This window comes from Sander lucioperca, chromosome 10 (assembly GCF_008315115.2).
Source record: "Sander lucioperca isolate FBNREF2018 chromosome 10, SLUC_FBN_1.2, whole genome shotgun sequence".
Classification (NCBI taxonomy): Eukaryota; Metazoa; Chordata; class Actinopteri; order Perciformes; family Percidae; genus Sander; species Sander lucioperca.
Window position 1 is genome coordinate 13,180,178 of NC_050182.1, and position 72,089 is coordinate 13,252,266.

At 39.0% G+C, this 72,089-nt stretch overlaps 1 long non-coding RNA gene across 1 annotated transcript; it reads left to right on the forward strand.

Moving 5' to 3' along the window:
- Positions 1–19,831: 19,831 nt before the first annotated feature.
- Positions 19,832–36,891, forward strand: LOC116035987. Its single transcript, XR_004101511.1, has 3 exons — positions 19,832–19,911; positions 20,944–20,950; positions 36,880–36,891. It is a non-coding gene; the product is annotated as an uncharacterized LOC116035987 (long non-coding RNA).
- Positions 36,892–72,089: the final 35,198 nt, after the last annotated feature.

Consider the following 72,089-nt stretch of genomic DNA (forward strand, 5'->3'; position numbering starts at 1 on the left):
TGGTGTCAGGTTTAGACATTAAGCATAGTGGGTTATAGATGGGACTTTATTAAATGTAATTGTGCTGATGATGGTGTAAGTGTTCTGCAGGCATTATGGAGAAAATTGCAGATATTATAAAATAAAGAAAAGTGTCTATTAAAGGTGTGAGGCCATGCAGCAGCCGTTCCCCCACAGGAGATCGTCTTTAGATGCTCTTCAAGTGCCTGTTTTGATTTACTCTCAACAGAGACCACTGGTTCTCTCCTTACCTCTTTCATCAAAAGTCAGTGTACCAAACAACATGTCGAAGCCTTAATATCAACTAACTGAAGCAACATTCAGACACAAAGTCTTTTGACTTGTCTTGTGATTGTTTTCATTATTTAGCAGCAGAACTTGCTCTACTTGTCTACAGTCAGAAGCATAAAGACAACACAGTTTGTTATCTATGACTTGATCAGCTGTATACTGGGGGAAAGTAAAAATGGCTTGTGTTCTGTTATGTTGTCTGCCATGACTGCCATGAACTAAACCTTTTCATTTTTGTAATAGAGGCACATCTAAGCACCATAATTAGGGTAGAAATTAAACAGAACTGTGACTATTCAACTTCAACATCATTATTAGACACGTAAATGTTTTTGGTGTAGATTAGTACTTAATATGCAATTCGTATGGACGTTTTTCTTTTTTAATCTTTTTTTGTAATGGAATTTACACTACACTACTAAGAGAAAACAAAGAAAATAAATCAGCATATGAAGAAATCATTGTCATTGGTGGTGATCAGTACCTATCAAAGACGGCAGATACAGAGCAGCACACAGTATTATGGTCACGTTGTCCAAGCCAATGTTGTTTATGGTTGCAATGGTGCTGTGCTAAGCTAAAATCTGAAGAGGGAAAGTTATGTTGTGCATATGTTTTCGTACGATATCATCGGACCTGTTGATGAGAAAGCATTGGCCTTTTACAGGGTGAAGCCTGGTTGAAATTGCTCAATGTTACACATTGTGACGATGGTTCTATGAGTCTATTCTATGACTACAACTATTACCAGTGAGGGGGTTAGACCTGTGCTGAATCTGATTGGCTGAACCAGTAAATTCAAAGTAAGAAAGCGTGTAGAGCCTGCAGGGCTGTGTCTGTTCAGAAAGAACTTAGGTCAAGTTTTAAAAAAAAACGTTTGTGTTGTGTGCTGACAAGTTATTTCTCTCTCACTTCATTTCCACTCTTTGTGTTCTTTTTCCTCATCTTACTGTGACACCACAAATGTGATATTCTGTGCCCCAGATTTCCCAATGGGGACACTTATAGTGCAGTAAGTTCCTTTATTAATACTACACTATGTTTCTAAAATTAATCTTTCAGAAAGACAAAAGGACATGTATTTGTTCCTAAAAAAAGATCAGCTTTTGTAAATTTACATCCATCAGCACTGATAAAATGCATGGATTGGAGTTGTGATTCATTTTGTCCAATAGAGCTCTGCCTTTGTCAGAGGATGATGGGCTATGTGAAGAGGGAAAAAACGTTTTTTTTGCAATGTTGGTAATCTACAGTAAGAATGAAGTATATTACGCCTTGATATAGTCACTCATCAACTTAAAGGAAAAGTTCAACATTTTAGGAAATATGCTTCTTCAAGGATTGATACCACTCTCATATCTGTATACTACAGTAAGTATGAAGCTACCGCCAGCAGCCGGCTAACTAAGCTTAGCACAAAGACTGGAAACAGCAGGAACAGTTAACCTGGCTCTGTCCAAAGGTAATACAATCTGCATACCAGCTTCTCTAAAGCTCACTAACTAACATGATATATCTGGTTTGTTTAAAGGCCCAGTGTGTAACGTGTTTAGTTGTTCATTATCAAAATCTGTGTTGCCCGTTCACAAACTTGTCCTTTTTCATGAATATTTACCACCACCATCAATTCCAAGTATCCACGCTCCATATTCATGCGCTATCTTGAAATACGTTAGCCGGTAAGGGACATACAGGACAGGACAGCAAGTTTGAAGAAGGAAACAGGAAGGACCACACGTATTGAAAATCCAAATTTCAGGAACAGGAGTCTTCTTCTTCGCACAGAAAAAGAAAAAGGATATTGAAAAGAACAAGAGACCGGCATCATCAGAAAAAGAGTGAAGGCTACCGTAGCTGTAATACGTACTTTGAACTGCGTGGCGCGAGAGAGTTGATTGCGATATATGATCTCAACACTAGATGAGAGAAATTCCTACACATTGGACCTTTAATACATGTAAACACCAGTGTGTAAAAATTACAATTGTTTTTTTTTTTTGGCTGGGAAGAAGCCAAGAAATAAGTGTCTGAACTTATCGAACTGTTTAAACTGGTAAGCTGTTAGTGTTCAAAAAGTTACCTCATGATACTATATAATATCATTTCAACAGTTGCAGTTATTTGTTTTGTTGAGATTGGTGCAGAAACATCATCACAGCGTTTATAACTGTCAGAAAAGGTGCAGAGAAAACCATACAGACAGCAGCAGCAGCCTATACGTATCACACCACAAAAATTCACCCTCCATATCTAATCAGTGTGTGTGCATACAGGCAGCATGACGGGGTGTGGACGCAGCTGCAGAGGAGGTATGGTTGGGTCTCCAGCAGTATGTTGGACCACTGCATCAAGAAACACTTACAGACTACTGGTTAGTTTCAGCAACTGGACAAGATCAATGTGGGGGAAGAGGAAAAACAGCCAGTCAGTTCTGCATCCTTTCCACCATTATAATGATGCCTCCCAACATGGCGACTGTGAAGCGGCGAGAACTGGAATAAAAAAACATCTATTAGGCTAGTAATTGCAGCACGATTAGCAGACGTGCTGTTTGGCATGGTTTTAGGGTTTTCTGCAGAGTTTGGAAGAAATACACCTACTGGTGCCTCCTGATACAATAGAGCTGCCTGGGCGGCCATACATCCTGCATGTCTTACTCCCTTTTCCCCTCTCTTTCTCTCTCTCTCCACCCACCCCCGTGGGTCTCTCCCTCTATCAATCCTTCCCCCTCCTCTGCCTGTCTGGACTGGGACCAGCTGGCTTCATTAGGGGCCTCCTCCATTCCACATTGCCTGGTTTTGTCTGTTGCACATTTTTTCGACTGTTTTATCTTAAGCGCTGTCCATCCCTGGACCCTCATACATATTTTCTTGGCATTTCTGCAGCCACACTACTGGCTTCTAATGAAACAATCCATGTGTCCATTGTACGGCTTTTCTTTTTTTTAATTAATCTTTGTGTCTGCCACCTCTTTTTTCATTTTTTGGATCCTCATTGTTTGCAATCATCGGGAGTGAATGAATTTTAATGGCTTGAGAAAGCTGCTGTTGGATTTTCAGGCACTAGTTTGAAAGAATATCCAAAGTCAAACACTACCTGTGCAGTTCTTAACTTTTATGTCCGTTCATCATCAAAGGATGGAGTTAAAACTCATCTCATTGTTATAATTATTCAAAAAAATAATATAGACTTTTTATAATACCCTTCTTTATCGACTAACTTTTTAAAAGTTCTCTCTTAATCCACAAAAGTCTCTTAAAAGCTCCTGATCCAACTGAGAAGCCAAACAGTATTTTCTGTCACTGTGTTCTGTTTGATTGAGCTCTCTGGTTGGATGACATCCTTCTTTGATAGATACACCAGTGACTTACTCACCCTGATTTTTCCAGTTTGTCATTATTTGGTTTGGAGGGATAACAGGACTGGTGACTAGACTGCAGATGGTTCTGTTGATTGTTTCTTGATAGGGTAAGGTTGATAGGCAGATGGCACGGGAAAGCAACAAAGGCTAAGACGTTTTCACCGGAGAAGCCTAAAGTATAATTTCGCAGAATTTCTTGTAAAACTCTGGCTGACAAAGTAAACATCAACAGAACTCAAGAGCACTTGGATGCACTCCTGCCCTTAGGCCCAAACACCCTAAACTCTGACTTTGTCTCATACATTATTACTGATATGCTGATGCTCTTTTGACATCATTATATCTGGACATTTATTTGCACTTAGATGCTGCAAGTGAGGCGAAAATATGGATCCCACTAGGGTTATGGGCAGAAGTCCTGTGATTGGCCCACCATGTCAGAAGGTTGAGTTTGGGTAGCCTATTGGATTATATAGGGTTAGGGGTGTTAGGTTTAGGGTTAACCCCTAACCCTAAAGATGAGGGGAAACAGGACATATACAAATGTAACTATCTTAAAATGTCAAAATATACAGACAACTGTTCTATGTTTTATAACCCTGAGTCAAATCATAACAACCGAAAATACATACATATTTTTGTTTAATGGTGAATTACAATTACAATGGTTTAAACATCACTTTACAAAAGCTTATGTGTCCAATGTCTGTATGGTAATTACCAGAACAAACATATCTGTATTGAACACTTCTGTCAGGTCAAACAACATAACTATAACATTTAAAATAAGATTTATCTTCTAATGCCCTCTAAAACAATGGGCACAGCTTTCTGTCTGGATGTATTTTTTGTTTGCGTTGCTTCTTGCATGAGGCTGCCTGGTGGAAAGATTTAATCTGATTCTTTATTTATGGGTGTCATTATTTATTTATTTGATTATTTTGTAAATTATTTATCTATTGAATTATTAATTCTTCTTCATGACTTTTCCTTACATTATTCATGACTTAATTTGAGATTATTGCATCAAGATGCGGCATTGTTGCAGTGTTGGGTCGCCTTTTCACATCAAGTCAGACAAGGATATTAAATCTACCTCTCAGGCTATTTTTCGTGTGAAGTGAAAGAAGTAGAAAAATGATCCTGAAAGCTCGCTATTAACATACAAACTGTCGTCACGCCAGAAAAAGGAAAAATGATTATTCTCGTGACAAACACTAAATCACCCTTTGATTGATTGTCCTAAGACGAGAGCTGTAGTAGAAATGGCAGTCTGTTCTGCAGTTACAGTGATGAGTAAAGGTAAACATTGTGGAAGATGCAGGTTTTAGTTCATGTTTGCTGCATTGGAGCTGTAGCATCCTTCCTAACCTAGAAGTGAATAGTTTAGAAAAAAAAAAACTAGGCTCTTTTTCAAATGCCACAAGACAGAGCTGGCAATTCAATGAATGTTTTTAATGTTTGTGTCTCTAGTTTTGGTCTTTGAAATGGTCCCTGCACCAGAGTTTGAAGTCTGATGTTCAGCAAAACATCAGAAGTGACAATGATGTATTACATGCAGTGGTGAAATGTAACTACTGTAAGTAGATTTACTCAAGTACTGTACTTAAGTAAACATTTAAGGTACTTGTACTTTACTTCTGTGTCTTTTCTTTTCATGGCTCTTTCTACTTCTACTCCACTACATTTCAGAGGGAAATATTGTACTTTTTACTCCATTACATTAATCTGACAACTGTAGTTACTAGTTACTTTACAAATAAAGATGTATGCACACAAAACACATGTAGTTTATAAAATATGACGGTTTTATTATAAATTAAACTACCCAACAATATACAGGCCTACAAGTACAGCCGAAATGATTATATGATTAATCACTTGGTTGATTGACAGAACTGCTTTGATCGTTTCCAGTTTCTAAAATGTGAGGATGTTTCTGCATTGAGTAGTTTTACTTTTAATACGTTAAATACATTTTCCTGATGATACTCACATACTTTTACTTACGTAACATTTTCAATCTAGGACTTTTACTTGTAACAGAGTATTTTTATAGTGTTGTACTTCTACTTAAGTAAAGGGTCTGAATATTTGTTCCACCACAACAACAGAACAACAGTCTCTCAACAGAACTGTATAACAGACACAATTTCTTACAGTTTTACTTACACACAAATTTTGTTATAATGTCTTAATTTTGAGCTCAAGTTAACCTATTCTTAACTTTGACCATAACCTCAACTCTAAGGTGTTTTACTTGATTAGAACGTGACTGTGTGTTAAAACATGAACATACAGTTTTCCTGTTTTTCCATTCAGGTCAAAAAAATTATCTTATTTTACCCTGTCGGTCAATGTCATATATATATATATTAGGGCTGTCAATCGATTAAAAAAATGAATCTAATTAATTACATAGTCTGTGATTAATTAATCGAAATTAATCGCATACATAATTAACGGTGCCTGAACCAATACTTTTTAAGAAAGTAAAAAAAGAAAAGAAAAAAAAGGGTACTAAACAACAGTCGGTGACATTAAAGAACGGCTTGTTTATTGCTAAGGCCATATGGTCAAAATTAAATGATTTAATAATAATATATAACAATAACAATAACTTATTTCACTAGTAAATTGCTGTTGAACGACAAAAACAAATACCAGATGGGAAAAGGACATTTACAATAACTTCAAATGCACCACGAGACTGTAGTTTACCAGTTTCATTGAACGCACCGTTTGTGTTGTTTTTCCGATGGCATCTGCAGATTGTTACATACCGGTGTTGAACATAGACTGGTGTTGAATCCTCTACAGTAAAACACAGTCAAACTTTACACCGTTTAGCGTTAGCTGTCACCGTGTTTAATCCAGCTACTAGCTAGCGGTAGGCTAACGTTAGCTGCTGTCGAGTGTAGTGTTAACTAGCTAGCGGTAGGCTAACGTTAGCTGCTGTCGAGTATAGTGTTAACTAACTAGCGGTATGCTAACGTTAGCTACTGTTGAGTATAGTGTTAACTAGCGTCACATGCAGCGGTGTTTGTGTTGCCTATTGTCTGTTTCAGAACATCAGAGAGAAGTAAAGACATATCAGTGGCACCAGATTTCGGTAGCCAGGGTTGGCAGGAAGAAGATTTTTACAAGTAAATGTTCCAATTAATGATCCAGGCAGCACATTCTCGTCTCCCTCCTTCATTTTACAGTCGAATGGTGGCTAGAACAGCTCCGGGTCAAACGTCAATATGGAATGGATTAATCTGCGGTAATTTTTTTTAGCGCGTTATTTTTTCTCAGATTAATTAATCGAAATTAACGCGTTATATATTTATATATATATATATATATATATATATATATATATATACTTGTTCCAGCTCTTTATTGGAACTATTTGATCTATACACAGGGTCATATACTGAATTTAAATCACAGACTATGTTTAGGGTTGTGCTATTCATTCAAATGAATGAATGAATGAATGTTCTAGATGTCTCGTGCAACATTTTATACACTTTCTTCTTGACACTTTTGGCATCTTTTCAGCTAATTTGAAATACATTTTTTTGTGAGTTTGAACAACGTTTGGGTTTTACAGCAGGTGTTTGCAGCAAGTGGCTCATCAGGGCTCCATGAGGTTTGAAATGTCAATGTCATGTGGAAAAAAAGGAAAAAGAGATATTCATTTATGTTGTACGAACATATTCGTCACAATATTTGTGTCCACAAAACTGAATTTGATTTAGAGTTTGTGCTCACTTCATGAAACTTTATTACGTAAACTCCTTTGATAAAAGAGGCAGGCCTTAAACCACTCTTGACTAAACCAAACTGGATTGAAATCAAAGATGTCACAAATATAATGATCTTATCACTAATTCACTGAATTTATTCACTCTATATCCATTAACGGTTTGCTTCTGTTCTATTTTCATGTAAATCTCTAATCTGCATTCACCACAACATTACGCATGCAGTATATACGTACATACAGTATATATAGATTCTATACAGCAGTTTTTTAATCCACAGCTGAAACAGAGAGAAGAATTGAATCATCTGGATACATTATGTACGGTATTGTACGAGCATCACTAAAATAGGAATGTAGAAACTTTTCACACTTACTCTCATCCCTATTAGTTGCTTTTAATCTGAACAATGTGAAAGCGTATTCCAGTGTTGCATCCATTGCGAGTCATTGTTGAGAAGAGCATCAGCTAAAGGCCTTAAAAATGTAAATAGAGTGCATGCTGTTTAGAAAGGAAATCAATTTTGCTTGCTTCTTATGTAAATGTCAATAATGAAAATGTTGGAGGCTCTGTTGCATTATCAATCAGTTCTTGAATAGCCCTCTGCATAGATACCCTGAACACTGATAACATAATCTCTGTATCAATGAATACACATATTCTTTGGGACCTTGTACATTTTAAAAGCCCAGTGTTTTTTGCTGCGCGCGCGTTATTGACAGTTCAATTCATATCAGCCGACATCTCCTAAGCGTTTCATGCCGGATCAAGACTGCCGTGTTATCTGAGTTGGAAGTGGGAAACTAAAGGAACCTGTCATGTTGCATTCAGAGGGAAGAGGTGTGTGCATCAGCGTCTGATGTATGTGCTGCAGAGATAACAGTCCCATGGCAGCACGCTGGGGCAACAGGAATATTCCTCTTCATCACTCCAGCGCTGCCACTAGTACTGTGACAAAGATAATAACTGTTTATATGCAGCCCATCTCAAAGCAGCAGCATCCTCTTCAAAGCTCTCAGGAACCGATCTGGAGTACAGTATGTCGGGTGTTAACATGTCAGATGTTGGCAAATAATGTTGTCAAATCTTCATCTGTTCTTATCAGAAAGATCCAAGAACAACCACAGTATAATTATTTATATTTTTCCTGAATAACATTGAGTTCCATGTCATCCATAGCCTCTGTAGAGCAGTCCAACAATGACCAGATTAATCCCAAAATAACATCACCGCCAAATAGAACATGTCACAAATCATTCAGTATGATATACAGCTAATGTAACTAACATTATGTGGCAAATTCAACTTCATGAGCGTGTTGAAGCGCAAACCACAGCGCCAAGGGTTCTGATACGCCACCGGCCTGACTCCCACCAGCCCGTGTTTGACCCCCGCACTGGGGTTTGCGCTGGCTGAATTGATGTTGCTCCCAACACATTCTCACTCTCCCATCACGTAAAATACAGACGCTTGGTCATGTGCCTTTGGCGTTTGTCATTCACGCTAAAAGTTTCCTTTAGCCACGGGACTCTTGACGTCACTTTTGCCGCTCTGGGTCGGGATGTACTGACTGACATGCTGCACAAGAACGGGACAGTTAGGTTCAGGAAAAGATCGTGGGTGGAGTTATAAAATGTATGTTTCTGCGCGGGACAAGAACGGGACACATACCTCGGTCTCCTGGGTGAAAGTCCTGTGTTGTTTAACCAACACCCCAACCAACTTCTTTATGCAGCATTTCGGTCTTTCATACTACTCGCTACTGTTGTCGCTCTTAATACTACGTCATCTTACAGTCACGGTCGCACTGCTGCTCTGTCATACAGACGCTGAAGGGTGCTTTTTGCATTGTATCTGACGCTGAAAGCCACTGCCCAAGCGTCTGTATTTTACGAGTTGGGAGTGAGAAGGGGTTGTTGCTACAGCCGCTAATTGAAGGTCCATCTCCGGAGCTGCCATCCGCTCTCCTCCCGGGCAAAGTGGTCTTAGGGGTCGCGGGGTGCGCTAGCTAATTCTTGTCTCATTTTAGGTCTGATAAACAGAGAGTCAGGGAGAGCCAGACAAGGAGGGGCTGAGCCAATCATTGCATAGTGCACAGCTCTACAATAAGATAAGATTTTACCCATTTTAAATAGTACATTTTTTTAAAGTCAGTCGATGTATGGGAAACTCTGGTACGCATTAGCTTGGTGGCTGTCATTAGAGCCACTTAGTAGCACATCGTATAGTAAACTGGATCAATATTGAAATATCAATAAACCAGGTCTCTACTGGATAACTGTGTTGCAAATGGCATGCAATAATGAAAAACTGATGCTGTCACATATTATACCTTTAAGTCCTTTCTATTCCTCAAACTATTTGTGTTTAACAAGTCTCTGCTGAAAATGTCAAAATTGTTTAACATAATTGTTTTTCTTCAAAAAGCCACGCTATGTAAGATTGTCATAGCAGGTAATATAAGTTGTTCCTATTTGGCCTGTTTTTGTGTCACCGATACTGTAAATCAATGCTGACATAAAAGTGAGGACGTTAATGTTGTTATTGTTGCTTGTTGTCACAGTAACATGAAGGTTGCACAGATTAAATGCAGTCCAAACACAACTGTATTATTAATTCAAGCTTATTTATATCCAGTGAAATAAATGACATAAATACTTTATTTTAAAGTATTTATATAAAGTCATTATGTGGACAAACAAATTCATGAAGAATTGTGCCTTATTAATTTTGGAATTAGCAATTAGTAGTATTGCATTTCTAGCCTCAGTGGTCTGTTTAAATGAGGTGAAATGAACCTATTAAAGGTCCAATATGTAATATATTTAATGTAATAAATCCAAAAATGACCCCAATATGTCATCAGATATTAAGGAAACATGCTAAGTTAAAATACTATCTTTTCTGACAACAATGCTAATGCCAGTATTTTCTCCTTTTGAAATTTCCGTTCCGTGACGGAAGTTCTGTTTGTGTTTTGGCCCATGTGTTGTTATCAACTGCCCAGTTTGACAGCCAGGCTGGGTTGCCAGATATACCTGTAAAAACATAAACCCAGCGCGCTACAGCTGTAACGTTAGTACAGCCATGAAAGCAGCAAACAAACAAACAGAATCAACGGAGATAGATTCTGCATGACATTTTAAAAAACGGCATGTTTCTAACAGTTGCGTGACCAGAGACGTAACAAACCCCGGGTAAATATTGGAGATGTATTTGAAAGATGGAGACAGCTTAGAGCCCAAAAGGACACCGAGTTGGCTAATTTACTCCTGAACAGGTAAGCATTAGCTTCAGGCTAATTTATCACAGCTACAAGGGACGGGCATTTTATGTAATTTAAACATTAGTGTACTCACATTGAATTATATAGCTAGAGTACCCGAGTTGGTTACTCGCAAAAACAATTGAGACACAGCAGTAAAGTGATCCCGACTGGTGCTGGCTAACGCAGCCATGCTAACCCTGCTAACTGCTAACGTTACCGGAGAACCAGGCAAGCAATCCATGGCTGTTTACAACATGTACAATGGTAAGTTATTTTAAGCCAAGAGAGGGAGGCTGTGAAATGGGAGGAGAGGACCGTGAGTTTGCAGTGTGTTTAGCAATTGTTGCCGTAATTCTAAGCCAATAAAGTATGTTCAGTCGGGTGGAATAGGTGGTTCCTCTCGTAATTCTAAGCTGAGGAAGTGGGCCTGTCTGGCGTGTGGAGAGGACGGCGAGGTTGTCGGGTTTTTAACGGTTCCTACTGTAATTCTAAGCTGAAAAGGTGTGCCTGTCAGTTGGGTACAGAGCTCTGCGTGAGCACGGGCTTTGGTGACTGTCAATATAGCCAGCATCTAACGTTAGCTACTCCGCTGTCTAACATTGTTGAATGCTGCGGTCTCAGCCTGGCAACCAATGTGTGTGGGGGGGGAGTGAATTGAATGAAATTCAATTGTAGCGCCCCCATGTGGCCAATTAAGAATTTTTTTAATGAGTTTATTTCACACATGTATGACAAACAATGTTTCACATCTCTACATCTTCAAGAAAATGTGCACAAAATGAAAAATGAGCTCAACCCCCTTAATAAATGCAGCCCAGGTAGGCTGATGAACGTTTTCTCACGGGGCTTTTTATGAGTGCCAGGGGACTCGGGCTCTGGGGTCCAAACACCCCTCACACCCACTTCACGTACGAGCCTGATGTGCTTTGTATGAACGCATGTGATTACACAAACATCTGCCTTAATGAGTCTCCCCCCACACTTCTCCCCTCAAACTTGTGATTGACTTGACTATAAAAAGTAGATGAAACTGTAAATCATGAGATGTATTGTAAAATGTACTTCTGTCTTCCTGTGCTCTGTAATGAAGCAGTCATTATGATTATTTTATAGGACTGAAGTTTTTAAAAACTACAAGAATGCATTACTCTGCATAATGAACAGATGTTGTGGCAACAAGCACATACATTATGCATAAAAAATTATTTCAATTTTGATTGTAGACGCTGATTTATTGAGACAAGTCTAGCTTACAACAGTAATGGATTTAGGATGTGCTTTTGTTGTGTTATTTCCATAATTAATAATAGGGAGGCAGCACATTATATATGCTTTGTATTCATAAAGATGAGAGGGCTTGAGTTATAACAGATAAAACACTGCTTGCTGAACTTTAAAACCACACCAGATTAATTATACATAAAACCTAAACTCTTTTGAGTGAAAAATAAGAAGAAAAATCCTCTAGTGCCGTACTGCTTGTTGTCTGCATTTTGATATGTTGACGAGAAAGAGCATAACTGATAAGATGAAATAAAATAAAGGAAAAGGGAAGATAATTACCATGACATGATGTACGATGACAGGAAATCACCCCTAAAAAAGCAAACCAGGCTGGTTCACACACTATATTTTTATAATTCAGTGTACACACATAAGGAAATATATGAAGACTGAATGAAGTGAGAGAGCAGATGTATCCCACTCTGTTATGGTCAACCTCACATCCTGTTGGAGCCCGATAAATCATTTCAAATGCTCAATTGTAACAATTGAGACACATACTGTATGTTTCTGTCTCTGTGTTAGTTGTAATCATAGTATTTCTGCATCAGATGCCACCTTGACAAGTTCGTCTGTATTTATCATATAGCAATGAACTACTAAATAATATTTATAAAGCATGTCATACAAGAAACACAACTTTGAATAAAAACACTGTTTATTTTGAGTAAATCCCACATACATCCTGCTGCAGTAAATACTCATTAGTGCACCACATATTTATTAATGCAAAGCTGAAAATAGTTCCCAATAAATACACTGTTCACTTTGTTTCAGTAGGTTTTGTTAAAATCATAAGTGCCTAGCTGTTTCTATGTAAAATATATATATATATATATATATATATATTTGTATTGCATTGTATTTGTTTTTTATGTCTTCAGAAGAAACAAATGGGCTTGGGGATGAAGGCTAAAGACAGAATAGGGGAGTCCGAAAGTATTGAGAGACAGACAAATGCATTGTTGTTGACAAAACCAAAATAGCAAATAATTTAAATAGTTAGACTTTTTAAATACAACTAGGTAAATGATGGCCTTTTAATTAAAGTTCCAAATGAATGATGTGACAATAAGGGACATTGTTTTATCACACAAAAGCACTGTTTTGGTAGAGAATAAGGGCTTGCCTTCCACCCAAATATACTCTTTTCAGACTGATAGCAATATTTCATTTGACCTAAGATTTTGTTATTTTACATAATGAAGCCTTTGAAACAACATTTTGACCAAGTGGTGCTAAAACTTTAAATGCTAAACATATTAAACCCATGATTACCCATGCACAATCATAATTAAAACCACAAAGCTAACCATTGTATCCATCATATATATATGGGAAGGGACAACACTGACTGGCTGATATCCAAATTTGATTGAAAGTAATATCAGGCTGATAAATTAATACTTGGCTGTATATGGTGATATCGTATTTTGCTGAACTTTTAATTTGTGCAGCACAAGTGATGAATTCCAATCACTTATCATCTCAAGGAGAAATGAATTGGCCTGACTGTGCTGGTTGTTTGAAACATTTCTGAATATATCTTCATGTGGCTCCTCGGAGTGCTTCACATGAACGGATCTGACCCCGTTCTGACTGTGTCTCTGCTGGACGCACGGATGCAGATGTCTTCCAGACGGAGCACAACCTGGTGGAACAAGTCCAAGGTCTGGTACACGAGGAGGTACATGAAGTGGGACAGCGTTTGGCTTCACACAGTAGAATTAATGATTTGAAGACACATAGTTGGTGAATAATTGATTCCAGCCCCGAGGATGGTTAGGAGCTGAGTAAAAGACTAATAAATCATTTGTGGTGCTGCCAGTTGTCACTTTCAATTATTTCTGGGTTTGTGATAAACTGCTGCACCTGCCAGCTGCTGGTCCCATGATTCCTTGGAGCAGAAAGTGACGACTTTACCCAAACTTTGCTCTCTGCCATGCCTGATACAAATAGCTACCCTTTAGCAGGCACGGTGTGAAAAGTATGGGGGATGTAGACACAGAACTACTTATTACTTATCCAAACCATTTTCACAACAGCACAACAGGGCATGATATTAAGTATTTAGCTCTGATTTATCCGGATTAATGGTAGGCATCACTTGGACCTTCAGCCAAATCAATACATCTTGTTTTCAGATGTATCCAAGCAACTACTTTGTCAAAGATTGCAGAAATCGGAAATTCAAACAATTTAATATTTAACGAACAAACACCACTCTCCGCCTGGACAGGCAGGAATGCTCACTACATGGCCAAAAGCATGTGGAGCACTCAAACATGACACCAACACGTGATTGTTGAACATCTCTTTTCAAAGGGTGTAAAGATGAATCGATAATGTGTGGGAACGCTGATACAAGGATCTGTCTAGGGCTGTCCACATACTTTTGACCAGTGATTCTCAAGGTGGGGTCAGGGGGTCAAATGGCTTCATAGTTCAATGAAAGATAATTACATTTTTAAATCTATAATAGAAGATTGCTTTCTTATCTAACAAATCAAAAGTATTAGAATCTGCAAATATACTGAATACATGTCTAATATATTTCTAATACATTTCTCTTCTTGTTCTTCATAACTAAGACTATAGAAGTGTAAAACATACATGAGGGGGTCCCCGGTATATTCTCCATCTTGTGAGGGGTCCTTGGCTGAAAAGAAATTAAGAACTTCTGCTTTTGACTATATAGTGTATCTGATTAGCATTTTAGTGTTGAGAAACACCTGTAATAAAGATGTGTAGAGGGTTGTATTAGCCAGTGACAGAGTAGGAGGAAATTAATTTTATGCAAAAGTAGATGCTGGAAATAAGATGATAGGGCGCAATAGTTTTGCATTCATCTTATGATGGTTTTTTTTGTTTTTTTTCTCATTCTGTCTGTTTTGATTGATGGACTGACTGGCAGATGGATGGAAGCACAGTGATCGAGTGAGCTGTTTTAAGAGTCTTCTGTAATGAAAATGTGATCATTCGCTAAATAAATAAATAAAATCAGGTCTGTCACCCCCTCCCACATCTGACAAGTATAAATCTAACTGATTAACACCGTTGTACATTCACATTCTACTTCCTCTTTATTTGAATATAACAGATTGCATATTGTAACATTATGAGAATGTGTCTCTAGGTGTAAACATGTCTTTTTAATTCGGCGCCGCTGCCATTGTTAACATATTCTGAGACTTGTCAGAAATGCTTGTGTTTTGTCACATGTTTAAATTAGCCTAATGCACAATGTACTACAAGGAAGACCTTGTCAAGTGAATAATTACAGGGTAACGGATCACAAGCTCCTGCAGGCCTTCTCCCAGGAGCGAGGCTTGTTGAGGTAAACTAGGTGGTGCTTGAATGAGGATTTTTAAAACTCCTTCATTCTACAAGCAAATACTGTGTATTTATTCTGAAAGTAATTTTATCAATGCTGGTCTATAGTGCAATCTGGGAACAGTGATTTGTAATTGTAGTCAGTGGTGCTTTTTTTATTCTCAGTTGCTTTGGAACAAACTTTTTATTCAAAATCATTATTTCTCAAAACACTGTGGGCCAGATGTACATACATTTGTCGATGTAGTGTTATCAGCGCCATGACCAACCTGCAGAAAGCGCACGCTGTGATACTTCAGCTTACGTCGTATTTACCAAACCTGCAGTTCATCGGGTTATCAGCGCCTTTTCCCACTATACCGTAAATTGCACTGTAGCAAAGCGTTAAGTACTTGTGCTATGATACGGCTGAGTGCAGACTGCGATATTCCCATTGCTGATGCTATGACTGTTTGAAATGATCCCGATGCCAATGTTTGTAATGTAGCGAGGAGTTTAACAACTGCTGGAATGGAATGTGAACGCTGAGTCGGAGATTCTATGTCATCTTTGATTTCTTCCAGTAACTGTAATATTGCATGGCTGCTTAATCTGTAACGCTTGATGATTTTGTGTTCACTCAACTGAAAAAGTGTGATCCTTGTGGCAAAAATCCTTTCAGCTCGTCTCCTTGGCCTCTGTCTTCGTCCTGCTCGGATTACTGCTGCCATTTCACCAGGAGGCATATGCGAGGAAACACGCTTCCAGGTTTACACCTGCTTTTAAGAGGCGGAGAATTTTCACCCCAAATAGAGGCGCGCTTTCACGGGCGGTTTTTGTACATACCGTGGAATACATAATTAGGCGCACTTTACGCTTCCCCTCCCATCTCTTTAGAGGAAACTCCCACTTTCCCCTTGACCCTCCCGTGAATGCATATGCATGACACGGAAAGGCGCAATTTGCCATTTTCAGTTTCCGCGACAGGCAGTCTGCGCTTTTACTTCAGTGCGGCCTGTTTGTACATACCTCGCCATGCTTTTACGCGCACGTTGCAAAACAAATACGCCTGAAGTGGACGCAAAAGCGTTAGTACATCTGGCCCTGTGTGAAATACTCTCCAACGTGCGCCCATATATAGAGGAGGAGGAGGTTCACTCCTCGACGCAGTGGCAGCGGGTTCGACACCGACCTGCGGCCCTTTGCTGCATGTTATTCCCCCTCTCTCTCCCCTTTCATGTATTCAGCTGTCCTATAAAAATAAAGGCCTAAAATGCCCAAAAATGTATCTTAAAAAAAAAGGAAATACTCTCCAACTAATCCTAATTTTTTCACAATAGTAAATGCAATCATTTTATCAGTGCATATTAAAACTTAGTTATTATTTGTCCAGAGTCTAAATTTGCATCAGCGGTCCCTGGGCAGGCAAGTCCACAGTCAGAGTTATGGCATCAAATGTTATGAGTCGGGTACAGAGAATAAACATTATAGGCTAAATCATATAAAATTGAAAAAACAGTTTTCATTTAAAACAAAAAACAACAACCCAGTGGCCACCTATTAGTCAGGCTACACCTGCACAATCAAATGCAAACTAATACAAATGTTCAGCCACAAAGTCTACTTTACAATGCCTGTTTGTCATAGCAGTGAGGATATAGTTAGTGTAATAAGAATCACCAGTCCAGCATAGTCACATATTACAGGTAGCCACTTGTCCCACATGCAGGTAATGAACTGATTGGCACTGCTTCATTGGTGACAGCTGACTAGATTTCATTTGATTTTCAAACTCTTTTTGTACTTGCTGAACTTAAAGGAAAACTCCGGCCAATTTTTACATTAATCTTGATCGCTATAAATATGCGAGTACTCTCCATAGAAAAAACAAAACGAGCCAAATCGGTGCTAGCAACACGGAGTTGCTGCAGCTACGTGTAGAGCTCTCACTTAGCTAAAACGGCAGTTTTGGGGGCATGTTCTAAAGAGTGCCTTTGTGCCTCTTAACAGACACAGAATGCAATTAAAGCTGCAAGCAGCGTTAGACGGGCCCTCGCGCCTCTGCGCGCGTCAGGGTTACTGGCGGACGCCGTTACTGGCGGACGCCGTTACTGGCGGACGCCGCTCCTTGCGACCGTGCATTTGCGCGGCACTCAGACACTGCAAATCGTCACCAATGAAAAGGAAACTCCCTGCCGATTTCAATGATACTGCACACAAGACTCTACGTCATACAGTTCATTAGCTGTGAAAGGGGGCGTGGCCAAAGCATCAGGGTCGGGGCAAACCTTTACCAATAAAAAAGGAGTTCATTTATACCTCACATAAGACTACCTTAAACGGGAAACCAGTTATGAAAGGGGGCATGGTTTAAGCATAGGGGTCGGGCCAAACCATCACAAATTAATAAGGAACTCTCTCTTGAGTTCAATGATACCTCACATAAGAGTCTACCTTAAACGGGTCACCAGTTATGAAAGGGGGCGTGGTTTAAGCATAGGGGGCGGGTCAAACCATCACAAATTAATAAGGAACTCTCTCTTGAGTTCAATAACACTCAATAGGGCCTTCGCCGGGCCCTAATTAAAATGTCAATGTGCAATATGACCCTTATGTGACAACAAGACTCAGACATTGTTTAAATTCACCTACCCTGTCTCCTGCCGGTAGCTACCTCGCCCTGCTAGCTGCTAGCTGCCGCTGTGTTGTTCAGCCCAGCTTCAGTGATAATCATCACGCAGCAGTTCCGTGTGTATTTGTTGCATATATATCCTTTTTGTGTGCGATCGATCTGGCGTTGGTGAGTAGGAGACTTGGCAGTGGCAATCTGTGTGGTAGTTCCCTTAGCCGGGCTAGCAGGCCAGACCGGCATCCTTGCTTCTGCTTTGTCTTATGTCCCCGCCTTCCTACCTTTTTTGAAAATGAAACAATATATTTGTGACCTATTCTTTAAAATTGTCATCTCAAATATGAGCTAATGGGCTTGGGGCTGAGTGCAAACAGACAGATACGGGGAAGTCAGAAAATATTGAGGGACGGACATCGCACTGTTGGTTTGGCTCTTTTCAGGGTATTTGTTGACGGAAAAATGGAAAACTATGCAAAATTTATGGAAAAAAACACCAGACTTATCTTATTAAGTTCGGTTTCACTCAACAACAACATGCCCTATTTCGTCAACATGTGGCAACAATGTGAGAGAAAACTGCCTAATCAAAACATGATCCTGTGGCACATTTGCACTGTTGCAAAAACGCTCCTTTCAGCATTTGTTAGTGCAGTTGTTGAGTAATTGCTATTTTGGTTGTATAGCGGAGTGATAACATTGCATTTGACAGCTGATAGAGAGCAGGGAAGCGTTAAGTAGACAGTGTTGGAGTGTGGTCCATCTGTGAGGGGGAACAGGGAGACGGCAGCAGAGTGTGAGGCAGCCCCTCAGGGCCTCCAGGCAGCTCAAACAGCATTAGCAAGAGGTGTCCCTGCCTTTACCGCAGCTTTCACGCCTCACTCCTCTTCCAACGCAAATCAGAGGCAACACAAGTTATCCATTTGGGATATTGAGTCGATATGGAGATAAAGCCTGCACTTAGAGCCATGGTCATAAAAAAGATCAGCAAGGGACCAACAGACTGTTTATCTGTCTCCCACATTAGCGCGAGCAGACGCTCGCTGCAGGTGGCATGAAATATTAACAGGATAACCTCATTTTGCTAACTGACCAGAGCAAAGTTGTCACATATGTTCTCAGGGTGTGTGAGGTCTCTGACTTATTGATTGTCTCTCCTTTGTTGTTTTCTGTTGGGCTCTATGATTCAAAATCCTCCCTCTGAGGCTCCTCACTCACCTTAGTATGCCCTCTTTATGGCTTTTCTATGAGGATGGATTGTTTTATTAACATAAAAAATGTATGCATTATATTATGGTTATATGTCCTGTAACTCCCTTGTGCAAGTAACAGAGACTCAGCTTGTCCATATGAAATCAGTCTTCTAATCACTGAAGATAGATAGATAGATAGATAGATAGATAGATAGATAGATAGATAGATAGATAGGGTTAGCTACACTTTAAGGTTTATCAGCACTTTAAAAAGTAATTAAAAACCAGGCTAAAAAGCAGTGTTTTGCTTGAACGTTTCAAGTCTATTGCACCTTTGACCACACCCAACAGTGATGTCACTGTTGTACTGACCACACCCTGGAGTACGTCTCTACATCCAACCTGTTCTCACTCCCAACTCGTCCAATACGGACACTTGGGCAGTGGCTTTCAGTGTCAGATACGACGCAAAAAAACACCCTTCAGCGTCTGTATGGAACGCAGCAGGCAGAGCAGCAGGCAGAGCAGCAGCTCTGCAGCGCTTTAAGATGACGTAGTATTAAGAGCGGCAACGGTAGCAAGTAGTATGAAAGCCTGGAATGCCACATAGGGAGGTTGGTTGGATCAAACAACACAGGACTTTCACCCAGGAGATCAGGGTTCGTGACCTGTTGTTGTCCTGCGTGTCACTGAAACGTACATTTTAGAACCCCACCCACGACCTTTTCCTAAACCTGACTGTCCAGTTCTTGTGCCACATGTCAGTTAAATGTACGTCCCGACCCAGAGCGTCAAAAGTGACGCCAAGAGTCCCGAACAAACGCGTTTAGATATGACGCTAACGGAGACCTTTAGCATCAATAACAACGCCAAGGGTTACAAGTCTCCAAGACCTTGTCTGTGTGTATGTCATTTTCTGTTGTTATACATGTATTCTTTGTTTCCTTACTTGGGAGTTTATGTCATTTGTGGTAATGTTTCATGTATATTTTTTGGTGTTATTCATCTTATGTATATCTGTATGTAGGTCTATGTCCTCTTTTTTTATACGAGCTACCAAGGGATACAAAAAGAATTTCAGCCATGGCTGACAATAAAGTTGTATCGTATCGTATCGTATCGTACATGCCCGTATTTTATGCGATGGGAGTGAGAATATGTTGCTACATCACTACACCAAGGTGAAAAGTTAAACTATTGGAGGTCAGCAGAAACAAGATTTTCAGCTAGTGTCAACTTGGTCTTTGAAGCAAGAGGAACTGCAACATTTCTTTGAATTGTGTGGGAAAAGTGGGGATAGAATTACTAATACATATAAAAAATTGAAATTATTTAATGACACAATGAGCAAACAGAAATTAAGAATTGAGTGAATTATGAACAGTTTGACATTTTGGGTACTCCTATCTGTATGCTAAATATGACGCTATGACCAAGCAGGATATTAGATTAGTTTACCTGGAGCTCTAAAGCTTGTATGATTTATGTTGCTCCCTATATCAGAAAACCAAAGTCTAAAATGTTGAACTGGTCAATTAAAGGTCAGTGAGGAACATGTACCATATTTCCAGTGGGACATGATATACAATAGGGTACGGAAACTACTCTAAAAAGACTTGTGATAACTATTATACTGTAATGTACTAGTCCAAATGAGAATATACATCATTACAGTAGCCTGTCACATCAAACAGGATAAGGTTAAGGGAACACATTGTGTACCCTTAGTGACAAATGCAATGAGTAACGGTATGACATCAGTAATTGAGAGAGATGGTGGCTTATATTTAAGGGCACTTTTTATTCCCTAATATCAAAGTTAAGGCAAACCACTCAGGGGTTCAGAAAGAAATGAGGTTTAAAGTGTTCATTCAACCTGTCAGAATGTGAATATAGCTTGACAGGCCGATGGAAGATGTGACATAGTGACACTACAGTTTGGCTAGGCCTACAGTTATTTGTTAATAGTAAGAGAAACCTTTTTAAAAGTAGCTTTTCACTCTCCACAGAAGGAGGCACGTGATGTGATTCACAGCGTTCACTGCTGGCAGAAGATCAGCAGCTCTGCGAGCTGCCAGAGCAGCCTGGCCATGTGACTGGCTGGGAAGTGTTGACAGGGCTGAAGGTTTTGGAGTGAGTGGCAGCCGAGACGGGTGGGGTGGAGGGGGTGGTGAGGGCTGTGGGGAGTTGGTGGGCAGTGGTTTGGGATCTGTGAGGAACAACAGCGTTGCTCCTGTGCGTCTGCTCCCTGACACTTCCCTAATCTGATAACGGATGAGGACAGGTTGCCTTTGCTGTACCTGGCAAGTACCTTCCCAACCTGCACAGGCGGATTTCGGCGGATAAGGCCAGGCTTGGCAAATGCCGGCATCCTCTGGAGAATAGTTAAAGGGTGATTAATCATTGTTTAGGTGGGGAATGTGCGGGGAAGAATGGGAATGGGGCAATTAATCCCTGTGATCTCCACCAGGTTTGTCTCGTAGATAAGTCAGGGTACAAAACTGTTTCTAATTTATCAACCCACTCATGCCATCCAGCATAAAACACACAATTTATTTCCAATCATTTATAGTCAAATTTTAAAAAGAGTGACTTTGCCACATCCAAGTGTGCCTTATATTAGCTTCATATAAACTAAGTACCCCAGATTACAATGGGAATCTTGTTTTATTGTGCACATCTGGTGGAGTCACAATGCATTTTCACATTCGCTGTCTGAATTTTTGAGTGATTGTGGCATAAATCATTTTGCTAATCAGAAACATAAGTGACATGAAGGCATCTCCCCTCTTGAAACAAAGGAACAACATATGGCTCTAAAAGCACTCAGGTCTTTTATTTCCAAGGTATATAACCTGTGCATAAACCAATATTATTGGACTGATTTGCATTTTTCTTTCATTCTGGGCTCTTTTTCAGATCTCATATCTTTGCAGATGACTTCAATAATGGATAAGAAAAGCATTTCTTCCTCATTATATATTTGATTCTCAACTTGAGTGCAGTTAAGCAAAACATAAGACTCGACTCAATGGTTTGTTGCAAGGTGAATTATGGCAACGTACTTTGCGATTTGAAGACAACATAGACCAGCGCAAGCGTGATCGATTTATGTAAATATGCGAGCCACCACAAAAAGTAGAGTTCCTCCCTCTAATAAACTGCATTAACAGATGAACCAAAAACGACACTGATATGACAAGATGAATTCCTTTATTACGAGTGGGTTCTCTCCGGATCTCTCTGCATTGCTTCCAAATCATATTTGCCTCCTAAAATGGGAGGGGGAAGAGACACACATTCCTGCCAATAATAGTAAAATGGCTCCTGTTTTAATTGCATCATTACGTACCCAATATCAGCAGCCTGCCTGCCAATATCAATATTGCCATAACATGGGTGGAATATAGATGACCCAGGGTATGCGTGGGTCTTCCATGAGTGCCTCAATGCCAGACTCATCCCATTGCCCGCTGTGCAGGGAATGGGAATGTAGGCCGGATAGCAGCTCGTCTTTCTAATGTCCCCCCGTATTCCCTTAATTGCTGACGGATCTTGTTTGGATTTTGATGGCGGCTTGGAATCTGTGGTTGCTACACATAGGAATTGATAGGCCTTGAGGGAAACATAATGTTACCCACTATACGTGTGTTTGTGTGTGTGTGTGTGTCTGCCTGTCTGTGTGTGCATCAGTATCTGTGTGTCTACATCTGGTGGCCTGTATGTGCAAAGATCAAGTCTATTGTAAAATCAGGAGGCGGAGGGCTTTGCATAATGCATTCATACATTAGGATGATGTAACTAATATAAATGGGGGTCAGTGGGGTCAAGTAGGCTGCACAGGGATACACAGAGCAGCTGGTTAACTGATGATGAGAACACACAGGTTCTTCTAAATGTGGTTGTACACGCTTTGACTTTGCAGAAAGAGCAAACACTTCTATAAACCTGAGATAGGTCAAAATAAAGGCTGTTTTGTATTTCTCATCCAGCAACGCTGCACATATGGCTCGGCGGCAAACTTAACAATTAGTAACTGCTTTGGTGAAGAAAAAATACATCTTGTAGGTCCCACTTCGAATGCACTTCACATATCCATATTAATGCATTCAGGACTGGAGAGTGAAAGATAATTTTCCTGTTTAAATATTTTATTCCAGCTTAAAACTTAGCCCATAATTAGAGCTCCCTAATGGCAAGAGCATCCAGTTTGTCCATTTTAATTAGATTGTTGTTTAACTATTAATTATGTATCTTTGTGTCATATAGTTTTGATGCTAACAGATGGTGCAATGGTTAGTGGCTGGGTAGGATTGGGTGATGATTTATTTACCTGCACTCTGTTAGTAAGATCCATGCTTACTTGTGACTTTGTCTGTAAAAGGTGCTATATCAAATAAACGTGTTATTATTATTATTATTATTATTATTATTATTATTATTATTATTATTATTATTATTATTATTATTATTATGACTATTATTACTGTTCCTCCGCAGCTTTTGTAGTGACCTGCTGTAATAATACAGTACAGGATAGGGCAAGGTATACACGAGGTAGAATGCATAGGGCTGCAACTAAAAACTATTTAAATTATTGATGATATTCTTAATGAATCAATTATTTGTTTGGTCAAAAAATGCTTGATTTTTCTGACCATCCAAAACTCTAATATATATTTCATTTAAAAAGATATAAAACAAGCAAATACTGACATTGAAAACGCTGGGACTTATTACTTACTTATTACTTAAACTATTGAGTATCAAATATTTGCAGATTGATTTACTGTCAGCTCTAGACATATATTTTAGACGTATTATTTCACAAATACACATTTATTTTGCAGTCCCTGTGTGCTTCCAGGCAGCATGGTGTTCAATATGGTTGCAACTGGCAGAATGCTCTAATTCCAGCACTGTAATGTACCATATGAGATAGAATTCCATGTATAAAAAATGAGGACCGTTCACATGCTTCTAAGACTGGAAAGCAAAGAAAAAAATAAGCCAATCAATATAAAATACTAAATGTATAGTGCACAGTTTGCATCTCTTCAGTTCCCTTCATGGGATCAGTAAACTTTATATCTTTTCCTATTCAAAATCAACAACAATATTGGAAAAACTGTAGTTCTATTTGAAATGAACAGCAACTTGAAATGTATTTGCTGTTTATTAACCTGTTTGGCCTACAGCAAATAATCAATAGAAATCTTTACTGCCCACCACACAAAACTGCAGACTTGTACAGCACATAAAAGCAAAAAGCACCCATAATAAAGACATTATGATATAATATAGACCAAATGTGCAGCAAAGGTTTAAAGCCGCCCTGCCGAGTTTTCTTGTAAACAAATAGTTAAGTTTGAGATCTTAGAAATGTGTTTAATGTGTGTGTGTATGTATATTTCAATCCTGCATTGTTTCCATCCATGTTTGGTAGTTTGTAGTCTTCTTTACTGCTTTTGCAATACTCTACTTTGTGTGTTATTTCCACCAACCGTCAGTCATCAGTGAAATACCAAGACACATGAATGGGGAATGCGTGGGATTTCCCCCTTTCTGGTCTATATATCCCTGCGGAATTATATTTATCAAAGGGATCAATGCTCACCAATATACCATATATTATATAGCTGAAATAGAAGTATTTTAAGTAAAGCGCTGTAACATGAGCTAGCGATAATACAATAAAATCAGAGCAGTAGTTGCTGGTTGTATTCAGCCGCTAGCCAGAAAAAACTAAAACGACTAGTAAAGTTTAGGAAATAGATCGTGGTTAAAACAGTCCAGAGGAACGAAGCGTTTCCTGGGTGAAAGTATTTATTTTTCCGCCGCGAATTAAACTCCGCTCTCAGGCTTGAAAGCAGTGTGTTTTATGTTGATACCACATTGTGCTATTTCAATTTGAGATTATATTCCACTGGATGTTGAAGTTATTAAATTTGTGTTTTGGCATGGCTGGCCGAGTGGCACTATGATATTAAAAGGGGGATTTAATTCTTCCATGTTTTGTTTTGTTGTGCATGATCAAACAACCTCCCCCACCCCCTCTGCTTTCTACACAAATCGCAACCTGCATATAGGTTCGTTTATTCCTACCCGCTAATGCGAACCATAGGAGCATTTCATAAATTAGTGCCCCTAGCGGTGGCAGGAAATCCAACACACAGGACCGTTTTCTGTCCTCATATCTAAACCAGAGATGGTAATGGTAAGTAATGGTCCCTGTTTTAAACACGTTGTTAACATTGTGAACGGTCGCAGTTTGGTTATGTTTAGGTACAAATACTACTTAGTTAAGTTTAGAAAAAGATTGTGGTTTGTGTTCAAATTAGAAGTTACTTCACTTCCGGTTACACACGTGACACAGAACGCAACACAGTTTAGTTTGTTACGTAAAGTAAAAAAAAAAAACGTGCCGTCTACTTTTATTTTTCAACGGGACACAAACCCTGATCTCCTGGGTGAATGTCCGGTGTTTATTTGACACATCCACCACCCCAACCTACCTCCATGCGTAAAATTTGGTGTTTTATACGCTCAATGGTGTTTTAAGTAGGGATGCACCAAATCCAGGATTCGGCTTCGTATTTGGCCATATATTGGGCTTTTTGACGGGGTTCGGTTTATACCTTTTTTCCACCGAACCGAACCCTGCGCTTGCACTACGCTGGTCGATGTAATGACGCCGCCGTTGATTACGGGAAGGTGTTTACGTAGGTGGAGCGTTCAATGCAGTAGGCTGTGAGAAAGTGAAAATGGAACTCATGAGCAGAAAAAGTGTTTTTTGGCAGTACTTTCAGTCAAAAGAAGGCGATTCAAGTCGAGCTGCATATTCAATTTGCAATGCCGATTTGTCTCGTGGTGGCAAGGACCCTAAACAATACACAACATCGCCACTGTTAAAACATTTGCGTATGAAACATCCGAAAGAATACGAGTTGTGCATGAATGAATCTACAGACAGCAGCCAAAATGCAGCAACTTCAGGTACGGCAAAGGAAGGACAGTCACAGCTAAAAACTTGCGTTAACCATTTGTTTACTTCATTAATGTGTTTACTCTGTTAATGGACTGAGGATGGAAGTAGGATTCGGTATTCGGTTTGGGATTCGGCAGAATCTTAAAGGGGTGGTTCAGAATCTTGGACATAGGACCTCGTTTCCAAGTTAGCCAATGTGTTATTTATCAGTGGAGACCATTTTCAACACTTTTCATCCAGTCCTTCCAGTTGCAGAGTTCGCTGGTGGTAGGCTAGCGCAAGTCATGTAATCTGCTAGCCTGCCACTAAAAAAAGTCTTACCCACTCCACAGTACACCCGAGGCAAATAAATTATAATGCCAGACTATCGATGTAAATGTCTGTGTTGATAGAATTATGTTAAAAATAAAACTACCCTTACATCTCAATGATCACATTACATTTTGAGGAACTAGTTTCTCAGCAGCGACAATTTTACTTTGCTCCGGTTAGTAGTACTGTATGGAGGAAATATTTATTCATAATTCAAATTGAAAGTCCAAAGAGAAATTGAAAGTCCAAAGAGAAAACGAAGCAAGATCAAATTAAAAATATTATTATTTTTTTTTTAATTTTCCATTTGGCTTTTCCATTTGGATTTAATATTTGGCTTTTGAATTTAAATTTAGTAACTACATGAAAACTTCACTGTTGTTGCATGAAATGTGGTTTGTGTTTAGCCTACATCATCAGTTTCTATCATGTGAAATAAGAGGATAAGCCAGCCTGGTGGCCAAGCTGTAGACAGATGCTCCTCAACAGTGTGCGCCCCAGCAGTCAGCTCCCCCTGCTGTTCATAAGGTGCCTCTGCACCCCTTTCGTTTCAGACCCTCCCACCAGCCTTTGGGCCACGCCTCCTCATTTACATTGACATGTGTCAAGTCCAAATGAAAAGCCAATGTTAAATGGAAATTCAAAAGCCAAATATTAAATCCAAATGAAAATCCAATGTTAAATTGAAATCGAAAAGCCAAATATTAAATCCAAATTAAAAGCCAATGTTAAATTGAAATTCAAAAGCCAAATATTAAATCCAAATTAAAAGCCAATGTTAAATTTAAATTCAAAAGCCAAATATTAAATCCAAATGGAAAAGCCAAATGGAAAATTAAAAAAATAATAATAATATTTTTAATTTGATCTCGCTTCATTTCTTTTTGGACTTCAGTTTCTCTTTGGACTTTCAATTTGAATTATGAATAAATATTTCCTCCATAGTACTGCACCAAAAAGTAAACAGAGAAGCGCACTACAGTCGGGACACCTAGTAGTAGCCTAGTACATTGGTATTGAAGCATTGGATTGGAAACTAAGGACTAGGCAACATGGTGATTCAGTGTGCATTTAGAAATTGTAAAAACAAACCAAACAGATGGGCACCACAAAGTTTCCACAAATTTCCATTGGGAGATCCAGAAAGGAACCAACTGTGGCTTCTTGCTACTGGCTTGGACATCAAGGCGGAGACTCTACTCAAGTGGCAAATGTGTAGTGATCATTTTAGACCAGACGACTTTGAAAAACCCCGCAATCTAAAAGACCACAAGTCACTGACAACGAATGTGGTTCCATCCATCTTTCCAGATGCACCCACAGCAACTGATGAACAGGTAATAACTTTTGGTAGGCTATTCTAGCTAATAAAGCTAGCCCCTTTCATAACATTAGCCTAGCTGCTACTGATAGATTGAGACTGGCAACGTTAGTGGAGATAACGTTACAGTTCAATGCATTGTGGAGAGTGACAACGTTAGCTAACGGTATAGCTACGTTCTTGGTAGATACCTGGCTGGGCTAACAGCTAACTTTAGGTAATTGCTGACAGAAAAGTCATGTAAGCTCGGACAGTTTACATGCAAATTGCAGCGGCAGGTAAATAAACTTGTGTGATTGTCATGGAAACCGGCTTCCTCGGTAGCCTAGGTAATATCACTGCGCCGCTGCTGTAGCCTATGCGATGCAAGGGTAGTTGTATTTCGAACATTATTCTATCAACACAGACATTTACATTGATAGTCTGGCGTTATAATTGATTTGCCTCGGGTGTACTGTGGAGTGGGTAAGACTGTTTTTAGCGGCAGGCTAGCAGATACTGTTGACTTGCGCTAGCCTAGCACCAGCGAACTCTGCAGCTGGAAGGACTGGATGAAAAGTGTTGAAAACGGTCTCCACTGATAAATAAAACACTGGCTAACTTGGAAATGAGGTCCTATGTCCAAAATTCTGAACCAGCCCTATAATCAGTGGATTTGGTATTTGGCCGAACCCCAAAAATCTGGATTCGGTGCATCCCTAGTTTTAAGCCCCCAACGTCTCCTTCTAGGCAACGTTGCGACCATTGACTTCAAAGCTAACCCTAACCTTAACCCTAACCCTAACCCTAACCATTGCCTAATCCTAATGCCTTCCAGGCAGCACTGCTGATAAACGTTTTATACTTCGTCACCTTTCTTTCTGCTTTGCTCCCAATTACTATGGCCACTAGAGGGAGCCGTCATTATGAACATATATATCAGTCGTAATTGCTGCTTGAACAAACGACTTCTTTGGGCGTTTTTCAAGGAAGGACAGTCTCTTTAATTGAATGGTGTACGTATGAATCATAGTATGTGTCCATGTAGCATACAATGTTTTATTTGTAGAATCTAGGTCATTTTTACTACATACACATACTCATTAAATACGTACTGGCACAACGTTAATAGTTAATGTAGTTATACTAAAAGGCTGAGCAAAATGATTGTGTTTCTTTACTGTTACCTTTGAAATTACCAGTCTTATTATAAATTACTTGTTTTTAGAGAGCTCATTTGAAAAATGTACATTATTAAAGGTATCAAAATGAAAAGAACTACATTTTGCAGCTTTTGTTTCTGTTATTTATTTATTTTTTTTTCTGTAGTGGCAAACAACATTTGAAGCCTTACAGAGCATTGAGTTAATTTATTTCTTTCAGCATGGGTGACCTGAGCAAGTGAGAGCCTAACTAACAACCTGGCAGTGTTGCTGTGATGCTCTACCAGGACCAGCACACAAACTTCACGCACTGCTGAACTTTTGACCTTTTTCTAACAGTCTGTCAGCAACTACATGAGACCCCTTTTTCATTCTAAAGTTGAGTCATGTTTGCGTTTGTGTTGGGCTGTTTTGTTGCACACAGTTTGACTCTGGACTGTACATTTGGCTGACTGTTATTTGTTTTGTCTCCTGATGATGGGGGCCTGTGATTGATGGACGGGGTCCAGGACATCTCCGATCGACAGCTGTTGATAGCTCTGAAATCGAGAGCAGCAGTCGGAGCGTAACAATGAGCTCATTGCGCTCTTGGCTTGGTCGCCTGCCCAGCAAACCCCAGCACTGAGGGGACTTCATGAATTTCAACTGGGGCCACAAATGTGAGTGCACATGAAAATTGTGCTGGGGTGAAGGGAAAGGGACTGAACTAGAAATATAGCTCTGATAATTACAATAATCACAGTAGAATTTAAAGCAAGAAAGAAAACTGAATAGGCTACATTATGTGAGCAGCACAGATTTCCTTGAAAGCACAAACACTATTTTGTTTAGTTCAAGTCTTTATATTCTATGGAGGACGAAAAATTAGTTAGGTTAAAATATATAAATGCATAAATAAATGTATGAATAAATAAATAAATACATAAATAAATAAATGAAAATAAATAAATAAATGCATTAATACATAAATACAAATATTCATGTATTTACTTATACATACATGTATTTATTTATTTCCATATTTATTTATTTATTCCCTTATTTATTTATTTATACGTTTATTTATTCCTGTATTCATTTATACATTTATTTATTTATTGAGACTTAAGTCATTTTTTGTCATCTATTTCCTGCATGTTATAAAGTTATGAGGCAAATTTCAACTGAAAGGCTGATATTGAGGTGGTACTTAAGCAGGGAAACTGCAACCTAAAATGCGAGTCCACTGATGTGTTGCGTCATCAAAGCTTCCATATCGTTCAGTGGTAATTTGCTTGAGTACACTCAAGTCAAGTCAAGTCAAGTTGGTTTTATTGTCATTTCAACCACATACATGGATCAAGTGGTGTTACGCATTTAAAATATATAAAAACGGCACTATATAAAAACAACATTATATAAAAACAACATTCGAGACAGGCTACATTTAGTGCACACACATTATAGACTATACATAAAGTGCAAATTCTACTTAAAGTACAGCATTTAAAGACAAGGGACAGGACAGACAACAGACAAAAGAAAACAAAAAGAAAGGGCATAAGTAGACTTGTAACAGAGCACTGAGGTATGTGTAGCCTCCAGTAAAATATAATTGTTTGTACTGGTCTGTAATGAAACAGGTGACTGTTGTGGCTGTCTTGTGGAGTAGCATGCGAGGAAGGAGTTTTATTAAAGAAATCCTTTACGCTGGTGGAATGTAACATTTTAGTGACAGCTCCTTGTCAGACACAACTCTAACATGCATACAGGCTACAGTGATTTTGATCTATTAATACGATGGCTATTTTTATAGTAATTTGTCCTGATTCCTGAAATACAAAGAGTTGACTATTTTTCAATCAATCATTGCAGAGTTGATAGGTGTGTGCCTGAATATTTCGGGTGTTCAGGTGTAGATATCCGAGCCAAGACTTCCTCTTACAAGTGTCAGTCATTGTTTACAGTCCAATTAGCAACTTGAGACGCGCAAATGGAGTTAAAGTTGGAAGACGATGATAATTGCTTCACATCCGCCGGATGTCCCTTGGCCTTACGCTTTCTGTGTGTTGCCGTTCTCAAACTCGATTCGGAAAAAACAACAACAACCTTCGAGCTATCAAGCTATATGCTGAAAATGGCAAGTTTTCAAGGAAATTTGGAGATGCAATAAGACAGGCCTGCGTGTTTTTTTCAGGGAATGATTGTAAAGATTTACAAAGAATAGGTTTACGACATTTACTATCTAACTGGGACGTTTTGGGACTGATTGGCGGGGATTGCTGTGGACGAAATACACACGGCGATTCACTGGTAATAGCAAATTACGTTATACCATGTATCCAGCTAATTTAAATAGCTCACGTTACTGTATTGTGTGAACAGTTAACTTCATTTAATATTGTATGTGGCGTTTTCATTTGCGGGGTGCAAATGTTCCACCAAAACAAGATCCTTCCCAAGACCATTTTGCCACCGTCGTTGCACCCGGAGCTTAACAGCGCCCAAGACGACTGTGATTGGTTTAAAGAAATGCAAACAACCCAGAGCATTTTTTCTCCTATCCTGGAATGTGTGTGTGGTAGAGCCAGACATTACTCCACAGCGCTGTGGAGATAGGTTTGGCAACGCGAGACTACCTGCATACAAGTAAAGCCCACTCAAACATGATTAGTCAGTGCTACTTGGACTACAAATGGACTACAAACAGAAACCAGAATGGTTCCAATGCCAAAATCTTGTCTCATTGCCTACAGAACCGTTATACAGATTACTGTACAGCTAACTCTTGCAGCAGAGTGTCTGTTATCCCACATATGTGTTAATGATAGAGGTTATGGAGTCAATGTGAGAATAAAGCATTGCTTCATATTGTGTTTTGTCTTAAAGCCACCCATACTTTAGCTTTAATTGGACAGCATCCTGCTGTAATAAGCTGTGGTTGCATGGGTTTGATGCCCGAACCCTCTGAGGTTACCAAAGCACCGGCACCACTGAGCTCAAATTAGCATTCTGGGCAAGCTGAACTCCCCAAGCTTAATTAAGGTAAATTCAACATTCTAGTTCATCATTGAGTTTTTATAGAATCTTAAAACCAGTTGCGCTTGTTTGGCAGCTGTTTATTATCTTATATTAAAAAAGAAAACATTACACTGTAGATGATTTGGCATCCCAGGATTTTGAATTTGAGCCCTCTATTATGGGAAATCTGGGTTTGCGCAATGATTAAATGCTTAATAAAAAATTCATTGTTGTTGCCAACATCTGTATTGTACAGGCTAACGGCTCACTGGAGTGTGCAAGACTTGTAAAGTTTCCAAACGCGCCATTGAGAAGCCTGCAAAGTTCACCTAAGAGTTTGCCTTCCTCATTACCAAGCTACTTCTGTGTCTGCGATTAGACAGAGAACATCTTTAATTGCTTTAAAATCTGAATGCATAAGAATGGATTAATTTGATTTTTCTGTTCCTACAAGTAGCAGATGGTTTATGTCTTCAGAATGCTCTTGTTGTAAAATGAGATCCCCAGCTAGTCTCTGATTGGTCACTGTTAATGAAGCATGCTGGGCTGATTATTGATTTGGAAAATGAGGACGACACAAGTATTGTGTGTGTTGCTGCAATAAATTAAAGACAAGCTTTGTTTTATAGTTGACAGATACCTACCTTAAATAACACAAAATATTTGATTTTCCATTCAGGTGGTCTCTGGCCCGTCAAAGTAATTTTATTGTTTATTTTAAAACAGGCACTTTTATAGTTGCCACTAACAAGCAGATGGTCGACTTGACTTATTTGTGTTTTGTGTTTCTGAATGACCGATCAGATGCATGATGGGAAATGCAATGAGCTGCTTGTCAGGGAAGAGACAATTCACGGGAGAGGGCCCGCGAAAGCTGTATACATTCCCAATTTACTCCCATCTCTGTGGTTTTTAAGGTTAGTAATTTTTTTTGCATTATTATTGGCTGTTGCGAGAGCAGCTGTTCCCCAGCCTCCTTCCGAATTACCATCCTCACACTGACAGACAGGCAGCTGATGGGGAAACTCACTGCGTGCATGAGGAGATCCAATTCAGCAATGAAACTAATGTGCTGCATCAAGGCGGAAATGTGGCAGCCCTGGAGGAAGAGGAGGAGGTCCAGGTTCAAACACAGTCTGGGACCAGCTCCGTTTGGGTCTGGATGAGCAGGGATGTGCTTTTGTTATGTCAGATCCTTCCTGTATTCATTTATATATCTATTTATTTGCTCAGTTATTTATTTATTCATTTATTTATTCATTTATGTATTCCGTTCCCGGGACACTGCCTTCTAGTTTTGGCCTTTGCTTTTTCCAACTGGCAGCCTTCCACTCCCTGAAAAAAACTCAAAGACCATGTTCCCTTATGTTTGAAGGAAAGTAGTGGGGGTGGACAAAATAATAGAAACATCTCAATACTATAATACAATGTGCTGCAACAACAACACCACTACTACTACAGCCACATGAAATGCCCTCAAATTGACCACTGCAAGCTATCAAAAGGTTGATTTTATTTAGTAGGTATTTTTAGTTTTCATTCCAGTGCTATTGCCTTGGATTGTATTATATTTAGCAGGTGTCTGTACAATTTTAATATCAGTGCGTGAAGCATTAAGATAAAAAAAAAAAATGTGGCGGAAGTTAGTGAGAACCAAAAGTAACTTGAAGTTAAAGTCGAGATGAAACAGCATTTCGAGAGTCTCTCGCTTCTGTATCAAGATGTATTTCCGTGTGAAGCAGTATCGGCAGGCGGGACATACGTTGGAAGCAATTTGATTTGATCGTTGAAAAGTGCTAGCTAGCTTAGCTCTGTACCGCTTAAAGTTATAGATTGATTGATGATTGAGGTGGATGTCATAATATTATTAGTCTGAATCAACAACAGTAAAATTTCCAGGATAATCGCTGGATCATCATGGATGTCCGCCGGATGTCCCGCACCTTCCGCTCTCTTTGTGTTGCTGTTCTTAAACTATGTTCGCTACGGGAAACAACAAGCAAGCTACACGCTGAAAATGGCAAGTGTTGAAGAAAAAATGTGGATCGTGCAAAAAGACAGGCCTGCTTGATTCTTTTAGGGAATGATCGTTAAGATTTACAAACGGCATTTAAAGGTGCTCTAAGCGATGTCACGCGTTTTTTAGGCTACACATTTTTTTGTCACATACAGCAAACATCTCATTATCAGCGAGCTGCCTGTCCCCTGAACACACTGTTTTTAATTTAAAAGAGCTCACATTACTGTCTCGTAAACAGTTACCTTCATTTAATATTATTTGAATATATTAAAACTAGTTATGTTTAGATATAGCTGAAATAGCAAAGGAGTGAGTGATTCGATAAAATGGCTGATCCATATAAAAATGGATTCAACATCTTAATTCTTAAATCTGTTAATATGCATGCACTGACATATATTCAGTGATTTTGATCAGCTACTGGTGAAAGAACCAGAGAGGACATTTAATAGCAAAGTGGAACTGAGGTCTGAGGATGATTTGAGTACTTGCATAATTCAAAAAGTACCCGCAGTGGATCCCATTCAAAACCCCCCACCGTGCTCCATGTCTAGACATGCAGGCCTGTAGTTTGTCCAGCGCAGTGAGCTCCTTTGAGCATAACAACAAAGTGCTCATCTCTTATTTGCTGCTGAGGTCTTATGTCCATGTCGACTTCTATTGACATGCAGTGCAAACATGTATAATTACCTTTAGCTCTGTGATATCAGCCCGCCTTGAATAACCTGCTGTGGCGTTTTACCACCTGTTACTAATCGCTCTGTGAATTCGTCACGGCACCGGCAATGATTCAAACCAACACTGTGCGCCCCACAAGACCCTCCAGGAAACATAGCAACCGTCAGCAGCGCAGTGTTCAGAGAGCCGGGGGAGTGACTTCATAGATTTTTTGCATCATTAACTATTTATGAGTTGCCACTTCATGTTATTTACACTGGACTGATGGTAATGCTGTTCAGAGCTCAAACGCCATGCAGGGACTCGCTGGGATAGCGGGGTGGAGGGTGCAAGGGGGGTGGGCGAAGGCATGTGTGAATCTGTTAAATATTGTACGGAAACGCCACCTGCAGCTGCGAACGTGGCGCGGGGTAAAAAGGGCAAGTTGGGAGCAACTCTGGGGGGACATAGAAATGCAGCAAACTGCAGTGCATGCAGGCAGGGCACACTGTGACTATATAATGTATAAGTCAAAGTCTTACCACAAGCCACGAGGAATATTCAGTTGACCTGGTTTATCTTTAGCTTTAAACCACAAGAGCTGATTGCATCACCAGTAAATGTGTCATAGCTGAAGATAGATTATGCATCATTTGCTTCTGCAGTTCAGATTCAAGTCTGTAGAGCTGCTAGTTTCCCATCTATCTATCGATCTATCTATCTATCTATCTATCTATCTATCTATCTATCTATCTATTTATCTATCTATCTATCTATCTATCTATTTATCTATCTATTTATTTATCTACCTATCTATCTATCTATCTATCTATCTATCTATCTATCTATCTATCTATCTATCTATCTATCTATCTATCTAAAGTGTTTTAGCTCCTTTAAATGAGCAACGGCATAGATCGACGTATCAATGTACCCACACTATATGTTTGTCTCTCATTCTTCATACTGTCTCTTTCTCTCTCAACATATCTCTCAAATTGAAAGGCAAATAAACAATATGTGCAGTTAAGTAGAACTTGGAAAAATGTGTCAAAATCAGTTTCGCAACATGGCATGCAAACTTTAAATTAAACACTTTGTCCAATCAGACAAACATCTGTCAGACACTCTCTCAGTGCAGATGCTCAAAGAGAAACGACTGGCCCTGTCAATACTAAATGTCGATAATGAAGTTGAGTTATTCTTGAACAACTTCAAGGAAAAGTCAAGCAGCATGGATAAACAGAAACACTACATTTTGGATGATATGATGAGCAACCAGCGTCCTTGGAGTTGCCTCAAAGACTGTTGCTTCGAACACTGAGAGACTTCTTGTTGCCAGGAAACATTTGATTTTTCAATTTTGATGATAACTGCTGGCAGTGTTGCCCATCTACACTGTTTTAGTTTATCAGCACCCTGAGGCTTTTGTATATGTTTGGCAGGAGGGCTATCATCTTTGTTACTGTAGGATTTTCATTAGGTCCCTGTTTGTTGTTGTCTGGTGCATCTGAGGTTGTAGCTTTTATGGACCAGTTTCTGCTCAGGCTCCACCCATTTCTTCACATCACATTTTTTATTAAAAGATTGCTTTAACTTTTCACACTCCTCCACAAGGTTGAAGAAGTGTTTGGTTGTTTAATAGAAACTTGGGGTCAAGTCTTATTACAGGGTTAGATCGTTTGAGCTAGGCTTTACACATTCACACTCAAACTCAGTCTTTATACAGGTAATTGGAGTAGTATATATCAGTATGTGTCTAACATCAGTGTATTGTATTGTACAGCATTACAGTATTGTATTGCATCATATGTAATGTATTCTCTGTCTGATGGTAAGTTGATTTTCTTTAAATGGTCATAGACTGTATAATATTAATGGACAGAGCATGTGTGACGTCACCCATTGGTTTGTGGAGATCTGCTATCCATTGCCGAGTTTGCCGTTACGGGCGCAGCCATCCTGGTTGCGGATGTGACGATTTTAGACGAGAGGGAGGAGTGAGGGAGGAGCCATAGACTGCTGCTTACACTCTACGTTACGTTACACACTTTCACTTCGCAATCACATCATAGCCACGCCCTAAAACACCCCCTGCTTTATCGCCGATTTTAAAATCAACGAGACCATAATTCAAAAAATGAACATCATTCTGTGTTGCAGAAGACTTAAAACTAGCGATTGAGACCACAAACTCATTACGAAAATGTTTACTGAGGTAATAAATCAAGTGAGAAGTGGGTCACTTTCTCATAGACTTCTATAGAAACCGACCTCCTTTTGCAACTGCACGTGTCGCCCCCTGCTGGAATTCCGATAGAATGCATGTTTAAGGAACTTCCGCATTTGCAGCACATCGCCAAACCGGATGCTTTGTCCATTAATATTAACAGTCTATGTGTACAGTAGCCTAGCTAGCTACGTTTAGCTAACTGTAGTTAACGATTTAATTTTGCATCAGATGTTCGCATTAATTCATTCATGTGACAGAATATCTCAGCCCAATATCTGTATGAATTACCATCATACAGATAGCTCAGGATTTACATCTGATACCAACGTTCAGTGCCAGTGCAGGAGGTAATGTGCCCTTTATATGTTTCTTTAGCTGCTAAATGTTCCACTATGTTCACTAGCTAGTCTCTAACTTTGTCTTTCTGCTGTTTGGTGGTGAGTGTGTAGTGTACAGTGGGTTTTAGAGGGGTTGTTTTTGCTGTAAAGAGTTGTCTGATGCAGCCAATAACTACTCTGCGAGAGCATTGAGAGTGAATCAAAACAGTAGAGTCGTGGGCAGTGCAGCTAAACAATGAGTTGAAACTCATAAAGCTCCGTAAAGCTGAGGAGATCTGCAGATTCAGGCGATAATTAATTGTAAGTTCATCACTATGAATGACCCTTTTCACATTGTCATTTGATACATTGTTATAAAAATATTGATTACAGCCGCTTTAATTGCAGTACATTGTATATTTCAGTTTTTTTCCAGTCTCTACAAATACAAAGAGCAATTAGCTGTAGTTAGCTGAAACAACTCTCATGTCATGAAATGACAGGAGTCTGTCTCAATAACTGTAATTTATCACCAGTCATAACAATACTTACTGAATAGTGCCAAGTACTTTACATTAGGCTCTTAAGGTTCAACAACGTCTTACAAAACTGTGTAGCCCGAGTCTTATAAAATGTGTTTCTGTTTGCAGAGGAATTAGTTTTCTCTTTAAAATGACATATTGTAATTTCACCAGTCCAGGTTTCGCTTGTTTTGCTCGAGGGTGAATTTGCTCCACGCAAAAATGTGTTGCTTATAATAAAAAGACACAAGATACACAGCCTCCTCAATGATCAGCTGCGTCATGCTAGGTCTGAGTCATTTCCCATCAAATAAATGCGGAACATGGTGTCTTCTATCCAATCATCCCATGCTTGTATCCACTTGTACTCACCTGCATCCTCTTGATAATGTTGCCTTTACTGCCTATGAGGGCCTTAATGTTGGCTCATTAAATACCCTTTTTTGCCAGTTATTTAGGCTCCTTTAGCTCCTAGTTTGGAGCCATGAATACCGCCTGGGTCTCACCCATGGAGCTAAAGCAGCATAGATTTGTTCATGATCCACTTATTTCCCCATTGCTGTCATCTGAATAACATAAAACAGGCTGTAATTTGACCAGTGTGATTTGGGCTGGTGCTCCTCTGCAACAACAATCCACAACCGTTGTAGTGTAATGTCGACCGCCTAATGCACCGCCTCACAGAATTCCCTTTGAACTCGCCTGATTGCGAGGCTAATTTTTATTAAGTAAGTGCACATATTATTTGTGGTAGTCACTGAAGCTTCAAGCAGTCGTTGTGACAAGTGGAGCCCAAGAGCTTAAATTACCAACTCTCCACTAGCACGGCTATAATTAGCCCAGAATTAACAAGAAATGTTTGCTTTAGATAAATTATTCAAAACATGTATTTCACTTGTAAAGGCTTAGATCAAATCGTTGTTTTGAATGTACTGTTTTTTTTAAATGATGTCAACTGAAAAAGCTTTTTGTCTTTGTGTTTCTCTTACTGTTGTCTGCGGGCTTTTTTGTTACAGACTTCTGCTGATAGTGACCCTATAATTCAACATATGAAAACTGCTGCATCTTGAAACACCTTTATTTATCATGGAGATACTACTTTTGCAGTGATTTTTGTTGACCAACTCTAAACTGACATAAACAGATTTTTAAAAAAGGATGTTTTTCTTTTGTTTTTTGATAAACAAAGAAAACAAGCTCTACATATTTATACATATTTCTCTTTCATTAAAAGAACACGTGACTGTGATGCCAGTTTTAATCATGGGATTGTTCTGTTTAATGTAACGGAGGCGTTTAAAACACGTAATTAACGTTGAGAAATGGAACTAGTTGAGTTTGGGCAACCATCATACTTATAGTGCGTTCCATTTGTACTGGAATTCCATTTGGATTGGAAGTTGATATTTCCAAGTTCAAAGTTGGAAACACGCCCCCTGAAGTCGGATTTCCGAGTTGGGTTGTGGGACAACCTGGCAGTACCCCGAGCTCAAAATCCAACATGGCTGCCCCATGCATCAACAGTAGTGAAAGCTGTAGTAACATACAGTTTATTAGCACTTCTGTCGTACACACAGTCCTGTCCAACTTCTATCTGTGGACATGTTACGCTGTTTGTATGCACAAAAAAAACAGTGTAATGCGTTGTTATCAACTGGTATTGCTAACAACGGCTAACCTGGTTAGAGCACCGCCTTGTTAAATGGAACGCGGTCAACTCTGGTGTGACGTCATTCCCAGCTCCGGTTTCCGACTTCCGAGGTAAATGGATTACTTTAGTTACTATTAGTTAGGGTTAGGAAATCATCAAAGATTGGCTTAAAATTAGTCACGTAAAACAATGAGGATGTAACATCACAGACGGTTTATTTCACACACACAATTGTGGGTCGTTATGAGATTGTTGCATAATCGACCCATACAGTAATTTTCTTGGTGAGAACGGGCTGGGGAACACAGTTAAATGAGGTAGCTACACTTTGAATTGCTATTAGTTTTTCTAATAACACAAGAATAAAACGTGTTACAATATTTCTGCCATAGACTGTGATGTACAGCATAGTATCCAATAGTCCATGTAAAGAAATAGATGAGGAGCACACAGCTAATTTCTCGTGTTATGAAATGCTGTTGAAACTCATTTGCATAAGACAATTACATTTAGAGGTATGACAATAGTACAACCATAACCGTGTTTTTTTTTAATAATATATACAAGTTATACTCAATAAAGCGGATTTGTACAAAATGACATTTACTGTACTGTGTGTCTACCATGACAAATGTCATAAGGTCGAAAAGCAGTTTGATTCACCTCCAGTGGAGGGAAAAATACACATAAAGAAAACATAATTTGCTTAAAAAAAAGATTGGTGTAGCTGTCATCCATTGATGAAAATGGGTGTCCTGGTGTCATCACACACCAGCTGTAGCAAGAATCAAACTTACAACAGTTACAACAGTATGTGTATACAAGGCCACTGGCTATGCCAAAATCCTACACTCAGACAACCCAAATCACTCCATGAGCACATAAACAAACACTAATATTACTTATTTCCCATTAGAATAGCTGTGGTTGTCTGCTGAGTTTTTGTCGTTGTTTGTGAATAAAATGATACATGGTGACTAATGTGCTAAAGTGTCAAATCCAATGTATTGATTGAAGACGGATTAAGTGAACATGACATTGTGTCTTTGGCGAGGCCACGTTTATGGAAGTTCACCAGTTATTAACACAACAAGAACGACCTGAGGCGATGAGGTAATCTGTTTTTTTTTTGCACTCTAAATGCAGACTGTGTGTTAAATCCATTTTAAAATAAAAACAAGGCGGGGTAGAAAACAGCGCCCAGATTCTAATGCAGCTAGATTGACAGACAGATAAAAGGGATACAGTAATACAATGACGGCATGACAATCTTGCCACGCATTTTATGGTGACGAATAATCAAAAATCCTTTTATCGATGACACATCAAGGAGCATTTAGTTTATGCTTCGGTTAATCCTATTGACTATTTTGTGATTTCTTTCTTTCTTACTTGTTCCAATGTGCTATATTTGTCTCATAAATACTGGATATTTTTGCTTGACAAATTGCTATACAGGCACAATCCTATTAAGGGATGCGGTGTTGTGTTTCCTGCCAGTGACATTCTGTTTGGGTGTTGCATTAGACACTATGACTACTGTACTGTGTTGTCATTAATGGATAATAAGAGCATTTTGTATTTTTAGACATTTTCTTTTAGCATACCACTATTTATCATTATCCCTAAACAATCCCCACTGCAGACTTTTGTTGTTCTAATGTGCCACAAGATCCCTTTCATCAATCAATCAATTAATTAATCTTTATTTATCCAGCACTTTACTGAAACAAGGCGTCTAAGCCGAGGCAAAGTCCTTTACAAGAGACAAATGAGCAGTGAAAACCGTACAGTTGAATCAAAGAAGACAGCGAATCACAGAGCCAGTTAGTCTGAATTAATGAACAGGTACCGTTTAGGATGGTCAGGATGAAATGTTTAAAGTGCTCATATTATGCTCATTTTCAGGTTCATAATTGTATTTAGAGGTTATATCAGAACAGGTTTACATGGTTTAATTTTCAAAAAACACCATATTTTTGTTGTACTGCACATGGTCATTCTCATCTTTGTTGGGAATGACCTCAGCTACAAAAAAAACACTTTAAAGCTACATTGTGTAAGAATTTCTCCCATCTAGCGGTGAAATTGTATATGACAACCAACTGAAAATTACTTTCTAGCCCCTCCCATTCCGAGAAGTAAGACTTCGTACGTGAGTGTTCCTTCCAGTGCAATAATACTTTTACGTTATTTTGGTACCATTTCATTGCTAACATCAGCTATCAGGTTCCCAAACATATGCAAGCTAATGTTAGTAAAGTATCAGTGCTATCGTTATTCTGTATATTGTACGAGATTAATAGTGTAAGGCAATGTTTACAGCGTAGGAGAGAAGCAACGGAGGTTTGTGTTTTTAATATATTTCTCTGAGCAGTATGAACAATGTCAATGAAACTGAAATTAGCTCTTAGTATCTCCATCGTTTACATGCATCTGTTCTAGTAGCTAGTCTGTGTTACATCTGCATGACGTGAGTTGTCTGCCAGGGAAATCACGACACATATGATTACGTTATGTTACAAGGTAGACAATCCTTTTTTATCGTTGACGCGAGGAAAAGTATCCTAGACGTCGTTCTAGCGTTATCCACAACCATGCTATAGTTAGCCAAGCAACTATAAAACTTAGAATTTACACAGATAGGCAGAATTACCTTTTGAGAAGAAAGCAGGCAACTTCGGCGTCCCTTTTAAAATCCTTGCTCCTTATGAGCTCTTTCCATCTTGGAAAAGCCACTCCAATATTAACTTTGGTCTTGTTGCTTTGCCTGTCGCATTGTCGTTTTAATTCTCTTTTTAACTTCCTTAGTGACTCCGTTACATGTCCTCGAGAATAGGTGTGATCCTCCATCTTCAACAGGCTTTCAAATCTCCCGGCAGTGAGTCGCGAGTAATCTTCACCTCCTCCCTGGCATTCGTCACGGTGCCACTGAGTGTAAAAGCACGAAAGGCGGAGGTACTGTATGTCCCTCTTTGGCTAATGTTGTTTAAAGATGGAGGCACAACATGGCAGCTGCCATTCGAGCGACTCGCTCGTATCTATTCTGAATGATTCTGAATGGCAGATTCTACGCTTACGAGAATACTTTGATTAGTTGGTGGAAGTAATTACACATGAATGAGGACATATTTGTGAAAGAACAAAGGGTTTTTTGCTAAGAATCAACTAAAAAAATTACACAATTGGGCTTTAAATCAGGTAATCTATTACATTTATAGTGGCCTGTAATTGACTGAATCAACATAGTATTAACCAAATTCCAAGTCCAACTACCTCAAATGATGTCACTTGAGTAAGCGTCGGTTGGGGCTGAAGACTACAAGTTTGAAAATGTGAAAAATCTGGAGGTGTGGAGTTAGAAAGAAGTGAGCCTCAAACCCCTGCTTGAGGCTAGCGGCTCAAGGCTACATTAGCTGCTACTAGCATAACACACACCAGAATCTCTGACCCAACTCAGTTGGACTGTCACTGGTGAAGTTGCATTGTGGGTAACGTATGTTTTGGATTTTAAAGAAATTCTGCTGCATATATTTTGACACTTAAGTGTCCATCATGAGTTCAATGATGTTGTAGAGTGCAAATTATAGCTATCATAGCGGTGCTATGCTAAATCAGTGGAGTATTCTTTTAAACACAAGTAGTGTGCTCTGGGCAAAAAAAAAGTCACATTTAATTATTTTTAAGATTTTAGTACAACTACCAAATACAGTACTCTCAACCAACCAGTCTAACCTGTTTTCAAAACCAAGCTTTTAAATGCTAAAATTAAGCCTAAACTCAAGAGTAATTTAACTTTACTTCCGTAAATATAGCATAGTATGCATGCAACATAAACACAAGTCCCACGTTTGTGTATGTATCCCTTATGTCGTATGAGTGTAACCAAGATATTTAAATATTTGTGTCACCAACACATAATTTGGGTTTTAGACTTTGCACATTTCCTGAATTTTAGGTTGAATTTATGACACTGTTTCCTACAGACTACATGACCCAGAGGTGTGTTAAATAGAAGGGAAATAAGGCACAATACAAACCACATCAGACCAGTGTGCCACCTGCACTTCACTTCAAACTCTCTACCTCAAATTATATCCGTCACAGAAAGTGGAAGAATGCAGCTGCAGGTGGTTTTGAAGCTGTTGTGGGTAGAAATAAACATCTTGACAGCTTGAAAACCACTCTTGTTGTCTTTGTTATGGCAAATCTGGTCTTTTGGAACACTTTGTGACGTTTTGGACTCCTGTCACATGCCTGTTTTGACTTGAACCTGTCTGGAATGTCTTTTACAAAGAATACAAAAATGGTAGTTTTAATGTCTGGTGTATTTTGTCTTTCGTATATGCATTTTAAAGAATGCATATTGTTAAACATATGTTTATATGCATTTAAAGCCAATTACTACTAGTGCTTTAGAGTTCAAGAAGGGCTTTGCACCTCAGTGCTCTTCCTTAACTTTCTGAGTCAAATTGTTATTTTCACAAATTGACATTTATCTGGTTTTTGGACCTTTTGTTCAATCTTAATAGGCCCTGGTTTTTGGTCTTGACTGCAATCTTGATATACACTAAATATGATTTAATCGAGCCATGTTGTTTTCAATGGGAGCATCAACCTTCTCCCCACCTTGACAGGCCACAGTCTCTGCCCGGGTCACAGGCAGGAGGAGGCAGTGAGGTCCTGGAGAGCATTATTGAGTTTTCAGTGACATGAATTATGATAAATTATCGGTCAATAATTCAACATGTGTGTCAGATAGAGTATATTTACAGGACCACCTGGTGTTGCCTGAATAGAGGTTGCACTATAGGGAGTAAATAAATAATACAGATTTTTTTTTTTACCCTGCGATTTAATACTATTAAATATTCAGCTATTTGGATGATCAAATTTGCTGCTAAATTACAGCTTCCCTGTTGATAGGACTGGGAGGAGAGGTGGCCAACGGGTGTTGCAGTGGGAACCCAGCCAGAGAGGGAAACAACACAATCACACACAAACAGGCACGCACGCATGCACGCACGCGCACACACACACACACACACACACACACACACACACTATCAAACACCCATATGCATGTCTGTGTGAGCTAGGATGACACACACATACAATTCGTATATGCACACACTCACACAAGCAGAGACACACAAAAACACATAAACACACACAGCCCCAGGTGGCACATGCTGGCATACACTGCCTTACCTGATGATGCCGTATGCATCAACGAGCACATCCAAAATAATGCAATGTTTACCCAAAGAGGGATGGTTGGAGTTCAGATTCTGTCTGAATATTTAACATAGAAGGAGAGGATTATTCGGTAAATAATATATATATATATATAAATACATTCCCAGCCATCATGTGTTTTTCTATTATACTATACAATACAGTAAGCTTCATTTTCCCAGGGTCTGCCCTTCTGGTGTGGTTATTAGTATTAAACACTGTTCGAATCATCAGCAAAACAAAAAAAAATTGGCATAAGCATGATATGAGAATTGGTAAGCAAAATGAGAAATGAAGCAATTAGAGAGGTTCACATACATTATTTAGCGCTCATTAGCTTCCTGTGACACTGTAGGCTCCACACCAATGAAAAGTGTTGGCCGGGCTCAGGCAATTAGTAAAATTAGTGGCACAGGATTTGGCGTTGATTCAGGCCACATGGCCCACAAGATACCAGACTGGTGTCAGTCGTGTAATTTATAACTTTGCACATGAAATAATAGGTTTGAAAAATCGCTGGGGCTACCAGTGTGTCAACCTGTATTATCCAGGCGACAAGGGTTGTCCCTGGGACAGAGTGAACAGCAGCAGCTCCCTCCGACTTTTAAGGAGGAGTGCACGGTGCAGTCGGCCATTTTGTGTCTCTCCGAGAAAAATAGGGGACAGAGGTCCAAGCGGATGGTAATTAGCAGTCTGGGTTGTGTTTGTTTTCATTTTGCGCATGTTTGTGCTGATAAAGTTTGACTTGCCAAAAATCCCAGTCCCGTGCTGGATTCCGCTCAAGCTGTTCCCCAGCATCCTTCAGGAACGATGGGAAATCTTGTACACTGCCACTGGTCACAGCACAAACAGACGGTGGTAATCAGTGATTAGTGGACATGTTACAGTATACAGAGATAAGCCCACACCCCAACCCTTCAATCTGAATCAATAGCAGCACATGAAATACATAAAGTGTACATGTTTGGTGGCAGATATTCTGTGATTAACCAGCAAAATAAGCTCTAAGGGTTTGTAGAAATCTATATATGTTACTTAAATTGTGCAGGAGCATTTGTATTAACTTCAAAAGGAATAAAATAAATAAAGCAGTCTGGTCAGAACACAGACTGCTGTAGAAACACAAAGCCATTTTATGAAAACAGCCAATTTAACAACAGTTTTGATCCCTTTAGGTTTTTGAGCTTAAGGTCTGCGGCCAGCTTCAAATGACTGTAGGTCCACATCCGAAATTGGAGCGTAGCTAAATAACATTTGAGGCAGAGAACAAGCAAACCAAATAAACAGGTGTTGTGTGCTTTAGAAAAAGCTAATGCTAACGTGTTCTGGAATAGAGAGGCATAATTATACTGTGCTGGATTATGGAAAACATTGTGCATGTTAATTACACCAGGTATGCTCATTGATTTTCTGTTATAATACTTAACTGTGTCATTAATAATTCATTTTCCTGCCAGCCCATTCCATTTTTCATGCACCTGTGTTGTTGATGTGAATGACGCTGTGTCATTGCTGATGATGGCTGTGTAGTTCATCATAGAAAGTAATTTCTGCAATGACACCTACTTATTTGTCTTTTATGAGCCACTGACAATGTCCATATTGTAAGGAGCGACTCTCCACTCACAGACTGGCCGAGAACCGTCTCTTTTCTTCTCTGTGGAGATCTATGAACTGTCTAAAAAAAGGCTGTAATTTGTCCCTTTGCTGTGCAACTGAAGCTTTAATAGAGTAGTTGTCGCAGATGCGGGCAAGGACTTAACCAACAAGTTTTGAGTAGGGGTTAGCTGGTCAAACTTCCAATCAGTGTCAATAAAACGGATTCTCTTTTGCCAGTTCTTGTAGCTTTCTCAGGCCAAAAGGCATTAATGAAACGCTCGATTCCCCTGAGCTGCTGCTTCAACAACTCGGCCTGTGGAACTGACTTCCCTGCTTGCTGATTCTCTCCTCTAAGCTTATAGCATTTGATGAAGACTAATTCCCTTGTTCTCGTCTTTTAAGAGCACCCATCCCTCTCCTGTCATTTTAAAGGAGTGCATCCCTCAAGGAGCGAATCTGTGAAACAATAGTAAAGAGACAGGCACGACAAGCAAACAAACCCAAAAAACAACAACAGCGGCCACAGGCGCAATCAAGTTCGTCCTTGAATTTCCACACCTGTGAGCGCTGAACGTGGCAGGGCCATTTGTGAATTGGAGGGAACGCGACATGTTTGTCCAGCATCAACTCGGCAGCGTGTTTATCCCCTCGTTTTTCCAGCATTGTTTGTCTTTTCTTTGTGGCGCTGAAATGCTCAAATTGCATTTCTCAGATGTTGGTTCCCTGGAGGTGTGCGCTTGTCGGCAGGTGTCTGCGGGAAAAGCGAGGAAAAAAAGGAAGGGGAGAGAAAGAGGGACTGAAAGAAAGATAAAGGAGAAAAAAAAAAGGCAGAAAGAGAAGAGAGAGCGCGAGCAAGAGAGATCTCCCACTCATTCTCCGGTGTGGAGCTGAATTTATGCCGAAATGCTTCATCTGCCATATATGCTCTTTAGCAATGTAAATGCATGCTGATGAACTTGGGTCCTGCAACAATATGGCACATGTTTCTTATACCGCATAAACTTTTTCACAATTAGTTGCATGGCAGACGATGATAAACTTTTACAGAACTCCTGTGAACAACATCCAAGTTACGGAAGTTTAGAACAAACACACATTTTATTTATTTATTCCTCCCTGAGGTACTTCGACAAGCTGAATCCTGCTAAAAAGCATGAGTGCTGCATTTCCCCTGCAATAATAATTCAGTGTTCCTTATTTCATTTTCAAATCAATTAACTAACCTTGAGATGAGCTTCACTGCTGATAAGTGTTATACAGTACAGCTCAACCCCCCTTCTGCTTTGAAAGAGGCTTCCTCTCCAGGCACTGAACAGCATATAATAGATATTGAACTGTAAATTTGAATTGAAAGCTCGGGTCATTGTGCCTCATTGACTTTCGACCACAAAAACCAAATGATGTCTTAGTTGAGAGAAATATATCAAAGGATATCAACAATTACGACTCATAAACACGCCTGGAGGCGTGCCTGGCGGGCGTATAGCAGCGGGAATTAGCATGTTGAGCTGATAAATATGCATGTAAAGACGCTCCCAGGGGAATAACACGCATGTGATTGATAGCTTTGGAATTGAAGGATGTGTAAATTCCTTTTATTCTGGGGGTTGTGCTGTTGTACCGCCGAAATACATAGCACTTGTTAAAAGTTTTACCAACTTTATAATCCTTAATGCCACATCTGTTTGCTGTCTTTATAGTGCCTGTAAAACGTCATTAAATTATTACCACCAGCTGGTCTCATTGCACAATAACCTCACTTATCTGTTATTCTCTGGGAATACTTTTGATTTATAGACCCTCTTAGAATAAATGATATTTTATACATATGTATATATAAATAAACAAGGGGAAATGTGTTCTCTTAAATAATTCATGAGTTGTACTTTGAATAAGTTACTAAGTAGAAGTTTTTTTTTTATTTCCTCAGCAAGTATAAAAGAGTTTTTTGTGGCAGATACAGATTGAAAGACGTTTGATTTCAGTTTGGACGGCAGAGCAGGTTTGTCTGCTGAGAGAAATTTAAGTCAAAACCATTTGACTCGAATGTAAAGAATTTGATTTTCAAAAAAAAAAATCCAAGGCCTTTCTGGATTGCTTTTTGAGAAATATTTTTGCAAACATCGTCACAGTTATTTGGTCTATCTACAAGAGTTTTTTATTTTTTTATTTTACAAATGATGAACATGGTTTGCACATTTTTAAATTCTGTACCCAGTCAATTTTCTGCCATCACCTGCTATTAATTTAGGGTAACAAAAAAATTGAACAGCTATTCTGAAGTTGTTGAACCTATATTTAAAGTAAAACTCTCATAAACGCTGGATGTTTTAAAAAACATATTATCACACACTGTCGTCAGTTTTCAACACTGCTTCAAATCCAACACCTCATCACTCAACTCTAAAGAATTCCAGCACCCCCTAATGTCAATATGAAGCTACTGAAATTAAATGTCAAAAAAAAAATAAAAATGGACAAACTGACAGGCATCATTTTAGCACACGAGTGCTCTGAGAAAAGCAGGAAAAGCTGAAATAATATCCACACAAACAAATGCAGCTCAGGTAGAGGAGTTATCTCTGTGGCTATGCTGGTGCTTATAAATAGCATTCGCCCTGGAGTGGCAATAAAGGCTGTTTGCGTAGCTGCTATATGTTTAGTATGTAATGATATATTATTGCTCTAGGTAGTGGGAGCATGTCCTATGTGCTCGGTCCTCTTGGGCATAATTGCTTCAGAAGAGATAAACTGGAGAGAGAGAGAGCGAGAGAGAGAGAGAGAGAGAGAGAGAGAGAGAGAGGGAGGGTGGGGGGGTGAAAAGAAAGGGGAGCAAGACGATATTAAAGATTAATAAGGTGTGTGTGTGTGTGTGTGTGTGTGTGTGTGTGTGTGTGTGTGTGTGTGTGTAAAACTGTAACTCTCGAGAGTGATTCTTTTCATTTAGCTGTAGTATTTTATTTCCCATTGTACTTATTTTGCGCTCACTTTGAAATTTAGACTATTTGGAGAGACCCTCAAAGGCCTCGTTGGTGCTGCTGTGTAATGCAGAACGCTGCTGTTATGAACAAATTTCATGCTATACGTGTCAGTTATCACATACAATACTGGATGCAGTGGTAGAAATTAAATATGTGTGTGTGTGTGTGTGTGTGTGTGTGTGTGTGTGTGTGTGTGTGCGCGCGCCTGTCTGTCTGTCTGTCTGTCTGTCTGTCTGTCTGTGTGTATGTGTGTGTGTGTGTGTGTGTGTGTGTGCGCCTGTCTGTCTGTCTGTCTGTGTGTGTGTGTGTGTGTGTGTGTGTGTGTGTGTGTGTGTCCATGTTTTTGAAATGAGACTATTAATAAATAAGTTGTTGTGACAAGAGGAATCAATATTTTACATGGTTTTTTTTAGAAAGCATTACTTATTTTTATTATCTGAACAGTGTGTCTTTTGTCTTTCCCTGAGCACAAAGCTAAAAAAAAAAGAGACACCCAATACTATTAAGGGACACATTTGTAGCTGCTCCACTGATGACAAATAGTTGACTTATGACAGTTTTCTTTTAGATTAGGGGCATGTTTTATGATCAAAAACGGCAATAAATCAAATGTATTCAGTGACATAAAACTCTAAATGTCCACAAGGTTTGTCTCTCAGATGTACTAAATGAGCTACAGTGTTGTTTTTTGATAAGAGATTTACCGTAGGTGTAGCTGCTTTTTTTTAAGTACTATGCATATTTACAAATATGACCATTTTCAATCCAAGGAAAGGATGTGTGGATGTGCATTATGGTAGCTTATTGCTTTGGATTCCAATTAAAAAAGTAAAACGTGCACACATACAGGATGTTCACGTAGACACACACACGCAGAGACACACAAACACCGAGAGTACCAGTGTGAAGCTCAGAATAAAGGAGCCTGTGAATTTGGCCAGGTTTCCGTGTCAGAAGCAGCCTGTATGTACGTTTGCGTGCACAGGCTTTAGAAGGCTCTTTTTTCACACCCTGCTGTTTTCCCCTGATAATTTAATGTCCATAGTCTTCCCTTCAGGCATTAAAACCCTCTGAAGTTCATTTTCTGCCTTTGTACTCTATGAGGCTGCACAGTGGGGCTAGGAAACACACACCACCACACTCCGTAGGTCCTCTGTTGTATTGCCTACTGAGTAACCAACCAATTACCAAGTTCAAACACGCAGTTATCACTCTGTGTTTGCTGCTATCCTCTGATTTGGCCAATGTTTGTACCAGACTTTTTTTCTCTCCCTTTTCAAACTGAGCTTCTAATAGAGATGGATGTTGATCACGGCATGTTACTTATATTCTCACAGATGACGAGGCAAATCCTCAAACTTAAAACTCCAACTCCTATATTGATTACAGTCTGTCAGTCTCACATATAGTGTCACGTCAAAAAAACTGACAAAAAAATTGAGCAACAAGTGTTTTGCTTTCTGTGTTTTCAGTCTATTTATAAGTCACAAATGTTGTAGGCTATAACAGGACTGATTGACACTGATTTTAAAGCTTTAGTGTGTAACTTTTTGATATTAATGAATGTCCATTACATTCAAGCCATTGCCAAATGAGTTGATACAAAGCTAATTAAGACTATCACCACACAACTCTCTCTGTATTTCTCAGTATGGCTATGTTCAGAAGATTGTGTCGTCCGGTGACTTTCGCACGCAGATACATGAGTGAAGATAATGACCTCTTCTGAAGAGTCCATCATGTTTTTTTAATCCTCTGTGTCCTCCGTGGCTGCTAGCAACTGCATGGAGGAGAGGTGGGGGCACGTGCGCTATCACGTAAGGCTTGTATTATGTGGACGCGCCGACAGTGTTGTTGTCATTACTTAGAATTCCACATGGGGGAGACAGAAACTACGCACTATAGCTTTAAGATAAATAAATATAGCTAATTCTATGAAATGAATGTTGGGTTAGTTGGGTTAACTGTATGATTGTTTTTTGCTATCCTTAGCATCCAAGTTACAGTACATCATGGCAAATACCTGAAAGTAAATGTTTGTCCCAGTGGCCAATCATAGTACTGCAACAAAAGGCAATGGTAAACAACAGGTGTGTAAAACTGTTATTAAAGTGCCCATATTATGAAAAAAATCACATTTTCTGGGATTTGGGGTGTTATTTTGTGTCTCTGGTGCTTCCACACACATACAAACTTGGGAAAAAAAAACATCCATGCTGTTTTGAGTGAGATACGGGTTTCTGAATGTGTCTTGCCTTCAGTCTCCGGGTGAGCTGTTCAAAATCTGCACGGCTTTCTACGTCAGTAGCCGAGACGAGGTGGCTAACCGTAGCATGCTATCTTGTTCTCAATGGCAAAACACTGCTACAACACACAGTTCACCATAATCTACAAAAGAACTACTTACATGTCCCTGTTCTGGAGGGATTCCACGCAAAGTTGGAAGTGCGCCAAACAAACCGCTAGCTGATGTGATCCTTACCTAACTACTGTGCATGTGCGCCTCCCAACAAAGATGGGATAAAAGTGCAATGACTCACTCTGTAGCTAAACAGAGACCTGAACACAGGGTGAAAAGAGGAGCTGCAGCAATGTGCAGTACAACAAATATATGGTGTTTTCTGAAAATTAAACCATGTAAACCTATTCTGGCACAACCTCAAAATACAATTATGAACCTGAAATGAGCACAATATGGGCACTTTAAGACACCTGAATTGGTAGGTAAATTATTCTTGTTTTTGTAAAATGAATCATTAAATGGTATATATATATATTTGTAAAATATTCCCTGAGCCTAGAAAAAGTAATGTGCGTGATGTCATCCTCCAATGTTTTTAAAAATGCTGGCAGGGCCAGAGCCGCTTATGATAGGTAAAGGAGAGAGACTCTAAAGGTGGATAACATGAGGCGACATTTACTTGTGTGCTGTGGTGACACACAGGCAGGACAGGAAATAGCATGGGTAGGGTTGTAAGCATGGAGCTACATGGCCAGTAACAAGTTCCCAAATGTTGTAAATGATACTGCCTCTTATAAGTCGCTTAATTGACATTAACCTCCATTATTGCCCTTGCACTTATGTCAGCCACTGGTGCCTGTATTATTTCGTTGTACAATTGTATAGAGTATATAAACAATTACTGCTTCTTGAATGAGAGGTCCTTGTCTCTCTAATTGGCAGAGATTGAATGTTGAACAATGCAAACGAGGCAGGTCATACATAAAAAATACGTATCACTTCCTCACATAGATCAATGGGAAATGAAATCTGCGCTTAAATGTGAAGGCTATGTGTTTGCAGTGGGCCGCCCAAAACAGAAGCAATCCAGGATCAGAGAAAACTTTTTTTTGGAGTATAGATTGGACGACAAGCTTTCATAACTGAAATAAATTGGCACCATCTTGAATTCACTCATGAGTTAGAAAATGTTTGCGTGGCTGAGAAAATGTTTCACACTGATTTAATAAGAAATTTAAACAAAGGTCAGGTTAACAAAACTTTAGTTGTCCGACAAGAATACTGAACCCCAGATAGTCTACTCACATTGTCCACTATGAACATTTACTTGCTCCACGACACAGGCCTCCTCTGTGTGCAGCAGGTTTTTTTCTTCTTTATGTTCTTCTTCTTCTGTGTGGTAAAAAAAAAGTGCATTTTGTAAGAGGAGGGTGGCTTATGATTTCCCCAGTGAGTCCCACACGGCCTGTAGAGATCTACCTGTCAGCACACCTGAGCACCTCAGCACAACCTGGCCTTTCTTGCTGACTCTGCCGCCTCTGTTTACAGAGATGAGACATAAAAAATGCAACAGAGGTCGTTGTCATAAAGTCTTGGGGTCTGGGGAATTTACCTGAGCCAAGACGGTGTAGCGCCAGCATCTTTGATGGTACGATGTTAGCAAAGAATATGGCTTCCTCATACAGTGAATGATGTGTCTCAGGAACTGAATTTTAGTGGGGGGGGGTTTCTGCAGGAAGCGCAAAAGATGCATTACAGGAGAATCAGGCAGCACTGAATAGACCATTGAGTTGATAAAGCTGAGTTTGAATGCTTATAAAACTATGTTGACAGCCCCAGGGAGTGTGACAGCTTCTTCAATTAACAATTGATGCTTATATAAGAACATCCGTCTGTAAGTTATTCATGGTTTCTTATGCCAGTTGTTGTCATAAATCTATATGTATGCAAGTTAATAGATTTCCGCCGCTGAATGACAAGATTTTCCTTCTCCATCTGACCCCGCCATATGCTATAAAATGTCTCTTTTGTCCATATTCTTCATATCCAGCCTGTTTTGTATTGGAAATACACCTGTGAAGAAAAATGCAGGCGATATTAATTATGCACGTTTTCACATGAAGGCTTGCGTAGCCTTTTATGCGTTGAAAACAATGATATTTTATGAGCCTGGGGTTTATGAAACCTTTACAATATCAGTAGTATGTTGAAATGCTTACAGGTTTTTTTTTAGCCAACAGCTGGAATATTGTGTTAAATGTATACTGCCTATTAATTCACAGCAAGCAATATTCTGTCCTTTGTTATAATACAATCATTTCAAAGAAGCCATACATACTTTATAACACAAAGTGCATGGCTGCTGGGGTGGAAAAAAAGACAAACAGCTACATTTCAATTACTGTCTGGGAATTTTTAATTTAAAGGACCAGTCTGTAATTTTATTTTGACCACATAAATCTGATGTATGTTGAAACACGTTCATTAGAACTTTTCACATTTAGAGACGGATAAAAGGCTGTTTGTGTGTTTCTCAACTAATCAAGATTTTACTTGTATGTTTCCAAAAAAGCGGATTAAAATCATTAAAGTGGCCGTATTATGCTCATTTTCAGGTTCATAATTGTAATTTGAGATTGTATTAGAATAGGTTTACATGGTTACATTTTCAAAAAACACCATATTTTTGTTGTACTGCACATTGCTGCAGATCCTCTTTTCACCCTGTGTCAGGTCTCTGTTTTAGCTACGGTGTGAGACATCTCAACTTCTGTAACATCTTTGTTGGCAGTCGCACATGCGCAGTAGCTAGCTAAGGATTACATGAGCTAGCTAGCTGTTTCTCCAACTTCGGCCTACACAAGGCAGGATTAGCTGGGAGACTTCTTCTAAACGAGGGTGCACTTCCAACTTTGCGTGGAATACCTGCAGAACAGGGACATGTAAGTAGTTCTATACAATTTATTTTGTAGATTAGGATGAATTTGTGTGTTTTGTAGCAGTGTTTTGTCATTGAGAACGAGCTATGCTAGCGCTAGCATGCGGTTAGCCCCCTAGCCCCCTCGTCTCGGCTAGTTACGTAGAAAGCCGTGCAGATTTTGAACAGCTCACCCGGAGACTGAAGGTAGGACACATTCAGAAACCCGTATCTCACTCAAAACAGCATGGATGGGTTTTTTTCAAAGTTTGTATGCGTGTGGAAGCACCAGAGACACAAAATAACACCCCAAATCCCAGAAAAAGTGCTTTTCTTCATAATATGGGCACTTTAAAGCATCTTCTCTGTCTGAATAGACTCACTAATCTGTAGATGTCAAGTTTTGACCTATAGGTTTCCAGGTGACTAAGGCATGACAGAAGGTAAAAATGGCAAACAATAAAACAGGAAATGGAGTAAGAAACAGGTTTCACCTTTTAAATTTCATTTTATATACACACACAAGTCACTTTCTATTAACACACTAAATTCACCATAATCAATTTATATTAATCAACACATCTTCCACCAATGGACTCCAGAAACATTCACAACTTTTAAATTACCTTGTCTTTCATCTTTGTATTAAAATATCAATTAATTTAATTTAATTAATAGTCAATTAATTTGAGAGTGACAGCAGTTTCCAATCATGTGTTGTATTTCTAGTGGTGGGGTAGTCGATATCGACGACATTTCATTTCAGGGATTGTTCAAGTGCCGCCGGAAATTCCGCCGGATGTCCCTAATTTATTTTAATTTATTTTTTTGGCATTTATGAGGACTATGGTTAACTGCTCCTCAGATATCTGCAGGGTAAATCCAGACAGCTAGCTAGACTATCTGTCCAATCTGAGTTTTCTGCTGCACGACTAAAACAACTTTTGAACCTACACATGTTCCACCAAAACAAGTTCCTTCCCAAGGCTATTTTGCAGAGGCGCTGTCATTGAGTCTGGCGCTTAGCGCCTCCCATGACGATAGTGATTGGTTTAAAGAACTGCCAATAAACCAGAGCACGTTTTTCTCCCATCCCGAAATGTTGTGTGGAATAGCCAGACCCTCCTCCGCAGCGAGGAGGAAGGTCTGGCAATGTGAGACTTGTGGTGGGGTGACCCTTTTTAATTAGATGTGGTTTACAGATTGTACCTTTAACCAGTGCTTTTGTCAGTTGCATGATCCTACATGAGCATCAACACAAATCCAAAATCTATAACAAGAATCCCATCATTTTTTTAAGTATGATTCTGGAAATGTAACTATTTGAAGATGCGGTTTCCCACCATCATGACACCAAGAAGAACAGACTTATCTTTCACTGGAACCTGAAGAGTAAAATGACCTGTGCCAAGTAAAACACAGGCCTTAACATGCTGTCTGTTGCTGTTTGCAAGTTCATACGATGACAGAAGGGTGGACACCCCCCCATCCTTCACTACACCCACCCAGCGGCATATTCATCTCATGCCACTGCCAGCTTATCGAGTTCTCAGCCCGACCCCCACCTCTGTTTCTATTCTTGGGGACATAATGTCACAACATGAGCATCTTACTATTTAGTGTGAAAGAACAAGGAATAAGAAAGTCACCTCACACGTTATTAAAGCATCAAGTTCACTAATTGCCGTTTACACTTTGCACTTAATTAACTTAAGAAATGTGATCTGTGGTGGACAGGTAGCAAAGGGAAAAAAGAAAGAATTAGTCAGATGTGTTGCTTTGTTGCTATATATTACTGAGCTGTAATATGAATCAAGAGGGAGTATGAAAAACATCGTTCAAAAAAGTCAAGTGTTTAGAACTTATTAAAAAAAAATCTCAAATTGTCATGGATTGTTGCAGTTCAATAAACTGTAAAGCAAAAGTGAAGTGAGAATACAATGTGCTAAGTAATTCCAGAAAACAACAGGCAATAGTCCCAAAACCTCTGGGGGAAATAACATGTGAGGCAAATGCATCATTTGTAGCAACGACCAGCAGCTCTATAAATATAGCTTCCTATATTTCCGTGTCTTTGAGATGGATCATTGACTGGTGAGGATGTTTACTTTTTTGTCAGCCTTTCGACATTATATCATTATATGTAGCCATCAGGTGCATACAGTATTTAAGACCCCTTTTTTACAAGATTCTTTTTTTTTTTTTAATGAGGCAGCTGTAAACATTAAAAAGTGGAAGACAGCATTTTTAACCAACTCATGGAGCTAACATTAGCATCATTAGCTAGCTAGCTATAGCTAATGAAAGCTGCTAGCAACAGTTGTTGTTTAAGCCTGCAAAATCGATGTTTGTCGGCTAGAAATGAGAAGCCTGCTTTTGTCTACATTATACAAATAACAAAATACACACACATAAGACAAGGACAAACACATAGACAGCTCCACCAGTGCAGTCATTGGGCATTCCTTACATTTAGGTTGAACACATTTTTATAAGCATATCCACATACTATCGTCACATAACATCTCTTTCATCCTCTCTGGACACATCTCACAAGTGAACAAACATACATATATTGTTAAACCTCAACCAATGTTGTTTCTTTGTTTACTCAACTTCTTTAATCAATAGATATGTTTTAACTAAATTTTTAAATCTCCATTTACTGCTTTCTTGTGTTATTTGTTCAGGTAGCACATTTCTTGCATTGCTCTATACATGACCATTCGTTTAACAGTATTTGTTTTTGCTTTTGGTAAAGTAAAGTTACCTTTTGTGGCATGTCTAGTCGCATAGTCATGTATATCTAAACTGAAAGGTAATTTATTATACAAAATAGATGGTTTCTTTGTAACAAGAATATTTCTAAAAAAAAAATCACACAATTAATAGAATAATCTATTTCTTACAAATAACCAAACTAAATATTTGTGCATTGTAACAACATTTATCCGAAATCCACACCTAAGCGCTATACGCGCAGTTCTATTTTGCACCATTTGTAATGTAGTTCTTTTTTCTTGTTGCATTAGACCATACTACTGAACAGTAGTCAAGATTAGACAATATTAAAGCTTTAGCTACTACTTTGATTGAGCTTTATGACAAATATGGTGCACATCTTTTAACAACAGACACACCACTTCCCATCTTGACAACCATGTTATTTATATATTTCTCAATTGATCTCAAACTCAATTGATCCAAACACACCAGAATTAGATGTATTAAGTCTCATATGACAGATTAGATGCTGTAGATTACCCTCATTAGATTATATAAAATTGACCTCCCCACAAATCATCAGCTTGTTAGCCATGTCTGTTATGATATTATCAGTCAGCTTCACTTATATCTAAACAAAAACGGTCACATCTTTGCTTGTATGAGGACTCGGCAGTTGTGATAGGCTGAGGCCATGGAAGGGTCAGAATAAAGTTTTAAAATCAGTCATCAATGTGACTTAATAAAATGTTGAATAAGTATTTACATAACTGTCCATATGCGGAAAAGGGAAGTTCATGGTCTGCAAATTTCCAACTGACTAAAATATTTCATAATTACATCCCTCTTCAAATGATTTAGTTTGGAAGTTGCCTGGCAGTGAACCAACACACAGGTTTTATTGCACCACAAACAGAAGCTTTTTTTCTCTCTCTCTCTCTCTCTGAAAGAAGCGTTACCAACTTTCCAAACCGGGTGTAAAAACTAGAGCGTGACAGCTGCATTTAAATATGAAATAGCTGCAGATTTGGTTTCAGACACCTTGTAGGCTACTGTGTGCAAACAAAGCCACCGTTTCACCAGAGAAAAGAGAATGCATTTAAAGCACCTCTTTGTCGTTGTTCAGAACGGTGTTCCCTTTGTTTCCATTTGTCTCTTTTTTTAGGGGGAAAGAATGGGATGAAATATTTTTAAACAGTAATTACCTGGCTGGGATCCGACATGCAGGGATTAATGGGTGACTGCGGAGCACCAGGTTCGGAAGTGTGTTGGAAGGTAAGGGGGTGTGTGGGTGTGTGTGATGGAGGGGTGGTGGTGGTGGTATTGGCGGTGGCAGTGGCGGGGGGGGATGCCGAACATGGAGAACCAAAGACTGGCAGAATTCTGCTGCAAGTGTCTTTTCTTTATCCAAGCTCAAGTCACTGCTTCACGCCAAGTCCGTCACAAATGAACAAGACAGATTTAGCCCTCCCTCCTCATCCCACTCCCTCCAAATCCATTTGCTAAACGTGTGTTTTCATGCCTCTTGAAACAATATTGTCACATGTTTGGGGTTATTTCTTTTACCTTCTTCGCTTTGGCCTACTCTGTCGCACAAATTTCTACCGAGGAGTTAAGCAAATTTGTAATCGTGCTTTGTTCAGAACCCTGTTTTGCATGTAATTGACAATCTCAGGCAATTTCCGATCAATTCATATCACCACAAAGCATTCGAAAAACTGCCTGCTCGGCCAAGCTCACATCCCTGAAGTCAAAGAATGCTGCAGTGCACTTTGCGCTCAGAACTCAATTAGGCATGTCCTTGTAGTACAATATCTCTGGATTCTTTAAGTCGTTTGGATAGTGCAGAGAGGCGATGAGGTGCTCTTACAGATGGCGTGCGACTCAGACTGTAATTAAACAGATCAGTGTCTAATACACAGTCTGATATCTAACAGCAGTTCAGCCAAATCTCTGTGGGAAGAACTTCCTGAGGATCTCAGGAGGTTCTCAAGGTTGCTGCTGTCACTGCAGATTCTATAGGATTTTTCTCAGCTTCATAACTTTTAAGTCATGTTTTTCTGTTTTCATGGCTATTGTTGCTACAGCAGTGAATTGGGCAGTGTTTGTTAATGTTTTACTTTGGCACTGTCCCTGTTGGCAGAGTATTTTGGATACACTGAATATAAACCCATATGCAGTTTTGGGCAAACAGAGGGATTTTGCCTTACAGTGTCAACTCTATTTTATCATCCTGACTCCAGTGTGTTTTGACGTCACTTTAAATGCAACATTAAACTCTTTTATTTGTACAAAAACCTTTTGTTGTTTTGAATTTGTTTTGTTGAATGCAGAGCCATTTTCTCACTATTAAATTTGTGACAGGTTTGAAATAATGCTGCCATTTTTCTTTGCTGATATTTTATATCAGCCTTTTCTTTCGTGGTCGGCCCACTTGCAGCCATCTTACTTGTAAAGCCTCAACCAGAAAAATGATCCATGATATTTCTTGTTTTGTAAATTTTCATCATGCTTTCCTTTGAAAAGCAAACCACCCTGTCCTTTCCTTTCACAGAGTGAATGGCTCTCATGGTCTTGGTGAGATGAGGGACAAAGCGGGTGCCATTTTGTCAGTAACTGTCAGAAATGTGGGCAACAAGGTACAGTCTAGGTGGAAATGAGATGACTGTGTGTCATAGGGTGAATAATCTGTCAGTTAAACCCTCAAACACACTTTAATGTCATCTTAATCTCAAGGAGCAGTTATATCAGTCTCATGTGCTCTCCCATTGCTATTTTATTAACTTTAGGTCACTCAGTTGAAAATAAATAACAGAAAGAAAATTGTATTGTGTGTGTGTATCTGTTTGCACTATAAAGGAGAGGATGAGGAGGAGACTTCATAGGGGAAGCAGAGCGTTACAAAGGACTGCAAGAGGTGCAAGAGTACTATAATGCATAGCTGCTGGGACCAAAACACCTAAAATGTATGCAGTTTGAGGAACAGGACTGGGTTTCACCAGCTATTCGTAAATCCTAAGTTTCTGAATTAAGTTCTTAGCTATTAGATTTTTCAAACTAGTGCTATACTAAATGAAGTTGCACCATTAAAACTTACAAAATGTCTCAGCTAGTAAAGACTGTTGTAATGTGTAAATTCCTAGCATAGCTACCAAATACAGTTTTAGGGGGGGCGATATATATAAAAGATATTACCTTGCTAACTGCTAATCCTTTGTAAATGTATATATTGCTCTGTTCTGTCTATAAGTGCATATATGGAATTTTTTTTTTAGTTAATATTCATGTAGTTTAAAATTAGCCTTACCATTAGCAAGCTAATGTTGGCTTTGTCTGTCAGTTAGTTTAGCAAGCTGTCTGTCAGATAACATTTACAGCTGGTCGTTACTGTATATAACTAATATATTTAGTAACAACTACAAATTAGTTTTTGCAGTGCAACTCGTATAATATGTAAGAAGTGGTTTTCAAAGTTGGGGCCTTGAGGGCGTTCCAGCAAATAAGAGGAACCATTTATTTTTTACTATAATTCTGTATAAGTAACACAATGACAGCATGTACGACTATTTTGGTCATGGGTTTCACAATTTCTCTGTAATAATACATCTAAAAGCTCAAATTATATCAGATGGGGGCCCCTGGGACAAAATCTTATGAAATGGGTGTCCGTGGTCAAATGTAGTTTAGGGGCCCTTGATGTGAAAATGTTGGGAAACCACTGCTCTAGTGTGCCATCGTACAATGAAGTAGACAGGGCAGATAGTCAATGTCAATCCAAACTTTATTTGTATGTACAGCACAATTTAAAACAACCGCAGTGGACCAAAGTGCTAAACAGGTTCAAATATCAAAACACATGGATACAATAGCAAGCAACAATGAGAACAGAATAAAAGAATAAACATAACAATAGTAAGAGAATTGCAGCGCAACAGAAGATGAAGTCAAGGAATCAAGCTCAAATCAATGGAACGTCAATGAGAAGAGGTGAGTCTTCAGCAGCGATTTACAGATTTCTGTAGACTGAGCAGTTTTCATAAGAACAGATAAGCTGTTCCAGAGATTAGAGGCAGCCACCGCAAAGTCTCGGTCGCCACTGTTTTTGTGTCTGACTCTGGGAACATCCAGGAGCATCTGATTGGTTGAACTCGGGTAAGCAGAGACACATTAAACGATTTTAAATCCACAGTATTTGTGGAAAGTGGAATATGCCAATTAATGAATTAGACTGGAGACATTTTTTACTTCATTAAAAGCAAAGGTGTGTCAAACCGTTATATGTAAATGAATATTGAAATAGGTATTTATATTCTACATCAAAGTCCAAGTAGGATTAACAAGGAGCTCACCTTTTAAATTGATCTTGACACAAAGGTTGACATTGTATAACATCTTGAGATGTTTTTTTGAAGACAATAATGTCACTTAAAAAGCTGTATTTGTCTTTTTTGTTGAATGGGAAATAGACCAACGGGCTTGACATATAGGGCAAGGCAGAAACTGATAAAAGCTTTCACCAAAATAAATGCATATAGAGTGAATGATGCACTTAAAAAAAAGAATCAAGGTGCAGCTTAATTTCTTTTTCATCCGTAATTCCAAGCTAATGAATCAAAGTCATTAATAATTTGATGATGTTTTTTTTTTTTTTTATTTAAGTCACAATTTTTATTTTCTTGGCAGAGTTTGAAAAGACCAAACAGAGCTGCTGAACAAAGGGAAATCAAAGCATATGGATAGACTGTTAAGACGTGTGAAATTGTCTCGCCTGTCATTTGAACAGACTCCATGAGACGTTTCAAGGTTGCTGAATGCTTTGTGAAATCTCCTAAATGTAACAGTTCAGTAGACGTCGCTTTTTGCGTCAGTTGCTGAAATTCTGAGAAATCATTGGATGAAAGAAATGTCATATGAGATTTAGTTTCTCTATAGTTTAAAGTTCAACAGATTTTCCTTTAGAGTTTTACATTACAGACACTTTTTAGTTTCTTATTACCATCAGAGGCAAAAAAAAAAAAAAAAGAAGCAGGTTTTAGTAATACACAGTACTTTAGCTCAAAGTTTTTTTTTTATTTTCTTTGTCAATAAAAAATACTGTTGTTCATCACAGAAGCAGGATAAATATTCTGGATTTATATCAGGTGATAAAGCAGCAAGTCTCATAACGTGCTCCAATAACCGACCTGCTCTAATTATAACAGCAATCATAAATGTCAGAATGAAAAGCAATATAAACAAAGCATAACATTCAGGACGACAATATTGCACTGATTAATATATCAGCGATGATGTTTGAAGTCATTTCTGTATTAAATGTAGATGCCCCAGAATAAAGAAAAAACATAACAATGTAAAAACACTGAATTTCTAAAGTGATTTTACTTTTTGTGTCAATTTCAAATGAGACACTTAGACAACAAACAAAAAGTGACAAAGTGCTTAATTAAGACAATGGAAAACATAGTGTCTGATCACAAAAGAGGAGACATATTTCTGTGAGCAGATAGGCTGTAATCTGACAGTCTGGATGATAAGATCACAGTGAAGCCTTAAGAAATAATACGTTTTAGGTAGGGTGAATCAAGATCAGCGTTAATGTGATCGGTGCCATATGCCATTATGAATCTAATAGACTGATAATCTCGCATCTCACTGCTGGCGGAACCAATGTGGGTGCGATAAGGAGCTCACATTTGGGGCTGATCAGCTGCATCGTCACATCGGACCAGAGCGTGAGCATATCTCCCATTAAGATCTGAAAACAACAAGGAGAAGCCAGAAAACCGAAGAGAACACAGGAGATGTGCAGATACACTGAGGGGGAGTGATAACATCTACGTCTGCTTTGAGCTGTTAAGTCACCTTCCTCACGTCTAACTGTCAACACAATGTTTTTTTTTTTTCTTTTTTATATTTATTTAAAGAATCAATCATAAAATAGTGTATAAAAGTCTCACGTTTTCCATGTAATGCACTTCTGTGGTTTAATTTAACTTCTTTAACAACACATGAACTAAATGTATGGGTTCAAACAATTCTATTTTCTCTTCTCTTTATACGATCAGGTTCACTTTCACATGTGTTTACATTGCTGACCCTTATTTGACATTTTCCTTTGATATGATGAAACACAGCAGCTTCCTCGTTCCCGCTCTCCTTCTCCATTATGGAAAAAATTATTAACATCTGCTGCACAGACATCAGGAGAAGTCATGCATGCCTTAATGGCCCATTGTTTAGTCATTTATGGGTAAGCATGTCATTATTTCAGGATTTATGATCAACCAGATAGAGAATGCATTCTCCCGGAGTTTCACCTAGCAATTATTTATTTTGATTTTTATGGCAACAAAGTTTCCTATCCTCCCTCACTTTCCAATTAATGCTGATGATCAAGCATGTCTTAGTGCTTTGGATGCTTCAGCTTTTGTTTTTATCTGCGTTTATGTCCTTTGATGGAATGGAAAACATTTTGTGATGAGCAAGGCGGTGTATTAATAAGTTTGTAGTGAAATGTACAGTATGTCCAAGGACAGCCGAAGAATGCAAAGTAAGTCTCTGAATAACAGAACATCGAACCAGGTTTTTGGTGTCTGTATTTGTCAAGACATTTGATCAAATGTTTTCTGCTTTATATCTTTATTTTAAGTTCACTCAAATCACTAAAAGGTATAATTTTTTCACTTACCCTTGTAGCTTTGCATAGTTTTGGTATGCCTAACTATCCTAACTGCAAAAAAACAATATGCCATACATGTAACGATATTCTGTGTGCAATCAGTAGGCTATGGCATTAACATTCAAAGGTGCCAAGTGCATGTTTAACAAATGGCTGGTAACTATACAGCATGAAGAGAGGCCCACAAGGAGGTGATATTAGCAAGTAAAAGCAATGCAGCACGTTATTGATATACCCAGAGGTGGAAAAAGTACTAAAATATTGTACTCAAAGTACCAATACTTTGATGAAAAAGTACTCAAGTAAAAGTAATAAGTAGTTAATTTAAAATGTACTTTAATTAAAAGTTACATTAAAAAAACCTGTATAACGGGGCGGTGGGAATTAGCCAGTGTCCTACATACGTTATCCTATGGGTTGCTAGTGCTAGACAAAAATTAGCAATGCCACGAAACATGTTGTTTTGCTAATTGGCAATTTGCCATTAGTCATGAAAACTTCGTTTGAAGTACCAATGCACAAATACTTACCAAAACATGCTTCCGCAGATTAGATGTGGAGTTATTGAATGCTGCCAGTTCAGTCACCTTTGGCAGGCACGTCTTTCAAATGTGGCCATGGATTTTTGTCATTTTGGGCAGCAGAATTCGATGTTTCAGCTAGCATTTCTACTGAAACAGTCTCTGAACCGTCGTCGCTTGCCTGAACCATCTCCATCTCGTTCTCAATCTCCTACAGAAAGACTTGGCGCCTGGTAGGCAGCCTAGATGCTGATCATTCATCAGTGTAGTGGTTCCGGGCGTGATTTTTTTCTTCCTTTCGGTTTTCACTAGTCAAAGTTTTTTACTCAGTAACGGATGGGATTTGTAATGTAGCGAAATACAATACTTCACTCAAAACGTAATCAAGTACATTTTAAATTACAGATTTTAAAAACTACTTGAGAAATACAAAATACACAACAAAACTACTCAATACAGTAATGTGAGTAAATGTATTTCGTTACTTTCTACCTCTGGATATACCTTTACCCTCACACACATGCATGCACACGCGTAAACACACTCACACTCACAAATTCCTACTGTCACAGCATCTTGCACAAACCTTTCCTGACACTTTGTCCCTCTGCCCTGGAGCAGCCCTAAGGAGGCTGCCTTAGATCAAGGTCATCACATCACTCTGTCCCTGAAACTGCAGCTAGAACAGTCATTGAATGTTGTAAGGAATAACAAAAACAGCCCTCACATCTGATGACAAATTTTGCTCCGAAACGAGAGTCGACATGAAGTGCACCTGCTGCTTCAAAATGATTGATGGCGCTAAAGCTAAAACAAATTACTCTCTAGAAGACGATCTCAGTGGACAAAATAAGACCGTTTGCACAGTGCAATTCTGTAGGCATTAAACAGTAAGGTGGTGATTTCTGATTCCAAAATGATCACAGAATTTCAGGAACGAATTCCTCAAATCGTCTTTGGCAAGTTTGAGAGCACAGAGAAAGCCTCTTTCTGACTTAAACTGAAATGAGGATGCACAGAGGGGGGGGGTTTCATCGCAAAAGCCACCATCTGGTGTCAGCGCTTGGTGTTGCTCACCATGACCAATTGTGTCATTAGATTATTGAATAATTAGAGGAGGGATCATGTCTACCCAGCGAACATGCCTTTCAAGTGTATTAGTGTGTGTGACTGAGGTCTTGATCACAAAGAGCTGCATTATATCTGCAGAATGAAAAAAATATATAACTCTGAGCAAAGTTTGAGATAAACAAACTTCTGCAGCTTAAATCAAAATGGCAATAAAACATTTTGTCAAAGTAGGTGTCAGGCTGTTTAAAACCCTTTTTTTTTTTACTGTATTTAATTTTGTAGTAAAACCCTTAATATGAAAATCTAAATCCCAGTCTCCCTGTTTAGTCACCATATCTCCTTGTGAGAAGAGAATCCCCATAGAGTTGAAGGAGGACTTTAAATGAGTCTTACGTTGCTCTGGGCAGTGAGGAATCTTTTATTAATGAAGGTTGCACTTTGTCTCAGGTGAAATCGTCTCTAAAACGTCAAGGGACTGCCTTTGACGCCACCCACTGCTACAGCACCAGGCTAAGTGGGTTTTCTCCCACTTTAGATCATACATTAACTGTTTAACTTTAGGAAACTGTGGTTTAGGAACTTTATTTGTGACCAGGTGGCACAGCAGAATGAAAGTAAGGATATGTATGAAATTCCAGACTATTATAAAGAAAATGAGATTAGTGTGGGCAGCTGGATCTCCGATTTAAGTCTGAGTCAGCCACAAATCTCAGATGGAAAAGAGTCATCCTAAAATGAGATATCCACCATTTGAAAAGATTGACACCTAAAGTGGATGTTAGCATGAAAATAAAGCACATTATGGTCTAGAATTTAAGTTACAAGTCGTCTCAAGACAACTGATTCCCACATAGCTCGGTTTTCTCCCCAAAATATGCTGCACTGTCTGTAAAAAAGAAATATCCTGGAAAAATTCAGACCTTGAATCAAATGTCAGCCTAGGCCAATCTCCACTCACCCACAACAGGCCACTGTAACTTTTTAGTGGACATTGTTTACTGTTTATGCCAGTAACATATCTTTTAGTTGTATTACTACACACAGAAACTCCTTCCAAAAACATCCAAAGTAGTTTAAAAAGTCTTCAGTTTCAAGAATTAGCCACTCTCATTATAAAGACTACATGAACAAAATGCATATGTATAATTTGTGTGCACTTTTGAAGTGTTTGTTTTGCACCTGACATCTCCTCTGACTCTGACATCATCATGAAGTTCTGGTAGATCTGAGTAAGTGGACCCAACCTACCTACAACAAGTATAATAGGCCTAATAAGTTTTTTAATATTTAAAATATATAATGAGCCCAAGTTGATCTGTAATGGCTACATGAATTGGGTTCTATCACTGGTCTTCAGCAATAATGAGTAGGCCTATGACATGCATTGAATCAACTAAAATGTGACTCTTGGCTTGTATTTATTTTTTTCATAAATAAAGTAGTAATATAATTATATAATTTTTTTAATGTAGTTTTCTTTTCTAGTATCACCATACCGGAAGTTTATTTTTCAAACAAACGGAGAAACGCGCTACTATCCATGGCAACGATATTCCACCGAATCTGAAATTCAAGATGTGGCGGTATTTTTGTCTTGTCAAAGTAAAACAGAAAGTGGATACTACGTTTGCGGCGTGCATACTGTATGTTGTAAATTTGCACTTAAATCATTTACTAATGTATCCAAGTAGCTAGCTAGCTGTTGAGGCACACATCAGTTCCAGCAGTGAAACCAAGCCGGAACACAGCTAACGTTAGCTAACTTTACACGTAGAGTTAGCTAGCTAACTTGAGACAACACATCGCGGGATACATTATTAACAACGTCTACTGCAACATGTATTAAACCCTTACAAATGTATGAACCAACAACCATATATTTATTGAGCTACCACTTCTACAGAGCCAAGTCCGTTCTAAAAACGTCTGAAGATTTGAAAAGGAGGTGCAGCTGCTGATTGGGGAGCTAATCCCTGATGGGTGGATGGATGAACTGGACAGAGAGGTATGTTACCTGAACAGTGTACTTCATCTATGACTAACTGACTATGCAAAGAGTCTTCTTGTGCGAGTGTGTCAATGTCTATGGTTTATGTGTAACGTTAGAGTTAATACAATTGCCCTGCAATAACGCCTACATTAACTAATATTAATGTTCTTTTTGTTGTTTCTTTGGTGTTGATTCATCTATATGATCATATCGGAGGCTGCAACATAATCTATGGTGCTGTTGAACTGCGTGTTTTTAATATTTAGTATAACGTTACTTATAACTGTTGTAAATGGGGTGGGCAAAAAAAATATGAGATCACCTCCTAGTATAACGCAATACCATGCTAAATGCAAATGTTAGTCTTACTGCTACTATGCTATTGTGACCACTAACTGTACCATTACAAGTACTGTAACTAGTACAGTACAGTACTGCTGTTACTGTTAGTGCTACTACTGTCACTTCAATCATTACTGCAGATGAGACTAAAATGTGAGGCCAACGCTATTCCAGGAAATATTATTCAACATATTTTAAATATGTTATTTATAGCTTTCTGTGTAACTTAGATTCGTATTACAAGGGTTATTCACTCTTTCAACTGTTTAAAAGTGGTTTGACTACACACAGTTTTAGCAATACCACTACCACAATGTAGAAATACTCTGTACAAGCCATACATTCATAATTTTACTTAAGTACAAAAGTATTAGTAATAAAGTAAAAGTGTGCATTATGCAGAATGGCCCATTTCAAAATATGTATATTACTTTATATAATAGGATTTTAATTATTGATGCATTCATATCTACACAAATTTATTGCAGTATTGCAGCTAGTAAAGAAATTAATTATACAATAATTAGCCTACTTAATGTACTTTTTTGTACTAGCTTGTGAATTCCCCCCCTGGAATTAATATAATCTTAACCTATAACAATACATCGTCATTTATTTGTTGAGATTAGCCTATATTTTGTATTATTGATCAGAATCTGCAACATAGCCAGTAACTAAAGTTATCATATAGGCCTAAATGTAGAGGAGTAAAAAGTACAATATTTGCCTGGAATTTCAGTGGAGTAGCAGTATAAAGTAGCAGAGAATGGAAATACTCAAGTAAAGTACCTCAAAATTGTACTGAAAGTACAGCTCTTGAGTAAATTTAGTTACTTTCCACAACAGTTGAATGTATATATATATATATATATATATATATATACATATATATATTAACCTTTATTTATCCAGGTAAGTTGATTGAGAACAATTTCTCATTTGCAACGACGACCTGTCACATTCACACAGTTCCACATCCATACCTGGAAGCTGCCCAGTACAACCACAGTCACTGAGCAGCTCCAATGGAGCGGTTGGAGGTTAAGCGCCTTGCTCAAGGGCACCTCCGTGGTGGTAATGAGGGAGGGACAAGCGCTGCACTTTCCCCACCCAGATTTTATCTTGCTGGTCTGGGGATTGAACCAGTGACCTCCCGGTCCCACTCCCTTTAAGCCACCACTGCCCCATATGTGGCTATTCATGATATGATCATAGTAAAATTGCTGTTATTATTAAAATAGTTTATCTACAATGTTAAAGGTAGAACACCATGTTTATTTAATGGTTGTAACATGTGAGTTCTTAGTTCCTGAATCCAATCAAGACTTGGAGAATTTTAAATGAATCAAAAAGACAAAAACATATTGATTGCCACATTGCATTGTGAGTCATGTTAATTTAAAGCTAACGATTCACACCCCTGTCCCATAATGGTATAAATGTGATGGCACAGGTTTGAATCTTTTCGAAAATAAGTGCTAGTATTCTTCACTCACATTTGACAGTTTGTGGTTTATGTCGTGATCATTGATGTTTTGTTGCACCTGCAAATCAGGAAATAATGCAGACGACGCAGTGACCTTTTCATTTATATGTGATGTGGTCTCGGCAAAAGCAGCGTACGTGAGCCTGTTTATACTGTGAAGAATTTCAGCCACCTGCCAGTCATTGGACAGGAAGTCTCATGGTTGATCATCTGTCTTGTTCGCTTTGCGCTCCACTACATGTGGGGTCCTGCTCTTTACCATGTGTGTTTGAAAAAGTACAAATTTCTCCTCAAAGATAAAAAAATGAAAACAAAAACAACATTCGGGTCTTAGTTTGTATTGTAGGATGTCATTCATGTCTTGAAGCCCTGTATAGTGACATTCTGTTAATGTGCTCAGCTTTTTTATGCTACCAGTTTATTTTAAAAAGTGAATTAAAGTGGCAGGTCCAATGCCTGTTATCTTATCATCCGTGCTGCCCTGAGATGCATTTGACAGGCTCTCTGACTCCTAGTCACACGGGTTTTATGGCATTTCAAGCCTCTCGTTGAAATGATTTATGTGGTTGGCACAGATGTTGCTCAGATCCTGATTTTTCATTCAATTACTGAATCTATCTTGCTGTTTTAATTATGGCTATGAAAAGTCCCATATCCCTCCTCTTCAGCTGCACTCCTCAGCCCATATTAAGGCCCTGAGATAATATGGCCATCCAGGCTGCTGTCAGGTACTCCATCCTCGTTCCCTTTCTTCTTCCTGTTTGTTGTTTCGCAGGCAGAATCTAGGAGTTGGGAGGTTGTGCTGTAGCTTAACAAAACTACCAAAAAAGTTAGACATGCAATTGCCAGAATGTGATATACAGTAGTAGTATACCGCCTTTCATACAGAGGTCCCGTACCGCTGCTTTGAATGTACACACAAACTACATCCTCCAAAATGATCATAAAGTTAAATCAACACCTCTCTAAAAAAGTTTCAACAAAAAGAACATTATAACCTTCAGGAATGTAAGTTTTGCATTTCACAACTGACCATTTTACTAGACATGAGCTTTCAATACCATTAAATATGTGAACAAACATAATTAAGGCATTGTTGACTATCCAGATCTGAATCCAGTTTGCACTGTAGATGTTTTAGGATTTTTGTTCAGCAAAAACTTATAGTCAGTTTTTTTTCTCTGAATTTTGTTAAGTGCCGGAATTTTTCCTGTCACTCATTTTGGTTCAATTAAGGCTGTTACTTTCTTCAGACAGGGGCTAACTTGTTTAGAGGCACATTTCATTCATTTATTTCCAAAGTTTGTAACACTGCTGCACCCCGTTCATCATTCTCACTTTGGCTTCTTTGAAATGATATTCACATATCCACAGAGCATTACTCTTGACAGTCAAATGCCAGATTGTGTGGCATAACAAGATGACTTATCTTAAGTTGATAAGGTAGATAACAAGATGCACATCCTCAGTTCTCGGAAGTGCACACCAGCAGCCGTAGTGGCGCTGCACTCATCTGAAGCTCTCCTCTCAGTCCTTGGAGTATCAGCTTGGCGACACACTCTACCTGCTTTTTTTTTTCCCTCTGAGGTTTTGTTTTTCCTACTTAAGTGGCTGAGCTTTTTCTCCACGGTTCCAGCAGACCTCATGCATTTTTATTGCCATCTGGAGAATACCAACAGGTCTTAACAAGGGGGCTCTTGTTGTAAAAACTGCTTACCGTGGAGACGGACTCAGAGTCAACTCGACTCATTTGACTGGCTGTGACCTAGTGTGTGTTTGCATGCCACTGTGTCTGTTCATGTGCATGTGCACGTGCATTTTTGTTTGAAGGAAATAAACAGAAAAGGCAGAGGGAGGGAGCCTGCATCAATATGCATCGATACATTTAGTTTGTGTTTGAATAACAAGCCGGCACAAATAATTCTTGTCTTGTGATTCCTCCCCTCCCCTTCCCAAGAGCACCAGAGTTTGATGGGCCATCCCAGACGCCAGTTGACATTTTGTCCCCAGTCCGACCGAATGCCACATAAAAAATTCACTCAGGCGCGAAGCCAGGAGGAATACCCAGCCCTCCCTCCCTTCCAGCGTGTACATCTCAGTGGGGAGTGCAAGGTGAGCAGAACTTGAGCTTGTCATGGCTGCACGCCTCTTGACAAACATAAGTAGATGCTAATGGCAAAATCGTGACAGAGCAGAGGCCCACCACCATATGGCTAATTGCCACAACAATATCCTCTGTGTTATTAATCACGTTTTCATAGTGTGCCATGATAATTGGAATAATTAGGAGGGGAACAGGCACTGGGATGCCTCTGCAACATCCGTTGCTTGGTAAAAAAAATTAAAATAAATACAAACCATGCAAAAAATGTGTCCCTTTCCCTTCCTTGTCCCCCATGTTTGATCCTCCCTTCTTCCCAACAACATTGTCATTCACCTTCTTCCCCTTTCTTTTGCCTCATGCTTCCTCTTTCCTCACTCTCTCATTTCTTCAGCCCTTCTTTACCTCGCTAATCGCTCTCTAGTTCCCCATTTCCCCATCTTGTTTACCGTTTTGCGGTGAAAAATGAAGTTGATAATTAATGAATACAGTGACGTGGGGACCTTGGCTGTGAGTAGTTCTGGGGCGTGGTGAGGGCATTTCAGGTAGCTGAATGAGGCCACATGCCCCACTGAGTCTGAACAATGAGTGTTTGAGGTTAACCCATTGTGGACCAGGCTGTTGCTTTCTCAGCAGTTTTTGTACAGTAGTGGTGGTTGTCACTTTGTCAACCAGTTTGCTCTATTGTCCTCAAAATGTAGAAGTAGGATTGCAGATTGTTTCTGTGGAAAACGGGAGGCCAGTGAGTCATGTCTGAATGCCTGTTGTGGGTAAAATGGGTGTGAAATACGTTTATTCAGCTGCCTCAGTTTAAAAAAAAAAAAAGCATGACATCAAACTGGTTTTGTAGTTAGCAATATCAGACCTTCAAGATGTAATGAGTACTGCTCAAGCTCTTCTTTATAACATCCTGTGGGCTGTGATTTACTATTCAGCAATCCGTTCCGCT